Genomic DNA, 72,089 nt, shown 5'->3' on the forward strand with positions numbered 1-72,089 from the left:
AAGAGTGCTAGTATGCTGATATAATATGATTCGTTGTCATCTGATGTGTTGACACGTGATGTGATTAACTGGAAATAGAAAGAAAAAACCATAGTTTTGTTTCTATGAAAAAACAAACAGATCACTATCAGTACATGACAAATATCACTCTGGTAAATATATGTACTGTGTTCTTTTAAACAATATTTTCACTTATGCTCTAATAAATTAGCATATATAATGAAATTCGTATTACCAGCAAATCACACAGTTCTAAATGGATGACCATAGATGCCTATGGTTGAGTGCACAAAATATCACATGCAAAAAACAAACCTTTACTTCTGATATAACCTTACAATAGAAACATGCTACTATGATACTTGTATCTTTAAATTTTTATGCGCATTCATAGATATATCACTTGTGCCATCATTCTAATATGTTACTAAAAATACATCTGCACAGTTGAACACCTTTTGTTTACACATTTATACCTTTCGTTTATACATGACTTTATGCACAAAACAATACACAAGTATATTTCATGTTAAACTTTAACCAACTTAGAAGTTTTCTCTCGTAGAAACAAATATAGTATACCTGGTAAATTGTATCCAGCACAGGACAGGAAATAGGAAATATTTAACCCGCGAAAATTCATAATAACAAATCCAATTCTGAAAATCCGGAATATTCTTAAATTCCAACTCAATCCAGAAAAAAAATTCATAATGTTAAATTGGCTAGATTTTCGCTAAGATTGAAAGATCACTTGTATTTTTGCAAGGTTGATTCATTCAGCTTTAAATTACAGGAGAAATGTGGGCACTCTCTCTATATAAGTATTGAAAATTGTGTGCTGGTTTGACTTTGATTGATTGTCAAGTACGTGTTCTTCTGAAATCTGATGCCCTTGTTAATTGTATTGTCAAGAAAGATTACTTTTTCATCCGAGATTTCAAAAGTAAATATCAAATGTTCACGACATGTGTTGTCGATGTAAAAGAATTCCAAAATTTCATTTTTTGTGCCGTCGAAGGCTATATTTCTATCTCTAAATCCTCCATGGTAGAGAACCTGATTGACAAATTTGAATTTTGACGTAATTTGATTTATGATTTGAAACCTTTGTGTGTCAGAAACTTCAGGGGATGGTATTGCGCCTATGCTACAACCTGTGATTTTAGCTTTAAATTCAATGAGATTGGTCTGTCTTTTCTATATCTATAGAACAGAACCAAAACAAGATGAATTATTAAATCCCAGCTTTAATCTCCAGGTGAATTTTAACAACCTTGTTTGCTGTAATTTCAATTACTCTCGAAATAAATTCTTTTCAAGGATGCAGTTCAGTAAAAAGATCAGATCTTCAGAAGCAACTGTTTGAGTAATGTCTGATTGCGGTTTGGTAGCGCATTCATAGGTTTCATAGACGGCGTTAATTAACTCGTCAAATTCCATGTTGGTACAGATACTAGTTACATCATACATAAGTAGAACACTATCTTGGAGTTCAAGCGTTTCGTTTTAAAAGATAAAAAGGGCTGTCTTTAATATAGGTTAATTGTTTTTGCACAATAGGAATGAGAAAATAATCACAGTAAGCGCTGATTTTTCTTGTTGGAGTATCGCACTGTGAAATAAATGGGCGCTCAGGTGAAAGTTGCCTGAGGCTGCAGAGTCCGTTAAATAATGCAGCTCGGACATTATCCTTGTGGTTTGAAAAAAGTACATGTACATCAACCAAGCAAGTTTGTTTACAATTGACTATTCTCTGTCTCGAGTTCATCCACTAATATAAAAATTGTCCAGATTATCTGTTTTAGAACGCCCCTCTACCGCTTCAGGCTTCAAAACACAACCAAAAATAGAAAGTCTACGGGGACTTTGCAGTGCATCAGACCTGAAATAGCCCGGATGATAACGTTGAATAATGGTGCGAGGTATTCTGATTGAGTTTCGAATGGTGAAAAGGTGCGAACATTTCCGTTTATAAATCACCGTAAGAAATTAGTTTTCGTTCCTGTGAACTTTAAGGAGTACAAAAAGTCGTGTGTCAATAGAAAATATCTTGCATATATCCCTTTTAGCAATTCAAACTGTATTTGCGTCACAGGTATGTGTATTTTAAGTAGCAATCATCAAAAAGTGATTGAAGCAATAACTTGGGACAGACTTGAGGACCCGATACTTTATTTGGTTTATATTAGATGGGTTACATTCATCATGTGTTATGGAAGTGTAGAGTGTAGAGTATTTGGGCGATTTTTAATAATAACACCTTGAATGTTTTATATAGGCGTCCATGACAACCCCATACGTATAATAATAAAACACACTTAACGATCCGTTGAGATGTTAACTAGGTATCATCAAGTTTTATGATATATCCTATAAATGTAAAATTATCCAATAGGGAACGTTTTTTCAAGAATGATGTTAATTGTGCATTGATCAATTTTGAGCCTTTGTCAAAAAGATTTGAAACAAACTAGTAAGAATTCTGGGTAAAACACGTAATCGTTAACCTGCATCTTTTTTGTCAGCTCGATTAAGGATTTATGTAGAGCGGAGCGTATCAGAATCCTTTGTTTTGTGAGTATGAGCCGGAAAAGCCCGAGGAGTAACTGTTGCGTTGCTTGTGGTTTGTTAAAGCTGCCATGAATTAAAAAATACGCAGTATTACCATTTTTATTCGACTACCACCCCTTAAGTTTTCAATTCCTTACCAACCATATGACTGGAAGTACTATTGCGCAGGTAGGTTAAGGCAACTCTTAGTTAAATGACCGTCAAAATTATGATCTATTTGAAAACTGTTTATTTTTTTGAAAACAGTGCGGAATATTGATACCAAGTGAATGTGTTCACCAAGATATTATTTTTCTACTTCGGAATCGACTGGATCTTTGAAGCTGCCGTGCCATGGTATCACGTGACAGTTAAAAATAGATCAATTTTTTACCTTAACAAAAAATCAAAAAGTGTAACACTACCCCGAAGTTCATTTGTATGATTGCTACACTAATTCGATCGGCAATTAGTTCAGGTTCATTAGTATTACTGCTAGAATCCTATTGTTAATCGCATAAAATAAATATTGTAAATTTTGATCGGAAACCCTCTCAACTTCTATAATTTCATTGAAAATACAACGTATTTTTCATTTAAAACAACGATTCACATGACTCTAGCAGCACTTTTCAAGTAGTTTAGGTCATATACCGTTGATATTTACCAAAGTCATCTTTCATAATATCCGGGGTAGTGTTACACTTTTGCCTTTTTTGTACACACTGACAGAGGAAAGGCTGGTCCAGCCATATAAATGTCGATCTGCTTACCTTATAACACTCGCTGATTAAACAAAATATCCATGCCTGTATTATCCTGATTATATCCTAACTGAAACTCATCTAAATCTTAGGTATCTGAATTAAAAAAGTCTTATTTCGGCATTGTTTACACTGCATTCCGATGATTTGTCTCCCGACATGATCTTCTCTATTAAACATGCTTGTGACGTCATAAATGATAATTATACGTAATAGAGAGAAATCGAAGATATATTAAGTTAGAAGAGCTTTTAGTGATATTTTATGCCTGTAGTTTTTATAATTTAAACCAGAAATAAAGTTAAAATCGACATGTGTCTGAGTAAAATATGACATCATGCTGCTTATTGTGACGTCATTTCGATCAGAGGAATTTGATCGCTGATAGTTGCCTTATCATACCCGCGTGATGCTTCACTACATTCAGGTAGTTTATTTATCCGAACTCGCTACATTTTGCATTATGAATAGTCTGTTCGGGAATGTAACAGTTAAAATTGTCATTCCCAAGAAACACATCTTCCTCAAATATTTCTCATATAAGTGAGTGTTGGCTCTTAAGAAACCTTACCGATGAGTGCATATTTAGAATTTAATTAAACTGAATATTCTTTTAATGTTGATAAATTTGCAGCCAAAATATAGAAAAAATACTTATTTATTATTTCTCATTTCATATACTTCTAATTTCTAATTTGTTAGTGATTGATTTGAACTATATATATGAGTTTAATTTGGCCCCCATAATTTGCCATTTTTTTGTGTTTCGGGTACAATAAAATTATTTTATATTTTAGAAGAGTTGATTTAAAATATATTTTTCACCTATCTATTTGATTTATTTGCACTCAGTGGAATTATATGACGTCAGAAGTGACGCTATTTCTACGATTCAATCAGTCAAAAATTTACATTTTTCTTATCTTTTTATGAATGGGGAACATAGAGCACATGCTTGAACAAGGAAATGTTTTTGTCACTTACTAGCCTTGGTTAGATACATCTCTGACAAATTGCGGGAAAAGGTTGTCTTTACGATGTCATATTTCTAAATTGTGGGCAGTTGAATCAAAATGAACATTATGTAAAAACATCACATATACATCTGTACAAAAGAAACCAAAGAATTACAGTAATATGATGATGTACATTTTAGGGGCCAATTTAGGCCCATGTCATGAATTGTCCTTTACATAAACAATGGGATTTCACCATAAAAAGTATGCGATTAAATGGATTATATTACCATTACTCGTAATGCTAAATTTGTTGTATTAAATATTACTTGCATTTACTTTAAATACATGTAATGCACTGCAATGCATTATTACATGTATTGCATTTATCATAACCTCAAGCCTGCGAATATTAAACAAGTTACGAAATTAAATTTTGAAAATGCATAGTCTCATTAACAATACTTGATCTAATTTAAACCATTTTAATAAAACGTAAATTGTTTGGTCATATTTGACTTTTACCCATATTTATTTTCAATTGCCTAGGACTGGGCGAAAAGTATTACTCAATAGTTTATCTATAAAATAAAAGGTACAAATTAGCCGTGAGGTAGGATGGCACAGAATAGAACACCATTGATTGTCTAAAATACTTATACTATTTGTATTTTGTTAGAGTTGACATTATACAAGGTCTATCATTAAATGTTTAAGATGTGCTTACTCAAATTAACAAAACATGAATATCAATGCCAAACTTTTTAAAACAATGTTTTTTTATGTAATTAGAATAGCTATTGACTTCAGATATTAAACTTTGAAAATTTATTTAGAAATCTTACATAATTATAAGTATATATAATCCGGTAAACCATCATCGAAACTTAATATAGATCATTGTTGCCAGTTATAACACACTCAGTCTGGATCTGTTTTTGTTCTGTGCTAAACATCATTTTGATGTTAATGTAAATGATAAAAAAAACAACGTGGTTGTCTTAGTTTATCAAATAATATAAATAGCAAATAAATCCTGTTATTGTTTGTGAGTAAAAATTACAATAGTTCCAAATGTTTTTTTTTAGATTCTTTACTCATAAATCAAATTAGTCAGTAATGTGCCAACTTTTACATAAGCTTTTTAATGTATGATTTTTAAAGTTAATCAGAAATGTGCATTTATTTTGATTTATCTGAAAAATAAAACCAAATGTTTTGACATTTTCGTAAAAAATAAGAAAGCAATTTTCTATGTATTTACTTATCATTTTTTTTTAATATCAATACAGATCCGGCTTGCTTATCAATTGACCAAGATCTGAGATGTTTTGTTGCTGATAAAAAATGCAGAGAAAGGTATTACTATTATGAGATATATACGATTAAAGGGACGTGATCAGGATTTTCGTCAAAAAATCTTTTTTTCGATTTTAATGTTTACAATGCTTTTTAAGTAGGCAATCAAAACTTGAGTGCCATCCGTTCAGTTAAAGGCGAGTTACAGAGGTTGCATTCTTTGCTATGTAAACAAAGCTTTTTGTTTAGATTTTGAATTTTGAAGTGAAAATTCAGGTTTTAGACCTAAAATGAATGTCTCCAACATTGAGAATGTTTATAATCAGCTTGAAAAATATGTTTACTGGTATATTGAACCCATGTAAACAAAACTAGTGCATAAGCCTTGTTTACATGACAAAGAATTGTGAGCCTTGTATCTTGCTCATAACTTTACAACTGACTCTTAAATTTCATTTGATCATTAGAAATGCATTTATAAAACATTGTAAATTATTAAAACAGAAAAATAATTTTGACCAAAATCGTGATCATGCCCGTTTCACATTTATGTTCAATATGTTATTGTAAAATTTTTGTATCTCAACAGAGATGACTTCTCAAATAAGATTGCTTGATTAAAATTCATCTGGCCTCAATTTAATGGCATTGTGTGCATTCTAAGCGTTTATGTTTTAATTTGTTTTCATATTTTCTCCAAAGCACTGGTCCAATTTTGGTCAAACATAGTTCTATCTTTTTTGTGCAATGAGGTTTCCTGTTTATTCAATGCAGTGAAAAGTTTTTAAAAAAATCACCAGTAGGGACATTATAAATTATTCACAAATCCCCTGTGTAATCCGCAGTCGCGCTGAGTTTATGGAAGGCTTACAAAAACTTTACGAAAGATTACGGACACCTCCCGCAACAAAAGCGGAATTAACGGACATTTTGCACAAGTTTTGCACACATGCTGGGCACCTTCATTGAAAAATTGTGAAAGGCGTTTAGCATTTTTTTCTCGTTAATCTTTAGGGTTATTCAATAAAACATTCACGTGCGTGTTACACATGATACATGTATATAAATTAATTGAGGTATCGATGCGGGACATGTTAGAGGTTATGTGCTTACTTAAATAATATGACATATTCCTAATATTTTGCCGAAGTTTTAAGAATGATATACGATTTGTTAGAGTTGATGATAAACGGGGGAAATTTATTACAGGATATGAAAATGTAGTTTTTAATTAATTCTATGTTGTTTGTAAAATTGAGCGTTTGTAGTAATAAAATCAACAAATTTGACTCTTATTTCATTATACTTTCTAAAGTAAGTTCGGGTATATTGTTGCTACCCTGTCCTGTCCGTCCGTCCGTCCGTTTGTCCGTCCGTCTGTCACGTTTTACCTTCTCAAACTGCTCTTATAAACCAGCAAACAGAACTCTTGGAGCGTGATTCGGGGTGTCATGTTGTTTGGTATAGAAAAACGTCTTCCTCGAACTCCTCTTAGAACAAATCATCTCTTGGAATATGTTTTCGGGTATCCTATAGATGCACAATAAGGTTTCGGAAATTTAAATTTGGTCGTGGGGGCCATTTAATGGCTGAAAAATGACTTTTTTTGCAAAAAACTGGTTTCAAAAACTTCAACTTTTTTTGCAGTAGCCAAATAATCTTCTAGAATATGATTGGGGTGTCATTTTGAAGTGTGATCAGGTTCCATAGTTTTTTTGATGAAGGGGATCAGTGGGCAACAAAAATGACGTTTTTTGCAAAAAAAGTATTGTTCCCTTACAACTTTTGGAGTAGCTACCTCATCTCTTGAGATATTATTGGAGCTGTCCTATAGATGTACATGTGCAATAAGGTTTTAAAAATTTTGAATTTCATCCAGGGAGTCAAATAGTAGCAGAAAGTTGACGTTTTTCACTCAAAAAAACCATAGATCCCAGATCTCCTCTTATGATTGAATGGATAGACACATCACATTTTGGGATATGATTGGGACTGTTCTATAGATATGCATTAAGTTTTAAAAAAATTAAATTTCATCCAGGGAGTCAAAACATAGCAGAAAATGTACGTTTATCTCTCAAAAAACATAGATCCCAAAACTTCTCCTATGATTTAATTGATAGACATATAATATCTTTTGATATGATAGGGACTGTTCTATAGATGTGCGTTAAGGTTTTGAAAATTTAATTTATTTAACCACGGGGCCCATGACCTACATACCATTGGATTCCCTTTAACGATCAAGAATGTATATGGTTAAAAAGTGGGGATCTCAACCGTTCTCGAGATATTTGTGCACTTCCTGTTTAGGGGGGTCAGGACCACCCATATGGCCCATGACCTACATAACATTTGATGCCCCTTGACCTAAGGAACAAGAATACATATGGTTTAGGGGTTATGATTGTAACAGTTTCTTAGATATATGGTAATAAAGGAGGGGATGATCCCAGGGGTCAGATCTAATAAATCCTACAGTATATATTGCCATTAACAGTCAATATATAATTATGAAAACCCTGTATTCTTATACTTGCCCGTTTTCAAGTTACCATTTACAATAGAGTCTACGATTCTTCCCATAAGGTTCAATGTTAGACCCTACACTCTTTTGACCCCCCCCCCCCGAAAAGTGGTTTTATAATCCCAAATGAGAAAAATCAAACCAGGATGCACAACGAGATATGTAGGCCAATCGTATCCTAGAGTTTTGTACAGTTCTGTTCAGCCATCTCTGAGAAACAAGTTTAGAGCGGGAAGGAGAAAAAATATCTTTGGATTAAATAGGGGAAATCAATTTTTTTTTTGATATTTAATAATTTCAGGAAGAGCACTTGGGATCATGACCTACATACTATCACAAATGCAATGAACAAAGAAACAATAATAATATATGTACATGATATATGATTCAATTTAAGAACCCATTTATAGATCTATCATCTTTGTTTTGTAATACTTCCTATATATATATATATACATGTATTAGTTTGTGTTTTCTTCTATACTATTCATGTTTATGACTGTAGTATGGCTTAGTCTTATTTTAAACTGCATTAAAAAATTGTCAAATATATGATTGGGACCCGAACCCCCAAACAAACTCAAATATAAACTGTCGCCCCCCCCCTTCCCCCTGGAAAATTTTCTGGATCCAAGAATGTATTCGTCCTCAAACTATAGAAAAAATGAAATTTTAAAAACTTGCATTTTTTTATGCTTAAAATGAAAATCACCTTACATTTACACCTTTCTTAATTGTCGAATGATCTATTAAAATCAAAGCATAACTTGGGGGCTAAAAAGTTTTATAAACTGGTAAAAAATGTTATTCTTGAAAAATCACATCACATCTTGCATAATTGAGAAATGATTCATTGAGATATGTTTAGAAATCATTTTTCTACCTTGGGATCAATAACTAATATTCATTGACTAGTTAAAATTAAAAACAATAAATAATTCAAATTATAAATGTTTATATTCCCAATTCATCCCCCCCCCCCAAATCAAACCTGGTTCTAAAGATTCAGTCTTCTTACATTCTTACATGTGTACAATAGCACATTTTAAATCATTTCTTGATTGCTTTTCCTCTTCTAATGCAAATTAACATTTTGGAAATTGCTTAATTTAATTTTTAAGATTTAAAAACAAAATGTTATATGCATGTGTATTTGCCTATTTTGGGTCAGTTGTAAAGTTTTCTAAACAAAGCAGTGTCATCATTAGGCTAAAAATTACCCACATGGATCAAACACTACATATTATGAATAAGATAAAATACTTTATTATTTCTAGTTCTAGAATGTCAGAGTGTCTCTAAGGGGGCATAACCTATATACAATTTGATGCGCAATGACACAAAGAGCAAAATTAAATTATATGGTTTAGGGATGAGGATCTCAAAAGTTACTAAAATATACAGCGTGTCATCATTTACAATTGGGGGGGGGGGGGGGGGTGTTAAAGACAACACCTGTGGGTCATGTACTTTACACCATTTGATGCATCGTAATGACATTAGAAGATATTTTGTATTTTCCTGTTTCATGGGGTCAGAACAATCCCATAGGGTCATGGCCTACATTGTATTTGATGCATTATAATACATTAAGAAAGAAAGACCTCTTCCTTCCTATTATAACTCATATAAAAATGATAAGTCTCTACACTTACTTTTTTAAATGTAATACACAAATTAAATACGAAATTGTTACAGGGTCAATATGGAGTCAACTCAATAGTGTAAGTCTAACAAATAAGGAAATACATTTTTTTTCAAATAAAATGACTGAAACTTTACAAATGCGATAGGATAGGTAACGATGATAAGCTTATTTAAATAATAAAAAGATGATGATACAGTATGCTAGCAAAAAGAGATCACTTATTTAGAAAGTGAAAGTAATTCTTATGTACATACCGGTGTCTCATAATAATGTTCTACTACATGCATTATGCTTACCTATATTGGTCAACATCATAATGATAATCTAATTAGAGCACAGTATGAATCCCTTTGACTGATCATCAGAAAAGAAATGCTTATGCATGTTAACTAATCCTTTTCTGCATATGGAAAACATATACGTATAAATGTATGTATACACCACGTGAAACCCATCTAACCGAAGAGCTGGGTAAAACTAGTACCCGCAAACGAGACCTGCAGACCTGTGTTGTGTACATAACTTCAAAAGAAGATCAGTAATTTCTAAGATGCATATATTTTTAGGACCTACTTTTTCAAACTCCTTGCACTATTTTATTAGGTAAATAACAGCTTAAAGGCGGTGCAGGACACCTGCATATTGTGATGTACACTTCCTATTGAAAAAAACAATACAGTGTGACAATCCGGAAATTGTCGTTCCTCCTCTAACGGTTTTACATGTTAGTTTTTGTTCTCCAGGTGGCGTTGTTTAGGTTATATAAGGAAGTGTTTCGCGCGTTGAGTCAGTCGATGCTAAAGCTGTGCTACAGGAATTCCATGTAACTCTGAAGATAGTTACCTAATTTTTTTTCAACTTTCGAAGGTTGGAAAATAATTAGGTAACCGTCTTCAGAATTACAATTGTGTTCTTTTTATATATATATATATCCGTACAAAGTCTAGACTTGACTGAACAAGGCATTCCTGGCTTTGTATATATTTTTTCTATTTATCTTTAAACAATTAATTACCTTCATGTAAGAGTCGGAGCTACGAGGAACAGGAGCCACGAAGAGCCGGAACTGCGCTGAAAGAGCCGGAGCCATAAGAGCCGTGCTATAAGAGCCGGACCCATAAGAACCAAACTTGTATATAAGAGCCGAACCTGTATATTAGAGCCAGCGCATACTTGTACATACTTGATTTTACGACAAGCAGTCGATTAGTTTTTATAGTCAGTACATATATATATTGAATATTTAAATACCTGTCCTTAGAAAGATAACTGAGGGTTCCTTTCCCTTTCATATTTTATAATCAATAGGGTTGCACGCTACGAAGTTTTGGTGGCAGCGGTTGGATAATCACTAGTAGTTTCATTTGTGTTTAACTTTTATTGCTTAATTTGATTGATTGAGCATTAATTTAGAGGATATAAACGCAACAATTAGAGAGCATGAACCGCAAATCGCTACCTATGAAATTGAGAAACACGCTCATTCTACCCCTGCTGGTACTAGCAGACCTCACAGCCAAATTACTCCTGATTCAAGTATTGCTACTATCCAATTCTTGGAATATTATGGAGCTGTTATAAATGGTGGGAATAAAAATAAATCAGTCAGATTAGGGTCCAAAACATTGGAAATCAATGAAGATTATTATGAAGGAGGTGAAGGAGCTAAAGGGAAAATCGGAGAAAATATTTTCAAATTTAGATTGGAAAAATTCTGCCACATGCCATAACTGTGACAATAAAGGTCACAGTAAGAAAGAGAATCTCTTCTCGAAGAGAGTTTTCGAACGAAAAGGAAAACTGATCACAGAAGGTAAATTAATCACACTCTTCCAACAAAGTAGGAGTTGTAGGTGATGCTGGGATGTTTATCGAAACATCGATCTGTGGTCTTGGCATATGTATGCTAGTTGATACAGGCACCATTCTATCGGTGCTGAGAAAAGAAATATTTGATAAAATATATAGTAAAACTGCTACTTTGAATACTATGGAAAAAGTAGGACATCTTGTGCTATCAGCCAACAGCGAGTCGCCAAAGGTCTATGGAAAGCTGGATTTGCCAATAAACATTGATAAGCTGATATGCCATTCAACAATTGCTGTTACAGACATATCTGTGGATGCTATCTTAGACTTTTTGCTCAAGTTTGATAATGTTGTAGATGTGACGAAACATATCCTGAAGATTGGGGATACACTGTAACTCTATTTCTATGATACAGAAGGGCCACATAGGATGCTTTTGAGTTAGCATGGCAGACACCATTCAATTATTACCAAGGTCAGAAATTGTCACAAACTGCAATGTTTGCATACCAAATAAAGAAAGATTGCCAGAAGGCGCAAGCATAATTGAAGGTGATAATGAGTTCTCAAAGTCAGAAAAGGGCATAATAGGGAAAATTCTTTTCTAATAATGAAGTTGTACATGTGAGGCTCATACATTTACGAAGGACCTTCAGTAAGGAGAAGGCAAAAGAACTTAATCTAACCAGAGACATAAATAACAGAGATTGACAGCTGATCGAACTCTCGCGAAATCCCGCGGTCCCTAATGTAAAGTGTTCCCAGTTTAAATTAATATATCTTTCTAATAAACAACTATATCGAAATATAGGAGGCAGTTGGCTACTCGTCGTCCGAGATTTCGCCAATGTTTTATAGCAGGCCAATATATTTTCTATATATTAATCTTATTTTTCAATTTTTTGTTTCAAAAATGTCTAGAACCTATGCACACCTTTCATTAAAACAATATACTTTTGGTTTAAGATCATTATCTCAGTTTACTAAGATGTAGTTCTCAAAGTAAGGTTGGTCCCGTACCATTTTCAACAACAAAACACACTAATGGCGGAGAAGCCAATCTCTGTTATTTATGTCTCTAATCTAACTCTGCAAGATTTCTTTAATACGTATAGCAGTACACTAAATGTGAAACAGAAAGAAGCATTAAAATCTCAAATGAGAAGCATCTCTGGGTTATTATAAAAGATGACAAGGATTTTGGTAGGACAGATATTGTGAAACATTCTATTATCACAGGTTCTCAGATACCTATACGCCAGTCATTTAGAAGAACTTAAGTGCACTGGAAAGATCACATAGATCAGCAAATAGACGATATGCTAAAGGAAGATTTGATAGAAAAGTTTTTTTTAGAAAAGCATTTATCACAAAAGAAGGACTCTATCAGTTCAAGGTCATGCCATTAGGGCTTTGTAACGCTAATGTGACCTTCAAACGCTTGATGGAGACAGTTGGGAAAAATGCCTGATATATCTAATGGGTTACATGCCTGTTATATATCTAGATGATATAGCTGTGTTCAGTAAAACTTTCGATGAATTGACCGAAAATCTGCAGAAAGTTTTCAATCGGTTGTTTTCAGGTGGTTTAAAGTTAAACAAGAAAAGTTATCAAGCCCTTGGGCCTCCGGTGTTATTCTTGTTAGTAAGAAAGAAGGAAGCTTTCGTTTTTGCGTTGATTACAGGGGACTTAACGATGCGACGTTCAAGGGTGCATATCCATTACCAAGAATCGACGAGACTTTGGATCATCTTTCAGGTGCTCGTTGGTTCTCAACATTAGATATTTCCTCTGGATACTAGCAGGTTTAAGTTGTTCCCAAAGATAGACCTAAAACGGCATTTATCACAAAAGAAGGACTCTAGTAGTTCAAGGTCATGCCATTAGGGCTTTGTAACGCTAATGTGACCTTCAAACGCTTGATGGAGACAGTTTGGGAAACATGCCTGATATATCTAATGGGTAACATGCCTGATATATCTAGATGATATACCTGTGTTCAGTTAAACTTTCGATGAATTGACCGAAAATCTGCAGAAAGTTTTCAATCGGTTGTTTTCGGGTGGTTTAAAGTTAAACCCAAAGAAATGTGCTTTGTATGGACACAAAGTCGATTATTTAGATCATGTCATTTCACAGTCAGGAGTTGCAAGTGATCCTAAGAAAATAGACACAATTGGGAAATGGACTGAGCCAACTACAGTCAAAGAGGTTAGAGCTTTAAAGTTACATGTATTACCGGAGATTTGTAAAAGATTTTGGTTTTATAGCAAAAACCTCTACATAAATAGACAAACAAAGATGTCAAGTTCAAATGGATTGATGATTTCCAAGTGGCATTTGACAAGACTTAGTTAAAATTGGCATTGACAAGTGCCCAAATACTTACATTTCCAGATTTTAATGAACCTTTTATTCTGGTTAAGATGCGAGTGATTAAGCCATAAGAGCTGTGCTTTCGCAAAATCAAGTAGGAGCTGCGAAAGTTATTGCAAATGCGAGCCGAACTTTATCCAAATCGGAGCGACAGTACTGTGTGACAAAGAAGGAATTATAAGCAGTTGTTTCCTTTGTCAAATATTTTAGACATTATCTGTATGAAAGAAAATTTCTCAATCGTACAGATCATGGTTCCCTTAGATGGCTCCTAAACTTCAAGCAACCAGAAGGTCAGTTGGCACGTTGGCTGGAAATTCTAAGCATGATATAACTATAGAACATCGTTCTGGCTCTCAGCATCGGAATACGGATGCACTCAGTCGCCGCCCATGCAATAAATGCAAGTACAATCCAAACTGGGAGATGGAGAAGTCAAGGGAATCATTCTCAGAAAAAACAACAACACATCAAGCATGTGGTGTTGAGACTAGAAGTACAGAAACAGATAAGGTTCACAGCGAAACAGGAATTGATGACATTTCCTTTGCAAATCTTCAAAAGGAAGACAAGGAGATATGTCTTGTAAAGAAATGGCTTCTTGAAAATATAACCCAGTCAAACAGAGCTAAGTTATGGAGAGATAATGACAAAAGCTCTTTGATCACAAAGAGAAATTCTACACGTTCAAGATGAATTACTGCATAGAAAATAGAAATGATGAGAAGGGAACAAGTTTCAAAGCAGTCGTTCCATTTAAAGTGCGACGTCAGAATACTCTCATGACCATAAAACAGCAAGCCATTTAGAAGTCAGGAAAATCTTAAGTAGGATAAGACAGCAATACTATTGGCCTGGGTTACAGAAAGATGTAAGACATTGTCAGATATGCTCTAAATTAAAAAGTCCAACAAAAACCGGAAGAGCTCCTATGAAAACTTAAGGTGCCGGTATCATAATGGAAAGAATTGCTTTGGGCATAGTGCAAGAATTATTAAGAACCAAGGATGGTAACCGGTACATACTGGTAATTTGTGAAGCCTTTCCTATGCCAAATATGGAGACTGTTACCATTGCTAGACTATTAGTTCGAGAAGTGCTGACACGATTTGGAATTCTGAGCTCTTTGCATTCTGATCAGGGAACACAATTTGAGGAAAACATATTCACAGAGATGTGCAAAGTGTTGAATATCAGGAAAACAAGAATGAGTCCATATCACTCCAATGTGATATACTTGTTGAAAGATTTAACAAGACCTTTATAACCATGCTGAGGTCATTGTTTGATGAACATCAGTCAGACTTGGATGAGCTACTACCATGTGTCTTAATGGCATATATATGGGTGGAACAGGAATCCACTGGATTTAGCCTCATTTATCTAATGTTGGGAAGAGAGGTTCTGACACCTCTGGATATTGCATTTGAAATGCTGTCCCAGATCAAAGATATCCCATTACAACAATGGGTTTGCGATCTCAAATATAAGATGGAATTGACACATACCTTTGTGAGAGAAAAATAATTTGGCTGCATGTTGAGACAAAAAAGATCCTATGATACAAAGTTAAGTTGGAATATGTTTTCACCAGGAGACGAAGGGTATGTATACTTCCCTAGATATGTTGTCGGAAAATCTCCAAAATTGACTCAATTTTGGAAAAGGACGTATTGCGTGAAAGATAAGTTGTCAGATGTAAGCCATAGAGTAAACTGTTGCCCATACAGAAAACAGCAAGTCATTCACGTTGACCGAAAGAGGCCAAAAATAACCCAGTCCTTCCAGGATGAGGAGGAGAGCTCTTCCATTCCTATAACAGCCAATGATCAAAATCATACCTGAGAGCTCGATGAACTCAAGAGTAAAGACTGATAGACATTGTCTGATAGGTTTAGGGAGCGTCGAAGACCCAAATCTCTGTCTGATTATGTAGTTAATTTGTAGAAAAGATGTATCATTCCAAAAATGATATGTTTAGTTAGTCAGATTTTATTTCGCACGTTTAAATACATCTTTGAGAAAACTGATATCTTATTAAAAATAATATGTTTTTTTCAGAAAGACAATGCAACAAATGAAGCCTCTCCCAGAAAGGAGCGGAAATGTATACTGTGCAAGTTTAAAAGTTTAGATATGGATGAAATCACAGAGCACATTATAGGATGTAGTTTTAAGCAAAGCAACAAGAGGTATAGTTGTGTTCGATAAGATTGTGAATTCGCCACAAACAAGATGGAGAAACTTACGAGGCATAAGAAAAGGCATGTTGAGCTGGACCAGCAAGTTTCCCCGAAAGCAATATCCACTGCCAGTACAGATAAACAGAATCAGACGAAGAAAAGCGTGGTGGTTGTAGATGAAGAGAAAGGGAATGGAACAGATGTGGTTGAAGAAGATTCTGTGAATGAAAGGGAGCAGACCTTGGTGATCTTTACAACATTATTGGTGATGTCTCCGAGACAGAAAGCGAGAGAGAAGTTCGGCACAAGGAGAAGTACATGTTGGAAAGATCTATAGAAAACCTACTGTGACAATACCAATTTTCGCTCCAAGGCGTAAAGAACCATTTGTATCTTCTTCTGGGGTTCCTGCATGCCCGAAGATTTGCAGACCTTCGAGTTTATTCAGAACTTCGGTAACGCAGACAGAGAAGAAGGTACGAAGAGTTGAGTGGACAATCACCAGGTGGAAGGAAGGAGACAAGGAGATCGAGTACATTGTCATGATCGAGAAAGAGTAAAGATAAAACTATTCTGCCCAGAGTGAACAAACAATTGTTTTAACATTGTTGTACACTTCTGAATCAATAGTTAAGTTTATCGTTATTGAAACCATTAAAGATATTAGAAAAATGTTTGTGTTTTTTTATTCCTTATAATTACATGCAGGGTCGCATGATTTTTAAGCTTGGGTAATGTGACAATCCGGAAATGATCATTCGGCGTCGGTTAAAGAGTAAAGTGGTTCGCGCGTTGAGTCAGTCGATGCTAAAGCTGTGCTACAGGAAGGTTGGAAATTAATTAGGTAACTGTCTTCAGAATTACAATTGTGTTCTGCTTGTTTTTTTATCTATCAGTACAAAGTCTAGACGTGACTGAACAAGATTTTCCTGGCTTTGTATATATTTTTTTCTATATATTTCATAAACAATAAATTACCGTGCTTTAAGAGCGGGAGCTACGACGTGCAGGAGCAACGAAGAGCCGGAGCCGCGCTGAAAGAGCCGGAGCCATAAGAGCCGTGCTATAGAGCCGGACCCATAAGAGCCGAGCCTGTATATAAGAGCCGAACCTGTATATTAGAGCCAGCGCATACTCGTTCATACTTGATTTTACGATATGCAGTCGATTTTTTTTTATAATCAGTATATGTATATATTGAATAATTAACAACTAGTCCTCAGAAAGATAACTGAGGGTTCCTATCCGCTTTCATATTTTTTAATCAATAGGGTTCCACGCTACAAAATTATAAATATAATACCCCCCCCCCCCCAACAAAAAAAATTGATAAAAAAAATAAAAGAAATAATAATTATAATGTTACCTAACATTGAAGCGCAATAGGTTAGAGCGTTTACATGTCTGTAAGGGCATTGGAGTCCCAAGTATTTTTTGGTAATTTAACTATTGATATAAATGAATTTTCATCCCAAGTTTGGTAAAAGTATTATAATGAAAATAGTAATTATATTTTTAATATAACTTTGGTATGTTGCGTGACAGTTCAAATTGTGACATCATGACATGAAAATTTCATCATTAAACGACAACGCCGCCAATCATGGAAAATATAGAAAAAACGAAGCCACGATATAGTGAATAAGAAATTGAACTGCTTATCCAGGGTGTAAGTTGGGACATCCCAGCAGATAAGTTTCCATCTTGATTGCCCACAGATTGCTTTTTACACGCATGTAGCAATGATAAAAATATATTAAATCACCGAGATGACCATAAACAGGAAATAGAATCATAAATTGCTATACTTACATGTATGTTATAAATAGGAAATATAGTGTTAATTATACAGTTAATTGCATTTTAATGCCTAGATAAGGGGAAAAGCATGAACCTGTAAAGTTTTATCTTTTCACATTTAAGACATTTTCAGGGTTGCAGATGTATTTTTTCTGTAAGCCGAGACGTATATTTATTTGCTATCTTATTGAATCTTGTAGACCATCTGCAACAACAGAAGCATACGACAATGGAACAAGGAAGGGAAATGAAGGAAACGAAGTCAGTCCAGGCAGCTTTAATACGACTTTCCTAATTGCTTGCATACTGATTGGTGTACTTGTACTTCTTGTTATATTAGCAGGGATAATTATTTACAAAAAAGGTAAAAAAGGAAAGGTATAGTAAAACACGCTTATAACGAAGTCCCAGGGACAGGCAATTTTACTTCGTTATATCCGTCAAGTTTACAATATGTAATAAAGTCTCGGGGAATAAAAATCACTTCGTTGTAAGCGTCAATTCATTATAAGCGTGTTCGCTATAACCGTGTTTTACTGTAATTTATTGCCATTATGCACAGATCCATTAAGATTAAGTCCTCTTTAAAAAGTATAAATAATGTAGTACGCATCTATATTAAGAATGTTGATATTTCTAGTAAAAGTTTACAGTTTTACTGCTTAAGGCTTTTTTACTGCTTAAGGACTGCTTCAAGTTTATTAAACTGAAGGCAGAAGCCGACTACTCGTTGTTTTATTTGACACTGTACCGATTTTTGAACAAAATAATGCCAATGCCACAATGTATCTATGTTAATATTTTAAGAAACTGATTTTTTCCCGTATGTTTATATCCATTTTAAATGCCGCGACTTTTCCTTTTGTCTATTGACGCTTATACATAAATAAGCTACATATCCCTTAAGGCTTTTCAAGCGTTTCTGTGTCCATTCTTAATAATTGTGTGGAAGTATTCTGAGGTAAAGTAGATTCAAGTTTGTAAAAATAATGATCAACGGGATAAGGGTGAGGCCACAATGGGTCTAATTGTTACATTGGATTATATAGAGAAAATCTTTAAATATCTTCTTCTTAAAAACCAATAGTCCAGAAAAGCTGTTACTTGTGTGGAAGTATTCTTAGGTATGGAAGATTTAAGTTTTATCTAATCACACAATTAGGAGGGGGGGGGTGGTCCATTCTTTTACATAGGAATTTAAAGAGTTAATCTTTAAAAATCGTCTCAAACATATTTCACCAGAAAAGCTGAAACTTGTATTGAGCATCCTTAGGTAGAAAAAAAATTGTTCAAATCATGATGCTCGGGCCTAGGGTGAGACCACTAAGGGGCGGATCAGAGTTTTACATGAACATAGGAATATGAAGAGTTTATCTTTATTTTTTTTTAAAAACCAATTGGCCAGAAGGGCTAGAATTTGAGTGAAATCATTCTCAGGTAGAAACCAAGTTTGTTCAAATCATGATCCCTGGAGCTATGGTGATGCCGAAATGGTGGTGGGGGGGGGGTTGACTTTTAACATTGGACTGTATAGTAAAAAATCTTTGAAAATCTTTTTTCTAAAAAACCAATTGGCCAGAAAAGATGTAACTAGTGTGGAAACATCCTCAGGTGAATAATTTCATATTTATTCAAATCATGATCCCCAGGGGTAGGATGGGGAATCTATGGGGGTCAAATTTACATCGTAATATATATATATATATATATATATATATATATATATATATATATATATATATATATATATATATATATATATATATATATATATATATGCTTAAAATCGTCTTTCCGAAAACCAATTGGCTCGAAAACGCTGTAACTTGTGTTGAAGTATCCTCTGGTAGGATACAGAACCTATCAGACCCAACCTGACAGAAAGTAAACCCCAACTTAACCCTGGGTTTATTTTCTGGGTTGCTCGAGGTTTACTAGAGTGGACCCAGAGTAAACTTAAAGTAAACCCAGAACAGACACGGAGTAAGCCCGATCAGAAACATGCCCCTGAAAGCAGACGCTTACTGTGTATTCGGAATATACACAGGGCGAAAAACAATCTTTAAGCAAGTCCTTAAAGGTGGCTTAAAGGTAGCGTAAAGGTGGCTTAAAGGATATACAATCTTTAAGCCACCTTTAAATCACCTTTAAGCTGAGCTTATAGGTCCTTAATGTCCAAACTTCTTTAAGTGACCTTTAAGCCATCTTTAAGCCACCTTTAAGCATCTTTAAGTGGCATTAACGCTCCCTATAAGTTGTCTTTAAACCATCTTTAAGTTCCCTTTAAGTCAAGTTTGATCAAGCTGAACAATAAAAACATGTATTAAATGCAAAATCTCTTTTATAGGGATGGGAGGGGTGATCCGAGTGATAATATAATTTCAAAGAAACGGGGGGGGGGGGGGGGGGGTGTTCCATGCGGTTTTAATTGTCGCTCCATTAAACTTAGATCGCTATCATCAACACCGCTCCGATGGACACATATTGCCGTTATAAAATTCTTTATATTTTATTTTTGGTTTTAAAATTATTGTAGGGGTGAGCGCAGTCTCTATATCTTTATCTGTGCATGAAACTAAATAAAGTATTTATGTACCTGTGATCATAAAGAGGGGTTAATTATTTAAATATATGTATAAGGGTAAATATGTCACATACCCGGCCTGGTACATCATACAATTGTATGTACAAGTATATGTTTACAGCATTTGCAATTGTCACATGCAGTAAATACGTCACCGGTGATCGGTAATGTTGTTTGTCATAGAATTGAAAGTCTAAAAATCATGTACACAATTAAATATTTAAACATACTGGAACGGCGCCGTGATCGTGAAAACAAGGAAATTGCGTAGAACTAATACCCTTATAGTTTCAATGCATTTAATAAAAGAAATGATTTCATTTTCTGTCTTGCATTTTTATAGCTATGAATTAGATGAACGTATATCTACTCGGTTTAAATTTATTAACTAAATAAGAAAGCCTACTAGTGAGCCTAACAGTTTCCATTTAGGTATAATATATTTTTTATTCACTGAAGACCAAGTTCCGTCTTTGATTCTAAATACATGCATGCATGTGATATAATTAATTGTTAAAAACTGAATCGTTTGTCAAAATCTTTTCAAATAAAAAATTGATAAACATTCAACACCAGTATTCAATATCCACTGATATATAGGATATAAAACCCACCTGAAATATGTTAGTTACCCTGGCGCAGAGGAAGTGAAGTGATGCTGGTAAACGAAGGGTCCCGGGTTCAAATCTCGCCGTTTGCATTATAATTTTTTTTTCATTTTATTTTCTAGAACCAAAAACGTTTTTAATACCTTTTTTATCATAAAGTTCATACATTTTGTTGGTAAATTAAGCACAAAATTTAATTGAAATTTTTTTAATGGCTTAAAGATGGCTTAAAGGTGGCTTAAAGGTAGATTAAAGGTGGCTAAAACGTGGCTTAAAGAAGTTTGGACATTAAGGACCTATAAGTTGTCCTTAATGGTGAATTAAAGATAGTCTTTAGGCCGCCTTTAAGCAATCTTTACCTTTTCTTTAAGCCACCTTTAAGCAACACATATAGCCTAAAGGTGGCTTAAAGCCTTTAAGCATCTTTAAGCTATCTTTAAGGAGAACTTAAAGATGGTCATTCATCCTGTGATACAAGGGGCAGAAATTACTGGCAGTAGGATGGAAAGACAAAAGACGGGTCAGCTATACACTTCAGTGCGTACAGTTGACCTGAGAGTAATTTCCAAGTACACCCAACTGGACCAAAGTAAACCTCGGGTGAAACCAAATTTTCAAAAAGCAGACAAAGTAAACCCGGGGCTTAGTTTGGGTTTACTCTGGTGTTAGGTTGGGTCTGATCGGTACTGTAGATTCAGTTTTGTACAAATCATGATCCCCTGTTGGGCCACAGTTGGGTTCCAATTTTTACATATGAATATTCATTAAAACATCTTTTCAAAAACAAATTGGCCAGAAAAGCTGTAACTTGCGTGGAAGTTTTCTTAGGTTGGGTGGATTCAAATTTATTCAAATCATGATCCCTGGCGGTTTAGTGGAGCAACAATGTGGGAAGGGGCAATTTTTACATGGGAAAAAAGTTATTCTTGTAGATTTAACTGTTATAATACATTATTTAACTAAAAAGCCAGCATCATGACATAATATTGATTCTCGATTGCTTAGAACCTGGGCAAACTTTATGCCCCACCAGGGCTCAAAGTTTGATGTAGGTCTATAGATATTTTTTTAAACATTTCACAAGTTCTACTACATTGTTTAGATATTTTGTAAAATGACTCTATAAATATAATTTTATTTTGGCTCTTGTTGCTCAGGTAAGCAAGCAGGTAAGCGATGTGGCCCATAGGTCTTTCGTTTCTCATTTCTTTATGATTTTCTTCTCCATTTCTCTTGGGACAGCTTTTTGTTGTGAGATTGTTTACACAAGTCGCCATGAAAAGTTTGGGCATCAAATAACTATTCCACTGAAAACTTCCAAAACTTAAACATAATTGTCCTGGATGAAAAGTTTATTATTCTACCCCTTTAACCATAATTGATAAAAAATTGGAACTTTAATCTTTTAAAAAGATTTCTCAATGTTTTAATGCCGAATGCGCCTGAGGCCCCTTTCTAACAATTTGGACTTTTCTACCATACGCCGTATAGACATAGGACAACTTTGGATGGAAGCGTCTGTCTTGAGAACATTATTTCATGGATTATACATTTCAAACTTTAGGCCCTTAACCCAAAACATAATTTTGTCCCTAAAAGTCTTCTTTTTTTAATAAAAACAACTGCATAGCCTATATAATATCTACTTAAACGTAACTAAAACTGACTGCATGTTAAAGCCCTCTACATAAAATGTTATTTTCATGACACAAAGAGTAGATTTTTCTTTTGCAAGGTGTGACCAAATGGGTCATATAGAGTTACAGCTGTTATTAAGTGTTTGTAATATTTACAAACTTCTCTTCTTTACCTCATCTAATGCTGAATAAAAACAGACTTCAAATTTATGAAGACAGTCAAGCCTTACACAAAAATATTCACTTTTAAGATCCCAAGGGAAGCCGTTTTATAATAATGCAAACTTTGGCCAAAACAGTCATTTAATGATGAAGTATACGTAATGTTTAAACAATTTCTTTACTTCTACAAGCATTGCAAAAAACGTGATTGCAAATTTAAAAAAAATTCAGCTGTTTTCTTAAACTTAAGGTCAGACGACACGTTCATCGAGAATCTTTTATGTATCTCCTCGTAATAAAGAGTTCCAATAAAAATATTAATTTTTATAATCACTTTAAAAATGATCAGAATTTACTTGGATTTGGTTATATGTGTACATGGTCGAATGGTTACAACCGTGGCTGCTCACTGCTAGAAGCGTATAGGTTCTAGAGGTTGTGAGTTCAAAGCCCCGCCCCGGCGGAGTTATAGTTCTAATTTAGTGAATTCCACTGTGCTGTAGATGTATTAATTTTTATATCAGCCATTCAAGTGTATTTTTAAGAAGATTATATAGGAAATTGCATACTCTAGTATTTTGTCGAAATGCCTAGTAAGGTACCCTAATTTTTTGCAAGAAAGCTTGTCAAAGTAGTAGTAAACCATTAACAAATTCCTGGAAAAAGTTATCTAAAATTGAGGAACGTGTCGTCTGACCTTAAGGTATTTGATCCATAATAGCCCCAGATTCAATAAATCTGGATGCATAACAGATATATATGAACCTTTTCCAAAGTAGTTGCCACCTTCAAATCCATCAAAATTAGTTCTAAAAATCTATTCGGTATAAAATTCAGTTTCAATAGTTTTTGTATTCCTAATGATAAAATACACCTTTCAACCAAAGCATTTTTGATTTTCGACCTTTATATTTTGAAAAATGTGTTTCTCCCGATTATTTACTGCTTAATTTGTAATATTTTTGGAAATTTCTCACGGTAAATCTTTTTATCCCCTTGCGCAACTTGTTGCGAAGGGGATATAGCATAGCTACCGTGCGTGTGTGTGTTCGTATGTGTGTGTGTGTGTGTGTGTGTGTGTGTGTGTGTTTGTCTATGTACACTTCCGAGGTATTGTTTCTGTTTACACACCAACGTATTGAGGTATGTGTTAAATACCGAGGTACTTTTCCCGTAACCTCGGAATGTATACCTCATTTTATGCGTGTACAGCATGCAGGGATTACGTGGTTTAAATTAAGCAATAACCTCGGTAGGACGTCAAATGGTTGGTAGGTGTGTGTTCTATCAACATCGGGTCGTATTTTGTCATTTTCAACTTTGAGCACACACTTTGTCAAACAAGGCCTCTGATTGGCTGAAAATTTGATTGGCTGTTTAACATTACTCGGAAATCAAAACATTACATTCGAGAGTCTCGGACATTTTGATTGGATTACATCGTGGCACAAATTCAGATAAATAGGTAAGTACATGTGAAAGATTCTATCTCTTATTCTTTTTCTAACAAGAAACGTATTTACTGTTAAACATGCTTAGGTGCAAAATGCTATAAGATAATTAAAATAAAACAGGAACGATTTTTGAAAAGCAACAAACACGTCTATTTCTCTATCATGTCCGTTGTTAAAACTTAGGTAAGATTTAAAACAGATTTCATGTTCTTCATTACAAAAAGGGGTTAAAGCAATATGAATTTATGAAAAATTGGTTCAATTTTAAAGTTTTCAAGATATATAGTTCTATACATTACAATATATAGTAGTTTTCATGAATTGCGCGTATGAGAAAATTCGAATTGCCTCTACATGAAATTGATTTAACTTGCATCATGAAAGCGATTTTCTTCTCATGATAAATATATAAACGTGCTTTTTCAACTAATGAACGCAGATGACATTCACAGTACTAAACAGTCATTGCATACAATGAAACAAAAACATTATTGATGAAAATGGACATGGCTGTGAGTTTTTAATTGATTCATTTTGATTTTAAAAAAAATCTTAAGTTTGATAAATTCAACTTAAGTTGTGAATAACCAAAATTACTTTATAAGTTGTTCTACAATGCAGAAATGAAGTTTAAATTATCAAGCGAGGATATATATCAGCAGATATTGTGTTAAATTGAAGATAACAACAGCAAAAAACCCAGCAACATAATGATAGAATTTAACAAAATTGCAAGGCAGCTTACTCTCTCTCTCTCTCTCTCTCTCTCTCTCTCTCTCTCTCTCTCTCTCTCTCTCTCTCTCTCATGAGACTCAGATAGTGATCCATGCATGTGATGATTAAGTATAATTATATAATTATATTGTAAGGAAAGATATGAATATAAAAGAAAGAAGTAAGAATTTACATGGATATGATAAGAGTATTTCAACATAGAATATAGTTCGATATATCTTTAGTTTTCCTGGCATTTTAACGATTTTGATATTTTACAAACTCTCTCTCTCTCTCTCTCTCTCTCTCTCTCTCTCTCTCTCTCTCTCTCTCTCTCTCTCTCTCTCTACCAAATGCAAACAGTGCTCACAAAACTAATTCCATCCTTTTAACTATTAATTTTCAGATTCACAAACAAATGATGTGCATGTTTGGTATATTCGTTTTGCAATCATCGTGTTTTTTAGTTTTAAAGGATTTTGATATTATTGATGGTTGTGATGTTTACAGTTATGATAATGGATTTTTAATCCTTTTCGAAAGTTACGTTTCCTTTATTGTTGCTAAACTGGTTTTAGAAGATATGGGATATTTTTATCAAACGATGAATGCGTGGTAAGTAGAATGTTGGAATGTGAAAAACCTCAAAATCATCCCTACCAGGTGAATTCAACCAGAGAATATTTTGTCGCAAACAAATAATAGTATATTCCTACATTTGGAAATGCTTCATATTGATCAAATCAAGTTAATGATACATGTAAATAACAATGAACACTTTCATTATTCGGATGATGTATGAAAAAGGCATAAATTTTGTCATTAAGATGTTTTAACCATAGGCGTCGGAACCATAAGGATACCTTTTTTTTTGCTTGTTAAGATTCCTGGTACTAATCACTTGTAATGCAAATATAAAAGGTGACTGGTTTTCTTTTGTGTGACACTATTTGAAAAATTACAAAAAAGTAACTAAATGTTTTTGCAAAGTTAGATCTAACCATAACGCACATTGCATCAAGGAGGGGCTAGTCCAACCCCTCCCCCACTTTTTTCTCTCAGCAAACATAATTTTTCTTAAAGAAATTACCAGGAAGCTTCCGGTAGAATGTAAGGAATTGAAATGAATATAAGGAAAAATTAATAATTACCGGATTAGGAATTTCATGATCTTGTGAAAATGTTTTTGTAGGTAAGATTTGTTTGAGTTATTGATATACAACACCCCCCCCCCCCCCTCCCACACGGATTAAGGATTTCATGATTTTGGGAAATAATTTTTTTTAGCTTGTCAAGGTTTCAGATGATAAGCCCCCCCCCCTCCCGATAAATTGTCTTTATTTTATTTTGAAACGGGATCGGGATTACAATTATTTACAATAAATCACGGGATAGCCCCAAAATGTAGTGGCGGAGTCTTACTTATTGAGAGATACACAGCATAATATATGGTACGACTTTACTGATTACATTCGATCCCTGTAGATTTTAAGCTCCTCCCCACATTTCAAAGCTTTAATAGACGAATGCATTTAGATGCATAATATGTTTTACGGACCGTTGTGGCGAGCGCAGCTCAGCAAAAATTACACACAACATGTTACCTTGTCAATTAAGTGATATTTTGACAATTATCAACTAACATCAAAGAATTTTTGAGAGATTGAGAGAGAGAGATTGAGAGAGAGAGAGAGAGTTATGTATTTCTAAGTTTAAAAGAAATGTCAAAACACATATACTAGGCTGTATCTTCCCCCCTAACACGGTCCCTGTTTGTTGACCAGTGTGTTTTCCCATTTTAAAACTTAATGGGGTGACAATATGCAATATCTACAGAGTTTTTTTTCTCATTATTCTTTTCAGATTTGGTTCAAAATAATCAGGCTGTAACTTTTATAACAATAATATATATTTTTAATTTCCTCTCTAAGTTTACTGTACTTGCATGCAAAGTTAGCTTAAACAGGCGGAATCCGAAAACACCGTCATGTATTGCGATTTTTTCAACTTCCATTTTGTAGCATATGTTAATTGGCCAGAGAGTGAAAATGCATTGAATTTCAAAGTACTGGTATATTATTTTTTACTTTTACAGTCTTTGGAAATAAACTAAATGCATTGTTAATAAAAAATGCATGTAACATGTATATTGAAATAATACTGAATATAAGAAAGATTGGCCATTAAAAGCCTCTTTGTACCAAAGGTCTACAATTTTTGGCGTCTTTGGCTAGGATATGAATAGTTTGAGATTCTTCCAACTTCCCGCTCCTTTTTAAGGATTAGGAAATGTTTTTCAAACATCAAAGACTTTTAGAATTCAAAATGAAATTTAACATGCATAAATATTAGACCCTCTGGCAGATCAATCTAAAGGCTATGGTGTTCATGTGGCTGTCAAGACCTGTGGACCTTTTGTTTGTTAAGTACTACATGTAGGTTTGTTGATGGTAGATAGGCAGACATTTGAAATTTGCCTCTTATTAAAGCCATTTTTATTGAAGAGAAGTGAGCTATGCACCTCACATTTGTAACATTTTATTTGATACATACTTAAATGTTTTAATTGTTATAATATTTAACATTTAACAGATGGTTTAATTTCTTTTTTGTAGATAAAATGATCAAGAGCAACCATGTATAATGAGTAAATATAGCTAGCATGGATGATGAATTTCCAATTGGGCTTTTAGCATTTGATTCAGATTTTGAATATTCAGAATCTTGTTCTTTCTGTGCAGATTTTTCTCTTGATGTGTTGGAGCTTTTTATTAATGGAAAAAATTTTCTTTGCTTTTTCTCTGCAGCTGAATTCAATGCATGTATATATTTTTGTAATTTAATGGGATTTCATTTCTCAAAGTATGTACTTGTTTAAATCCACATTATAGGAGGACACAATAAGAAGAAGGTATTGCCATCTTGTATAAGTTGATGTCATGCAAAATCGCTAATTTTATGGGTCTGTGATGTTTAAGCTAGTTCTACATTCAAAATCTTAAATCTATTTATAGACTGCCAAATGAAACACTACATATTGCTACATATATGTAGAATGGGAACATTTTTGACTGCATTTGACAATGGATACATTTCTAAATTTAGTGGAAAGTCCTTAGATGAAATTGCCTGTGAAGGTTAATATTTTTATTGCAAGTAAACTTGTAATAGGCAATTAAATTAAAAGATAATAGTCAGATAAGAAAATTAGTTGGCTAATATAACAAAGAAATGTTATTTTAAAATTAAAAGTCGCAGATAAGAAAATGAGTTGACTAATAAGATCAAAAACTGTCATTTGAAAATTCCTTTAACCTAGTATCTGTATTTTGTTGATATTATTAACATAACTCCATTTGTTTCTTTTAATTGTAGACATATATTCAAATGATGATGATGATAATGATGATGATGATGATGTTGGAAAAGAACGAGCCAGAAAAAAGAAAACTGGACCTAAGCCTTCAAAACTCCCGACAGGTAAAAGCACAAGAGTCCTTTTTCAAAGCATATGTCACAATACAAACACAATGAATTTGAAGATCCTTATGCTGAAAAACTTTCTACATTTTCAAAGTATGATTTTTGTGATATGAATGGAATGTTTAGAACTGTAGTTTCATTCAAGAACTGTGGTTTTATTCATTGTCATTGGCATCAGTTTTTGTAGAATATTGTAAAACAAAGCTTCAAGAACACTTAAATTAAAGGTAGTCTGCATGTGTGTCTATAATTGAGAAATAACTGATAAATTGTAGTAAGGTGCCTATGTGTGTATACTAGAAAACACTGAGGCAGTGTCTGCGTATCTATATTTGGAAACGCTGATAATGCATAGTGAGGTATATATGTGTGTTTATATTGGGGAAACACTCACAATGCATAGTGAGGTATCTATGTTTATATTCAAATGGGGGAAACAAACATAATGCATAGTGAAGTATATATGTCTATATTAGGGAAACACCCACAATGAGGTATGTGTGTGTCTTTATTGGAGAAATATCCATAATACATACATGTAGTCAGGTATATGTGTGTTAATTTTAGGGAAATACTGATAATGCATAGTGAGGTATATGTGTGATTATATTGGGGAAACACCCATAATGCATAGTGAGGTATATGTGTTTTTATTGGGGAAACACCCAAAATGCATAGTGAGGTATATATGTGTGTTTATATTGGGGAAGCGCCTATAATACACACTGAGATATATGTCCGTCTATATTAGGGAAACATCCATAATGCATAGTGAGGTATATGTGTATCAATATTAGGGAAACATTGAGATTGCATATTGAGGTATATGTGTGTCTATTTTGAGGAATTATTCATAATGCATAGTGAGGTATATGTGTATTTATTTTTAAGAAAAACTAATAATGCTTGGTGGAGTATCAGTTTATTTTGAATAGAAAACAATTATATTTCGTAGCTGTATGTTGTAGACAAAGATGTGAGTGATGAACATGATGGCAATGATGATCATAATGATGAGGATGGGGATGATCATGTTGGGAAAGAACGAGCTAGAAAATAGAAAACTGGTCCTAAGCCTTCAAAACTCCCAACAGGTAAAAGCGCAAGTGTCCTTTTTCAGAGCATATGTCAATACAAACACCATGAATTTAAAGATTCTAATGCTGATTTTTTTTTAACATTTCCCAAGTATGACTCTTGTGATATGACTTGAATATTTAGAACTGTAGTTTCATTCAAGAACTGTGGTTTTATTCATTTTCATTGGCATCCAATTTGTAGAGAATTAAAAATATAACAGTTTCAAGAACACTTAAATTTAAGGTAGTCTACATCTGTGTCTATAATGAGAAATCACTGATAATTTGTAGGAAGGTATGTGTGCATACTATAAAAAACTGATGCAGTGTCTGCGTATCTATATTTGGAAACACTGATAATGCATAGTGAGGTATATGTGTGTTTATATTTGGAAACACCCTGTCCCATAATGCATAGTGAGGTATATGTTTGTCTATATTGGGGAAACATCCATAGTGCATAGTGAGGTATATGTGTGTTTATATTGGAGAGACATCCATAATGCGTAGTGAGGTATATGTGTGTTTAAATTGGGGAAACACTCAAAATGCATAGTGAGGTATATATATGTATATATTAGGGAAACATCCATAATGCATAGTGAGGTATATGTGTGTATATATTGGGGAAACACTGATAATGCATAGTGAGGTATATGTGTCTCTTTTTGGGAAATTCCCACAAACATAGTGAGGTATATGTGTGTGTATATTAGGGAAACACCACTAATGCATAGTGAGGTATATATGTCTATATTGGGGAAACATCCATAATGCATAGTGAGGTATATGTGTGTATATATTGGGGAAACACTGATAATGCATAGTGAGGTATATGTGTCTCTTTTTGTGAAATTCCCACAAAGCATAGTGAGGTATATGTGTGTGTGTATTGGGGAAACACCACTAATGCATAGTGAGGTATATATGTCTATATTGGGGAAACATCCATAATGCATAGTGAGGTATACATGTATGTGTGTATATATTTGGGAAACACTGATAATGCATAGTGAGGTATGTGTGTCTCTATTTAGGAAATTCCCTTAATACATAGTGAGGTATATGTGTGTCTATATTTGGGAAACACCCATAATGCATATTGAAGTATATGTGTATTTATTAAAGAATCGCTGAAAGTGCTAATTTGGGTATCAGTAAAAAAGTTTAATTTGAGAAACACTTTTAAATTGAGATACATGTAAATTCATATATATTGGATTTATTTATGAACTTTTTCACAAGTGCCTCACTATTCATTTTTAACTTATACCCTATACTCATTTGTTTTTTAACTGTTGAATGAATAAATGAATTCAAAAATGATTTTGCATTTCATTAAAGGTAAAACTGTATGTCGAGAGGAAGAGGAAGCAAATTCAATAAAGAAGCCTTGCAAGAATTGTGGGAACATTTTTTTTAGGACTTTTTGCAATTGGTTTTTGTTTGTCGTCATGTGGTGTTCATTTTGTGCTGACAATTAAATAATTTTAATTTCTTTCAAACTACATGGCCTAATTTTTCCAAATTCTTTCGATATGATGTATAATTTGGGTAAGGGGAACATAAATGGTAATTTCATTTCTCTTCCACACTGTGTCCTTGGTCAGCAGGGCCAAAATGCTAAAAAGAAAATCTATACTTCCACACATCTGAAAGAAAACTGAATTCAGTTGTAAATTTTATATTAGTTTTTTTTACTCCAGAGTGTAGTTTAATTACATGCATATATGATATTCCTTTATTGAGGTCTGTGTCTGGGCTAGTTACTCAGGTGACCGTTAATGCCTGTTGGCCTGTTTGGTTTAAAAACAATTCAATTTTATACACAAAGAAGTGATTTTGTGTTAGAACTTGAAGAATCACCTTGCTTTTTTAGTGTGTAAACATCACTGTTCAAATTTATTGAAATTTTCAAAAAATTGATTGTTTTTAAACTGGAAATTAATTCCTTTGAAAGATTGTTTATTCATTTAACAAAGCTGTATTTTACTTATTGATAAGTGAAAATACATTGGATAATTTTCTTTTCTTTGCACGTATGTATTTTTTCTAAATAACGACAAAGTAATTTCAATGAACTAATAAAGATTAAAAAAACCGGGAATTAATTCCTTTGAAATATTGTTTATTCATTTAACAAAGCTGTATTTTACTAATTAATAAGTGAAAATATATTGGATGATTTTCTTTTCGTTGTACGTATGTATTTTGTTTATAATGACAAAGTCATTTTGATGAATTAATAAAGAAAAAAAAAAAAAAGAATTGTTATACTTGCTTCTCGACAATTTTTTGACCTTATACTTTTTGCAAGAATTTACAGGGTAAAAAGATTTACTATTGTCTATCAAAAAGTCCATCAGTCCTGGTCGTTTATTTTACTTTTTAAGGAGTTTGTGTTTAGATCTCTAGAATCATTGTTTTTAATTCGCAGATATGTTTAGTTATTGGGAAGTTAAAATGCATATTCACATGAAATTCTGATTCTGTTTTAATTTGAATAATGCACTTTTAATCTAAAAAGAATGACAAATATTGCAGAAATTAGAGAAAGAGTTCATTAAAGCAACTCTTATGATTATCATATTCCAATTGAGATTTTTCTGAACCTTAGTAATGAAAAAGGACATGTCTACATTTGCAGTTTGACAGGAAATCCTCCATTTATCATCTGGTTGTGATAGAAAGTCTCTTTAAAAATATGTACTATTTAGGCTCGCTGGTCAATAAATTACATGTAAACATCTTGCAGTATATATTTACATTCTCAAGTGTCTTTGCCTATTATAACATTACGTATCGAATTTGTACTATATAACCCATATAACTTCCAATGACGCCAAATTGAGGCGCCATTGCTAATTTATATTCACATATTTAATCGTACAATGGCTAAAAGCATAACTATATATATATATGTATAACTATAAGCAATAATGATTCATTCTTTGAATATTATAAAAGGGATAATTTCAGTCGGGGCGTGATCGAATTTATCATAAAGCCCTTCGGGCATTATTGGATTTGATCACGCCCCGACCGAAATTATTACCTCATAGTATTCAAGGAATGATCCCTTATTCATTAAATAAATGACGTAGGATTAATCAAGTCGTTAAAAACTTAAACTGTTTATTAGCATACATATGATTTCTGTAAGAGATTGAGATGATACATAAACAACCCCCCCCCCCCCCATTTACATTTTTCGATATTACATTTTGTGTTGATCTCGATGCAAAATATAATAACGCAAAATCTTATGATAGAAAGTGGACTAACTATAGCTTAATTTGTAATTTGTAAATATAACAATATAATGTTACAGCTAATGTTGATCATAGATACCAAAGGAGATATCAACAGCGAATGTGTCACTCTTGGTCTTAGTGAATGCATACTGATCTTGATTGAATCCATCTTTATACTGTATACTCATTTTGAATATATTTTAGGGAATAAAATAACATTTACTGTAGGATGAAAACGTTTCAGGTCTTGAATTTACTCCATATCAGTGTAACTTTTATTGTACGATGATCTTTAAATCACAACTGACATGTTCTCAAAATTAACCTTGGTATTGCCCTATTCATCATGATATTTGCAAAAAAAAAAACCAAACAAAAAAAAATTTATTTGCTGTGCATGTTACATCGCAATTTTGACATGCCATCAAAATAGCTTTTGCTTGCCATTTTCATTCAATCAGCGGTCATTACTATATAATGATGACTAGCTCCAATCAGATATATTTTGTTATTTTACGATATCAACACATAATTGCACTCGTGGTTACCTCTAATATACCCATTTCAAAATGGATTCATAAATACATTGCATAGTATTATAAATAGAAAATAGAAAACTAGTATCTCTGGAAAAAAAGCCCAAACTTTATTACATTTTGCGCTTATCTCAACGCAAAATGTAATAATGGGAATTTATTACATTTTTCGCTATTACTTTTCGCGTTGCTACAACCCATTCTGAACAAAACATTAAAATTGCTGCCCTTATAATTCTTCAGTGCTATCAAATTTCAGCTTGAAGGCGTTTTAGAGTATCATGAATGCCGTTTTTGTGAATTTTGCGAATATTGCATGCAAAGTAAATAAATCAAAGAATAATTCGCGAGAGTTATAGTTGTTGGATTTATATCAGTCGACCATGACTATTAAAACATCAGCATCTTCCTTTTATTTAAAACAACGTTTAATAATTTGAGTAAATGTGAAAAAAAGTAGAAACAGAATATATACATTCTGAGGTATATACCATATTTGGGCATGACCATTAAAGGAATACCTCGGGTTGTATAGAAAATTTCTATTTGTATTGCAAGGTTATCGTTGAGAATTCTAAAAATTATGGATGATCGATGAAATTTAATGTTTGATTCGAACTAAATCTACTATGGCAGTTATCGGTAACTTCAGTAGAAAGCATATACCTCTGAACGTTTTCATGGAAATCTATACCTCGTTATGTGATATAAACCAGTATGTGTGTGTGTGTGTGTGTGTGTGTGTGTGTGTACGCGCCATTTCAATTTTCTAGTAAATTAAAAAAAAACCTTCCAATAGAATTTCCTCAACCTTTGCACGAATATGCCTAATTGTAAAATATTAAAACAAATGCAATGTCATATTTATTTGTCAAATTTTTATGCAAAAACTTAGATAAAATTACACCATTGTAAAGGAGGGGGGGGGGGCATACATTATGACAAAATTCGTTCAAAACTAAAAATATTTATCATAGAATGCACACTTCTGTAAAATAACAAATAAAAAATGCACGTGCCTTTCAAACCATTAATACTATTACAAATGAATTATTTTATTAAATCAATGTCATAGTCAACTTTGTATACGAGTTATCAATCGAAATTTCTGAGTAAGAGTTATCAATCTTCCGCTTCACTTTATTGATACTAAAGTGAAAGTAAGCAGTTCAAATAAACAACTTGATATTTCTAGTACAGGTAAAGAAAATGTAGTTTTTGCTGTAATGGAGGGTTAGTAGAATGTGGTCTTCTCATTAACATAACTATACTGTATTCCTAAATAATGCATCCCTACACACAATAACTCATGTCGCGAGGAGATGCTCCGCTTAGCGGTGCCATTGTTCTACTCTAAAGTCTTTAAATTGATAACATAGTATTTAATACATGATAGATGTTTAAGGTTAGAAAAAATAGGTTCCAATATGGATCGGATACCTTTTATTGAATCTCATGACTCCAAATGCAGGGGTTCATGCCAAAGAAGGGGGGAGGGGTCACTAGTTTATTATGTCTAAACATCTTATGTCGTGTTGATGAATTTAAAGGAAAGAGATGTATGCTTATTTTTTAAAGAAAAGGATTATAAATTTGTTCATGTATCATGTTGAGAAAATCAGCTTAGGCTATGCAGTTGTTTTTATTATAAAAAAAAGAGAAGACTTTTAGGGACAATATAACTGCTTAAAGTAAACATCGGGCATGTCCCCATGGGACAAACGTTCAGTCATAAAAAGAGGGTGTTTCCAAATGTGCTGAGCAAAGGCTAAACTCTGTTCTTAAGATATGCTGATAAAAAAAAACTTGACATTTAACAAATTTGAAACATTATTTATTATGGGCCATGCAATTTTTAATTATTCGGTCCTGTACTCTGATTTTCTTCAATTTTTTTACATTAACTAATGAATTGATAGTCCTTGTTGGAATATTTCAGGAATGCAAGGGGGCATTACATATCTTAAATTCCTTTAATTGAGAATGAAACTTAATTGAATGCAATTAAAAGTTTCCTCGACAGGTCTGTATATGGAGGAATGGTACTTAGAAGACCCTTAAAACCCATGACCCTCTAGTTTTCAATAAAATCAATACTAAGAAATGCATTAACAAAGAATAGATGTAATTGCTATATAAGGTATAATCTAATAAACTGGGTTTGAACATGTTTTATAAACAAATAAAATGTTCATCTCAATTAATACTTGAAATATTCCATTGAATGCATTCCCATACAAGTGATCTATCTACCAACATTTAACTTGCTAATATAAAATTTATTTCCATAAGAAACACACAGAAGACAGTAAAATAAAACATGTATAAAAAATATTTAAAAAATGATAGGACAATAGTTAAGAGAAGCCGAACAAGTTTAATAGATAGTAAATACAGAAAATGAAAATGAACAAATAGAAAAATGATGAAAAGAAATTCACTGGAAACATTGTAGCAAAACAGACAAAGATATATCGGGGGGAAATAGAAGAGATAGAAGTGGATGACTTACGAATAAGTGAATGGAAACTAGAAAATGAAACACCGATAAAAAAAACCCAAATAGATGAAGAAGTGAAAGAAATACAAATAGATGAACAAAAGCTAAGAGAATTTCTCCGCAAAGGAGAGTTGTCTGTCTGTCATGTTAGATGTGAAATAGTTGGATGCGCAGGCGCTGGCAAAACAACTCTTTTGCGAAGATTGCAAAACCTTACCTTTGAAGAACTAAAATTCACGGAGTCAACAGAAATAATTGACGTCCATGTCAAGTGTTTTGAAGTCTTGGAAGATAAGGAAACTATCCAAAGTAAGTTATTCAAATGTAAGGCCATTATGTGTATTCAAGTATATACATATATACTTTAATACTTGTAATAAAGATGCCTTTGCTTTCAAGAACCACTCCATTATATTTAGTATTAAATAGTAATTTTAAACAGTGAGTAAAATATCGGCTTTCAATTATTTAATAGGATTTTTGTGTGAATTTTTAATGGAAACCGAAAACAATTTTTTGGCCGCAAACAGGGACCGCAAACAGTTCATTTTGTCAATCAGGATTGGTTCAAATTTAATTGCATTTTCGTTTCAACTTCTTCGTTAAGTATCTTTGCTATAAAGTGACTTATATGACTATGAAATTTATTGAATTTTATTTTCCGAGATATGTTTATAATAAATGGCAAGACAATCTTTGTAATGTATTTATTGATATATATACCACGCATCGATATATAGTATTGTCTTCCGGTTCTCAAAAATCATGCCAAAAAATCTTATCACATAATTGAAAGCCGATATAGGTGTCTGGTTTTTTTTAAATGAAATTTGAAAAAAAGTTTAATTAATGATTCATCAAATAAAATATTGCTGTGTCAAACGACCTTATTTATTTTAGGTGTCGATAAAGGGAATGAGTTACCAACATTTTTTTTTACCAAAAATTTGATTGAGGCACAAACTAATACTAATAGTTGGACAGACGTATCTGTCAAAGTTGAGGATGTTTTAGAAAAAAGTGAGCAAACAATATCTAGTGAAAAGAACGAAGATCATACACAAAGCTGCAAAACAGCACAGGAATTTATTGATTCTAAGGAACATACAGACGAAAAGGACAAAGATAAAGGCCGCTATATTAGAGAAAATGAAAACGAGAATGCAAACGGTAATTATACCTCTACTAATTTTGTCATTAAAAGATGTCTAAGAAAATTTCGAAAAAATAATTACATTTATTTTAATTGACTTATTACATATACTGCAAAAGAAGGATATAAACTTTAAATTAATAGATTGTGATGTGTTAACATAAAACTGTGGCCGTTTTCATGTCATTTTGATTGATTTTTGCTTTCGATTTAAAAATAAAACCGGTACTGTTTCTAATTTATAATTACAACTTTGCAAAATAAACGATCAAACAGCATTACAGTTACATTTGGATAAAAATGGTAAAGCTTTGTATAAAAGGTGACTATTGGAAATGTAAAAATGAATGAACATCATACCTTTTTTTCTGCAGATGTTTTTGAAAGCGTGGAAACAAAACAAAAAGACGAGTCTCTGAGGGAAAAAAAAACATTCCCCGAAGGAGATAAAAATGATATCAGTGACAATGAGGATACTACAGAGGACACTAAGTTGCTTTGTTTGCCGAAATGTAAGGAGGAATTAGTAAAAGAAGGCACGGAAGATGAAGGAAGCTTGACGATAATGACTTGCTCTCCTGACATTGCGTTAACAAATAGTAAAATAAACACCTTCTCGTCAGCATATATCTCAGACAAAAACCATGGGTACATTGAAAGCAATGAACGTATCAGTAATGAGAAGGATGAATGTTATGCCATCTCAAAAATAATGGACGATGTCAAAAAGCATTCGTGTGACACACTCCTACGTCCTCAAATTTCTTTTTTAGATTTTGCAGGGCGAAGTTTGTATTATGCGTTTCATCAGATTTTTTTGAGTCCGAAAACATGCTATATCTTGGTTGTGGATATGACAAAAAGTCTAAATGAGCTTGTTCTTGATTCTGGTGAAGATGATTTATATTGTAGTAGATTCAAATCCTGGAAATATCAAGGTAATGAACTTGCTATAGGATAACAAATATATGCGCACAAAGCCCTTATTATTTCTGCTTAGAAATTGGAAATTTCCCGAATATGCTTACCTCCATGAACAGAATGATTAATATTAATAACAAAATAATGAGTATCTTATGAAGTATATTATCAAATTCTGAGAGTCGGAATCATGTTGTACATTGACTCTTCGGTGCTCCATGTACTAAGTCAAATGTTAGTTACTAATACATTAACAATTTCATTATGTAAAAAATAAAACATTATAGCGTTGTTCACCATACTTAAACTATTAACTGATCGGTATTTTTTCTTTATATTTATGCATATTTACAGCATGAAATGAATGCCAAAAATCGTCGCAACCTCTTTTGATTAATTTAAAAATAAAACGTACAATAACAATCCGAGCTTATAATGTGTTGCCGTTTCAAAAAGACATTTCAAAACCTTTTACCAAGTGTTGTGAAACAAATTTACCGCATTGTTTTGATTATAACTCAAGCGACATTTCAATCTTCCTTCTTTAAAGTGAGACATTTTGCAAGAATATTCTCCTTTTAGATTTTAAACATGTTTAAAATGGTTATAAGCAATGAAAATTTAAAAAAAAAATCCGATCTTGATAAATAAGTTTAGCTTTTGGCTCAAATAAAGAGATTTCTTGAATAAAACATTGTTTTGTGAAATGTATTGGTATTTTGATTAACGTGTCCATAATCGTTATTTAGATATTTCCTGCCCGTGTATCTTACGTAATGCTATATATGTCTACATTCTATGGTTGTAGATTACTACAAGTTCTGGCTTCAATCAATTGACAGTTATAGTGACACCACGACACCAGTCATAATAGTAGGCACTCATGACGACAAATTATCAAAAGCAGTAAGTCTGATTTTCACATGTTGATTAACAGTGTTTCGATTGACTTATTTTGAAAACATAGGTTACATATTACAGAGCTAACCATGACAAGGCATCCCCTTAATGAGACCACCTTAATCAAAATATATGATGATCATACTTAATGTCCTGTATTAAAAACTATGATATTATAGTTTATAGTATGGTTAAAGATAATATCGCATCATAGCAATTGAATAATAATTGTTCGTATATTTGAAATCGTATTATATTTTACAATATGTATCATAAACATTGCACTATCACACAATACAATATTTAAATGAATATAGTATCGTAGATAAAACAATAATTTAATTCTGGTTGTAACGTGGCATTTAGCTGGATAGAAAAATTAAGTTAAATATGTATAACCTGGTTTGGGCGTCACAAGACACGTCACAGTGCACCGACGTTAAAAACGTATTAATCTGCTTGACGTTGCGATTGAATTTTGAACATATTAATAGCATTTTTTAAAGTCAAACGCACTTCATTTGTTCAGTAATTTACAGAAAATTATATTATAAGAAATGTTCTCAATATAAACCCAAGATATACTCGTACAACTTGGGTTAGAGCAATTCGTTTTTTAGCTCACCTGAGCTGAAAGCTCAAGTGAGCTATTCTGATCACATTTTGTCCGTCGTCCGTCTGTCCGTCTGTCCGTCTGTCTGTCCGTCTGTCTGTCCGTCTGTCTGTCCGTCTGTAAACTTTTTACATTTTGAACTTCTTCTCTAAAACCGCTTATCCAATTTCAACCAAATTTGGCACAAAGCATCCTTATGGGAGGGCGAATATAAATTGCAAAAATAAAAGTCCGATCTTTATTCAAAGCGGAGAAAACCTTGAAAATGTAGAAAAAGGGGGGTGCATTTTTAAAAATCTTCTTCTCAAGAACTACTGATTCCAATTCAACGTAGTTTAGCATAAATTATCCTTATGGGAAGGAAAATATAAATTGCAAAAATTAAGTGTTAATTCTGTTTCAAATCTGAGTTATTACGAAAATAATAATAAAGGAAATGCGTGTTTCAATCAGTTTAATAGCTTCGGGTTCGGCATCCGGTAATCTTGCATCCGGTAAAATGGGTAGGCAAGACTTGGTCTGGCCAAAACAAAGATTGGCAGTTATTAATCTGCCAATCTCATTAAAATTTCAGGATATTTGATGGAGTAGTATATTTGTATTCGCTGTAAATATTGCTGCAAAATAATGCGTATTTGGAATTGACGATTGTCGATCTGCCTTGGCTTTTATTTTGCCACGGCCCGGGTTTGCATACCCATTTTACCTAGACTCGTATTCCATACTTCTAAAACGAGGTTTTTTGTTTAAAACAGCCATGACATTATACGAAAAAGGGTCGATCTGACTATGATGAATTTGCTTGTTGTGCAACAGTTCGCGTATGAAGGGAAATTTTTTAAACATGCAAAATATATTGTTGCCGATTTTGTGAAGTAAATTGAGGCTAAATATTTCAATGCGTTGACAGTTTTCACACATGACGTTTGTGTTAGCTTGTTCCGATTTTCGTTTCGTTTTCATTATTTCTGCTTGTAACCTGGGAAGTATCGTCTGTATTATTTCGTGATTTTTACGTATTTAATCAAACAGAGACTTTGGTAAATCAAACAGTTAACTGTTTACCTGCGCAAATTAAGCAAAATCTGATGTATCAAAAAAGTACTAATATACAATTCATTCTATCGGTAATTCGGCATTATCTTTTGCGTAATGGTAGATTAATGCAATAGGTTTTGTTAAGATGCTCGGCATTTTCTCGAGTTTATTCAGTTTAAATAAAGTTTGACATTGCTGACGGAAATATGTAGGTATATACATGTATATATATGATTCATTTCGAAAAAATAAATTGTGTTCTTTATTTGTTATAGTGAATGTTTCTTATGTTTAATTGTTTTCAATTTCTATTTACTAACCATATTTGAGTGTTAAGCTTAAAATTATAAGCAAGAAACAGAGATTTGCTCACAATTCTATGTTTGTACACAGATCTTAAAATCTAAAGATTAAAAAAGTAAAAAATTTGTCAATATTTATTAAGAAAATTTTCAATGTCTGTTCGTTCAGAAACCAACTTTAACATCTTATTGTATTGTAAACTTAACATTTTTCGACATTTTACGTCATTTTTACTCCTACTGTACATGTGATCCTTCACTGTGTTTGTGTACATTTGTATACACTGATTTTGAACCTCAAATACCAGTGAACTGGTCTTGAGTTAATAAAAGAATATAAAATCTTAGGCCATTCTTTTTTTCCATTTTAAATGCTGAATAGGAAATACCAAGTTAAAAATCATAAGCTGAATGTAATAAACTCATGTGAACAAAATATGAATCAAACCTAGGCGAACTGTGAGCTCTGTATCTTGCTTATAATTCTACAATTGACGCTGAAATTTTGGTTGAACATTAGAAAATCTCTATGAATTAGAGCATGTTAAATACTTGTACAAACGAAATAAAAGAATGATACTAGTATTCTGTATATATCTACTCTCTGGGGCCCTCTCTTTATACAATAAATAATGTGAAATCTACATCAATTTTGATAGTTTTTCAGACACGAGTAAATAAAAACGACATCTTTAAAACAGTTTCCATATTTCTGACACATTTCTGTTGCGGGGATAAAGTAATTATCGCTATTCCTAAGAATACTACAGCGGAAAATTATCCTGGTTTGTACGCGAAGTACCGGTAAATAACAGTAATTTAATTATAATGGAGAAGACAAATAAAATTTTTGAATGTTTTTAATTTGAGGAATTGAGCACATTGAGGCACAAGTTTCTTCTTCACATCTATACATGTAGGGGTTTTAAAATAAAAAACAATAACTACTATTTTTTTTAATACAATAACTAGTAAGTACTGAGTAGTTGATGAAAAAAGTGTACCTATATGCTCTCATATATTTTGATCGCTTTACAAAAGGGGGGGGGCGGGCAGAACGAAAATATAGGGATTTGGAAGTTAACAACTTAACAGTATACCTCTACCAAATGTTTAGTTTTATATCTTGCGTAGAATTTTCTTATTCTGGTAAAAAATAATATTTCATGAAGGTACAATGTCAAAGATTACATGTATACAAAAATAAGTGTAAAATTCGAATACTTTACAATATTTATTTTTTGTTTTTCTACCGAGGGACCATATGGCACAATATCTTTTGAACGCCTATTGTTGCTCAGGTGAGCGATGTGGCCCCATGGGCCTCTTGTTTTTCTATAATCCGCTTCGCAGATTATAAAGCGTAAACTGACCCAACCCAGGTTATATTCGTATAATTTGGATAAACTTTGAGTTTATTTTTTAGATAAAATACTGGATAATTAAAGAAATGATATGACACGTTATTACTTATATATAATATGTCAGTGTATCAAGATACAACGTTTTATCATATGATATGACTTGAACCTTATAATATTATATGATAAAACATTGTTTAAAGTAATTTGATAAGATAAGGTATTTATGATATGATATGTCATTGTATCATAGTATCCATACATGATATTGTATTATTTAGATTATTATTGTATAATATATGATAAAATACAGTACCAAATGCTACAATATTATATCATATAATACTAAATACTAAATTAGGTAAAGATAAAACCAATAACAACTACAAGGTAAGAAAAAGCCATCAAATTGCACTTACTCTAAAAACCTTATCCTTCCACAGTATCCAAAACCAATGGCTTAGATTCAGCATTCACGTCCGTTGAGTGCTTCAGTATAACAAAATCCAACATTTAAGTATGGTAAATATAGAACTAATAATACCTTAGATATGGCAGTTTAAAAGCACCTGCTCTAATACCTCAACTCTCCTTAGCAGATGTAAAAATAGCATTTAATTGCTTATTTGAGAACATATTGTAAGTAATGTGCAAACTTTCGGTAGAGTATATTATTTAACAAAATTGTCATTTTTCAAGAAAAAGAAAAACATTTATGGAGAAATACATATATTTAAAGTGTTTCCATGGTAACTAAAGAGAAATTTCAAAATATGATTTCTTTATTTGATTTTAATAAAATGGAAAATCTGGAACTTTTTGGTATGATCAATGGTTGTGCAATTCCGAATATATAAATAAAAATTGAGAACCGTTGCTATAGTTTAAAACTAGAAATTAGGTATATTCTAACATTTTGAGGCATATTTGAATGGGTATTATTCGTATAAAAAGTAAAGATAACTTATATTAATGGGTGTGAAAATATCACGTATGTCCTGAACTTGAAAGCACCTTAAAACAAGAGGCCAATGGGCCAAATTGCTCACCTGAGAAACAATAGGTATTATAAAATCAGCTCAATGGAGTCATAATACAAACAATCTGGACAATGTACAATAATACATGTAGATCCTGTATAAATAAAATCCATTTTTCCCCCTGGGTATTCTTATGTTTATTATCATTAGTCCCTTTTCTAACATGATGATTTTATAGTCATATCACACGTTTAATATTGCAGTTCTCAAAAAAATCCTTAACAATTGTTTATATATGGGATATAAAGCTATATCAAACTCTGAACCTTCTTGTGAGGACGAATAATTGTCCTGGAGCCAAAGTCTTAACAATTATAAAGAATCATCTGGCTGATTAGTTTATGAGAAGAAGATTTTTGAAGATTTACTCTATATATTCCTATGTAAAACTTTAAAACCCCCCTCCCCCAATGTGGACTCACCCTATCCCCAGGGATCATGATTTTCACAACTTTGAATCTACACTACCTGAAGATGCTTCCACACAAGTGTCAGCTTTCCTGGCTGATTAGTTTCTGAGAAGAAGATTTTTAAAGATTTACTCTATATATTCCTATGTAAAACTTCGACCCTCCATTGTGCCCCACCCTACCCCCAGGGATCATGATTTTCACAGCTTTGAATCTACACTACCTGAGGATGCTTCCACACAAGTTTCAGCTTTCCTGGCTGATTAGTTTTTGAGAAGATTTTTAAAGATTTACTCTATATATTCCTTTGTAAAACTTCGACCCCCCATTGTGGCCCCACCCTAACCCCGGGAGTCATGATTTTCACAACTTTGAATCTACGCTACATGAGGATGCTTCCAAACAAGTTTCAGCTTTCCTGGCTGATTAGTTTCTGAGAAGAAGATTTTTAAAGATCTACTCTATATATTCCTATGTAAAACTTCGACCCCCCCCCCATTGTGGCCCCACCCTACCCCCGGGGGTCATGATTTTCACAACTTTGAATCTACGCTACCTGAGGATGCTTCCACACAAGTTTCAGCTTTCCTGGCTTTCTGGTTCTTGAGAAGAAGATTTTTGAAAATTTCTCGAAATTTTTTCAATAATTTCTAATTATCTCCCCTTGAAAACGGGTGTGGCCCTTTACTTTCACAACTTTGAATTCTCTTTGCCTAAGGATGATTTGTGCCAAGTTTGGTTGAAATTGGCCCTGTAGTTCTTGAGAAGATGTTGAAAATGTGAAAAGTTTACGGACAGACGGACAGACGGACGACAGACAAAATGTGATCAGAATAGCTCACTTGAGCTTTCAGCTCAGGTGAGCTAAAAATGGGCATTTACTAAAATATATTGCCGTTGCTATGGACATTTCAAATAGTTAGATTTTCCGTGTGATTTCATGCGCAACTATAATTTTTTTTAGCAACAACAATCATAATTTATTGTCTTCTTGTCTTGTCTGCAAATGATGCAAATGTGATTTTTACCTTAAAATATCTATCTTATCATAAGGGTAAGTTAATATTAATGGAAGAGCAACGGTAACAGCCACAAGCGTGAACTTTAATTTTCGCTTGTGAAGTTGCAGTTTACAGCGCTCAACGTTCGTGACATCATAATAAAACTCGTCATTTAAACTTTGAAAACCCGGTATTTAAATGTCACAGAATAAAATGGAAAAACGCTGTAGAATGTAAATGTATAAAATTGGGGTTAATCCGTAGGTTTCCTAAGCATGATTCACTTTGGTGTCCGTATTCTCAACCAATGTTACTTTCAATATTCGAAAACTCTATCAATCGTTCACCTGCGTCGAGCTCTTGTTCTTACATTTATTAAAATGACTTTATTCACGTAACAAGGAAAGTCACCAAATCACTAATTTGTAAATAGTGTGTTACTTTAAATGAAGCTTTAATTCTACTGATTTTTTATTACTGATTATGAATTAATTCTGTGCACATAGCATTAACAGGTCGGGGAAACTATTTTCTGTGACGTCGGAATAAAATTACATACCAAATGAGGCACAGACGTAATCGACAAACTGACCGATCAGCTGATTGACATTCCTGCGTTGAAATGCATCATGGGTTACTACAAAACATTCTACGTTTAAAAAATGCTACTTTTTCTAATTGCTTTTGGAAAGGCATATTATTTTTTTCAAGCATTTATACACTTAAAACAATATTTACATCATTATCTACTTTTTCCATGCTCACATTTGCAAACACTCATTTTACAATGGTAAAAATTGGGGTTCATCAGCTGCATTGTTTAAGTCTATTTGTTGACAAAAGCCTTACTGCCAGCGCTGATTTTTAATGAGGACAGTTTTCAGGTGATTTCATGGTCCTAAGCATTCGACTCGGAGGTGTTCGTACATTGTCTGGCATTCAAAACCTCATATGACCATTTAAAGCCTACGTGTAAATGGTTACGAGATGCGTGTTTGGTGCGTACTCTTGATAATAATCCATGTATTCTTTTAGAAAGTTATTGTATGCATCTACTTGGACTTCTGGCATTCCAATAGAGCGAGCATATACACATATGACACATTTCTTATATATGCATTTACATATGTTCATTCCTCAAGGTACATGTGTACTGATTATTACTATTGTGTTATACAACAATAAACATGTATCAAAATGAATTCAGTTTTAAATTCAAGTCAACAAAAAGCACTACAACAGCGAAAATCACAAAGTTTACGAAAATCAAATACTGGAATATAATGACTTGTGAATACTTTATGAGAAGTATTTCAACGTACTATTTAACATAGAAAGTCGGCAATGTTTGTTAATGTGAGCATGAACAATTTTTATTAGTACATAATCTCTAGATTTTTACCAAAAAATTGTCGTTCCCGCAGTCTTTTGAAATCAAGTCGTAAATTAGTCTAAACCACGTGTTTATTGTAAAAACGTAAAAATGTAGTAAATCACATGTGTTGCTTTTTATTTACTGATTGGACAATTGTTCACGGTACGAACCTCTCTGCAATGACAACACTATCCATATAAAGTAGTTTCCCCGACCTGATTAACGACAGCATCAATGTAAAGGAAAAAAGCGGTTTTATTACAGTTTCAATATAATTCACTTTTAACGTAACGATGCATTCACTGACACAATCGAAAGGAAAGTTGGTCGTGACGTTCAAGTTGATTATGACGTCATATTGTATGAAGTACAGACAAGTGATTTCCTACACATCGCTGTGGGAAGCCTTAACATACCCGCGAAAAATTATATCACATCGACGACAACTCTCAAACACGACCTGTCTGAATTATTATAATGTGGCAAGCCTCCCCTTTATCCACAATATATATATATATATATATATATATATATATATATATATATATATATATATATATATATATATATATATATATATATGCACACATATAAAGCACTGAGAAATTCACCTTATTGGAGCTCTTTCTTCGCCCCGTCCGGGGCTTGATCTCAAGACTTCTGGAACCCATTCTCCTAGCAGTAAGCAGCCAACGCGCTAACAACTCGGCCATCTAGGCAAGACGAAAAATGTTGCTTTAGATGACGAAAGAAACCTAGCGCTGGTCACTTACTTCACGGTTGTTTGAGATACAGGTAGAATACAGTTAAACGACAATTTAATAGCAATATACATATAATAGGCCCAAACATTGCAATAACTCTCAAACTGACATATACCTGCCCATAAGGAATGATAGATATATATAAAACAAAGAGAAACTCACCCTATTGAAGCTCCACTTCGGCCCGGGCCGGGGCTTGAAATCACGACCTCTGGTCCCCATTCTCCTAGCAGTAAGCGGTCAGTGCACTAACCACTCGGCCATTTAGGCAAACTTATATCATATATATATATATATATATATATATATATATAAAATTTGAAAAACGAAAGACAACACAGAGTAAAACGTTAGCGCTTTCATTCAATCTTCAGACGTCCGGACACTGCGATATTTTTTGGATTTAACTATATATATATATATATATATATAAATATATATATATATATATATATATATATATATATATATATATATATATATATATAGATATATATATATATATATATAGATATATATATATTTACCTTATTGTAGCTCCCCTAGTAGAAAATAATATCTTAGTGAACACATTCGCTTGGTATTAATATTTAGCACTGTTTTCATAAAATTAAACAATTTCAAATTTAATCTTTGTATTGACGGTCATTAAATGCGGATTTGTCTACTACACACGCATTCTCCTAGCAGTGAGCGGCCACCGCGCTAACCACACACACACACACACACACACACATATACAATATATATATATATATATATATATAAATATATATATATATATATATATATATATATATATATATATATATATATATATATATATATTTATATATATATATATATATATATATATATATATATATATATATATATATATATATATATATATATATATATAACTCCCATGATTTTGCAGGACTGTCGCAAATTTTTCCGGGAATTTTTCGAGTGTTTTGAAGATTATTCATACTTGAAGAGGCACTTGCATCACGACCGAATTTTCACAATCGGATTTCCGAAAACAGGTCCAGAATTAGAAAACTTATCAGATATCAAGAAATGTATTGCAAAGCTTGCCCTTGGTTCTAGGTCTTTTGAAGAACAAATAAGACCAGTGTGGGCAATATTTGAACACATTTTGCAGAGGAAGAAAACACAAAAGATTATGTCTCGAAAAGAACTATCAGAAATAAACGTCCTTTTAAGTGAAGAGTTCAGGATGAATGAAGAAGACATTACAAAAATGTTGTGTTTCTTGCACGGAGTTGGAACTCTGTTATACTTTTACGAGAAAGGATTAGATGAAACAATCATTCTCGATATTCAATGGTTTGTCAATGCATTCAAGTCCCTAATTCATTTTACCGTAGATATCAAAGATAGAGACTACAACCGTGACCATTTCAAGAGCACAGGGGTAATGGAAGACAAAAAACTAACAGAAATATGGAAAAGCAAAGCAAAGGAGGAGTATATTTTGCATAAAACGAAGATTCTAGCTTACATGGAACGATTAGGATTGTTAGCAATACAGCATGAAAACAAACTCTGGTATTACATCCCAAGTATGAACAAAATGATATTTAAAAACGCAGTCATTGATATGGAAAGTTCAAAGTCTTCGATTCTTTGTTTTCAGTTTGACGAAAACAAACAGCTTCCAGTGTTTCTCTTTTACGGAATAGTTTTAAAATGCATGCAAATACCGAAATGGTCTATTCTACGAAAAAATGAAAAAATCTGCTTGTATGAAAACGCGGCATGCTATTCATTCCTTGATCATATTGTGGTTCTATGTCTTTGCAAAAACCAAATCCAGGTCCAAATTTTAGTACCGGCGAAAGGAAAAATTGATGTGAATGTTCTTCAAGAAGTTAAGCAATCCATTGAGAGGGAAATACAAGAATATAAAGAGTATAAATACGATGTTGGATATAAATGTCAAAATGGATTGCTAAATACTGAAAACGACAACTCATTTATTGCAAAAATTGAGTTTCCTGTATCAAAACATATTTGCGAAAGGTGTATAGTTAGCAAGAAGCATTACGTCGACAACAAAATATGCTGGGTAGGTGAAGAGTATAAAATTATTCTCTTTATAATTGCATGCGTTATTGTAATTATTAAAACCTGCAAAACATGAAAAAATGTACTGTATGTTATAATAAAGACATTAGATATTTCGTTAAATAAATAATGTAATAACAAAAAATATTATTTTATAGATACCTACAGAAAAACCGAAAAATGAAGGTAAGTCCTTCGATATATACTCGTATAATTGTAATATTGTTATAACCATTGTTTAACAGAGTCGGATTAAAGGTGTTCCTATAAAGAGTACTGCATAAAAGTGCATATATTTGACTATTTGACTTTTAATTTCAACTAAAAACATATCCTTACAGTTAGTATATGTTGAATTCCAATATATTTGGACTAAACATTCCATGAGCGCCCTCTGTACAATGGACATACATCTGCGTACATTGTGCATCGTTTTGGTGAAAATTTTGACAGCAAACTTTTACCCAGACCAGACTTAATCTTAAAAAGAAATATCCCAATACTGTTGTTGTGCTTTGTGCTGATGTGTTTTACAACGCCGTTAATATACCTGATATAAAATATGAAATAACTCCGGATTGAAAGGGTGCTGGTCGTTGAAATAAAGTTACTTGTCAAATACTTTTCCGTTCGTACTTCAAAGCTAATTATCTTTAGGTACACAATAATGTTGGTAACTTAAGAATAAACAGGGAGTTTTTCCAAGTACCCCAGTTTGATTTGCAAATCGACTATCGTAGGAAATAGTACATTTTTTAAGGAAATTGAATTTATCTCTGCTGTTGACACAACAATCGGTTTCGGTTCTGGTATATATACATAAACACAACTGGAGTGACTTCTGGGGGTAGATGTTAATGATTGATTGACAGACGGTAGACTTATAACATAACAGGAGTTGGTGACGTATTTTTCTTAGCAACTATCAATTACAGATTGAGATTTTAACACACCCATTTTTAGATATGTCTTATCATAGGATTCATTTTGTATTAACCAGACGTCATCTTCCTGTTAAATGACAACTTTGTTTATTTAAAGTCGTCGACAACTTCTCAGAAACTACTGTTATTTTCTTTATGCATGATACACAGAGATATTCTCGTTGAAATATGGTATATTTATGACTATATAATTGAATTTGATGAAGTGATTAGATTTTAAAATATGGAATAAATTTACATGTTTAACAAAGGATATGTCTGTCAGTTATAGAATTTTAAAAAAGGTACGAAACACGCAAGACTCTGACCCCCCCCCCCCCCTCCAAAAAATACTGCACGCATACTGTGGTTCATCAATATTCGTTGAAGACCAATTTTCGTGGAATTCGGTTTTAAGTTTAACCATGAATTTAAATGTTCATTGAAGTACATTTTCTACTAACAATTTGTATTGATAGGGTCATTGACCACGAATTTACTTTAAACAGTCCTTGAAACTGTGATTTTCACAGTATTAAACTTTTGAATTCTCGAGCTGAACAGGATTGCATGTTTTATTCAGAATAAAGAACAATCATTTTTATGAATGAAAATTAGAAACATGATATCAATCTGTCCACACTGCTTCAAATAATGTTCTTACTTTACTGAAAGGTTAGTCAAAGGCTTACTGTAGTTTGTTTTCTATTTTAAAAGAAATTGTTTTAAGAATAAACATGTGCAGAAAGAGATAAAAATCGTGCATTCGGTTAAATTGGGAGGAGGGAGTGAGGAGGGAATAATTTTAATAAGTATGTACAAAAAAGTCAATCCAATATAATACCTGTATACAAATAGAATAACGTCATTAGTGTCGATTGTTTTCAAGATTCATACAATCATAGATTTTTAAAAAGAAAACCTACATATGATTCAATATACAAGAAGTTTGATTTGTCTGAAATACGTAGTGCCCTAAAAAAATACCCAATAAATATATTTATGTACAAACATGTACTTGTAGGTATAAAACACAGTTCACCTCAACAGATTTGTGAACTTTTCACTCGTTGAATAGCATCTGATGTAAATAAACAATTCAGACATATAAAACTAATAATAATTCAAGTTAGTTTTAATTTTGTTATGTTCTGCCAATTTCATTTTTATAATATACAGATATATTATGAGGTCTTTCCACCTCTAATATGAAAAACCTTTTTTATTCCTTATCTTTTTTTCTCCATTTTGTTCTTCTCTACTTTTCTCGAGGCAGTTATTTGATTATTAGATTTATGAAAATATTTTTTTTTCTTTTTGTGGTTGACCCTTAAAAGTTATTGCACCAAACGACTATTTGTCTGCAGATAATCCACTCTGCTCTCTATAGCTACAAACATCGTGAAATCTATGGCCCAAGGGCCAGGGGTTCTGGCGATAGGGTGCACCTTTGATGATTTTATAGGAAAAGTGCATCAATTCTTTAAAAAAACTTCTTTTCTGCTCCTGAATAAATAGCAAATTAAATAAGTACTAAATTGGATAAGGAAGAATTTAGGAACAAAAATCAATGAAAAATCAAAATAAGCAAAGAATTAAAGTAATTTGGTAATGTTAATTTTAGGGAGCAATATTAGGTCTATATCGTACATAGTCATTTGGCCGATATAATTTTCACCAAAATACACAAAATTAAACCCTTTGGAGATTTAAAGATTTAAAAATCATTTAAAATTAGTAAGTTAAAATTGGAATCGGTTGGCATTTGATATTTTCCAATTTTAGTTTAATATAGCAATTTTGTTATTTAAGTTTCTTGTTAAAATATGTGTTAATTGTGTAAATTTCTTAATTTGAGTGACGATCATTTTGTTGATTTGATCCATAATTTGAAAAGAAAATTCTCATTGATGACATTTTTTTAAATTAAAAAATATAATTAAATTAATATATGACCCTCTTTGACAAGACACGTTAAATAATTGTTCTGTCTAATTGATATTGGAAGTGTAGCTCAGAAGTATCATATCTCCAGTTACAATTTAGTCAGATTAATTTTTGAAGCCGATATCGATTTTATATTTATTACTTAATATTTTAAAGGGATTCTTGTTGATCCATCAACTGATATTCTGGTATGTCTAATCACATCGCAAATTGTAATCTTAAAGGGACTCACACAGATTTGAGCTCAAAATTTTAACAATGTTTACTGAAATTTTAATTTTCATGTCCCCTGGAGTATTAGTTTTGACTCTAGGACAGGGCCAAAATGGATGTATAGGTGTCAAGGCATATAATGTTAAAAAATTATCTTCTTACTAACTCCCACGCACCTGAAACGAAAACTGAATTCATGATTTTGTAGACCAGATCTTTAAGTTTTTCGCCAAAATTATAGGTTTCATAGTTCTTTTTGAAAACGTTCAGGCAGGGAGGTGGTCGTCATTACAAATTTAAAATTGTTCTACTTCAGAATGAAACCTAATTAATTAAATGCATATATGAGACTCCTCGACAAGTTTGTGTATGGGTTATATGCTACTCAGTTGACCGTTAAGGCCAATTGGCCTCTTGGTAATGTCTAGAATGATTAATATGGCTATTTGTCATGCTTTGTCAAAATTTGATAGTCAAATACTGAGTTATAAACAAGATACAGGATTTTAAAACCCTTTTTTTGGTAAACAAAGTTCGAGCCTTTTTATTGTTTACAAATGTGTTTTATTGGTATAAGTTTTAATCTATTGTTGCTTTATTCTGTTGATAATATTATTTATAAACACATTGAATAAGTTTATTTGGTTTTCCACGAGTCATGTTGTCAAAAAAATAGTAATTTCATACTTTTCATTTATTGTAAACAAATATAAGACTCGAGTTTTGTTTACAAAACAATGAATTCTTACCTCTGTATCTCTCTTATAACTTGAATTCTCGCATTCAAATTTTGGTCAATCATTCAAAATGTGCAAGTAAACCATTATATATATAAAAAGAAAAAAGAAAAAAGAAATCTAAAATCGTGTCCAAATCCCTATAATAATAAAAATTATTGTTTCTATGTTTTCATTGTGTTTGTTATGTTACAGACACTAAATATATTTGGGAGGCTAATGAAGAAACAGACGAGGAACTAGTTTCAATAAAACAAATCAAAGAAGCATGTCTTGATGGAAACATAGAACACTTTAACTTTCATCTGGAAAAAGAAATAGGACCAAGACACCATTTATTGGTGAAATCAGATAAAAATGGTTGGAGTGTATTGCACTTAGCGGCGAAAGGTGGCAATGTAGCGATCTTTTGTAAATTGGTCTCCGTGAATCTGAAGATATGCAAAAATACACACTCTCAAATGACGGTTCTTCATATTGCTTCAAAATTTGGTCACTATGACATTTGCGACTTTATCCTTAAAAATAATGATTTCAAAAAGTATGTCTGCAAAAAGTCTTTAGAAGGAAAAAATGCTTGTCATTACGCGGCAGAGTCTGGTTCCGTCAGATTACTTCGATTACTGGTTGATAACGGTATTGACGCAAAGGCAGTTACTGACAGGGAACTAAATATATTTCATATTGCTTGCATTTATAATCGGTTAGAAATGTGCAAATTTATTTTTGATTATTTCAATGACCTCGTGGTTGCAAAAAGTAATGATGGTTGGACTGCGGCTTTATATGCAGCGAAGAATGGTAATACAGAATGTTTGAAGTTTCTGGTTGCGAAAAAAGTAAGTGTTGATCACAAATCTGAGAGTGATAGAAACATATTGCACATTGCATGTGACAACGACCATTTGGATGCATGCATATTTTTAACGGACACATGCCCTTCTCTGTTGTCAGCACCGGACGAAAAAGGAAGATATTCCGTTCACTTTGCTGTCAGAAGTGGCAACATGCAACTTTTGAAATATCTAGAATCCAAGACAATGCTGACAAAGAAAACTTATAAAGGTATGAACATACTTCATATGGCGTGCTTACATGGCCACAGTGAAATGTGTTCGTATTTATTAGAAAGGTATCCAAATCTCAATGTACAGCGCTCAGAAAACGGATGGACATCTGCACATTATGTTGCTGGAAGGGGAAAAAACGGGGGTAACGAAATTGAAATATTTAAAATGCTTATAAACGCTGAGATCCCAGTAGAAATGATGCATCTTAGCAAACATGGAAACTCGGTTCTGACCTTATCAATCAAATACAATATCATTGAATTTGCTGAATATCTCTTTGAAAACCACCGCAATATGTTACATATTCCAGATGCAAATAATCCTTGGGAGACTGGTAATCAATACCCCAAAATGTTGGATCTTCTGCAGAAGTATTTGGTTATGCCTCGTTATTAATTTTTTTTTTTTCGTTATCTTGTACATGTGCTTGTATTTAGTTATATTTTAAATATGAAAATTGTATACTAAGGACGAAGTAATATCTTAGCCTATAAATTTTTCTTAAGTTTATTACTTACCCGTTTTACTATTTCAGTTGTTCCTTGCGAAATTTTTAAGTTATGTTTTAACTTTAGGACAGGTAAATCGATGACACAGGACCAAACTTTAAATGGCGACGGTTTATGTTACATTGAAATGAACTTAGTTCAAAACAATATACATACAAGTATCATTAAGATCCTTTTCACTTCACTTTACTTCTATGAATACGCATATATCTAGAATTAATTTCTTTGGTGTACATTGTAGACTTAGGAATTAGCCTTCAGATACCGAAGTTATAATTGGTTATTATCATTTGTAAAGTAAAAATTATTTTTTTTAAATTTTTTTGAGATTATCTTGACGATGGCGCAGACGAAAAGAGGATATAGTTATAGCTAGTACACTAATTATAATTAAACATGCCCGAGAACACTGATCTCTTTAGTAGTTTGATAGAAATAGGAATAAATACTATATCAAATCATGGTACAGGCCAGTTTAAAGATAGACCACTTCATCACATAGAATTGATTACTGGGATACTCTTTTCATCATAAAAAAATATTATCACAATATATTTTTAGATCTAGAGTTATGATGGATTTGGTATGTCCAAGTTAAATAGTACAGGGATCGATACCCGTATTTGCAACCACTATATCGTATTATGATTTCACCCAATACGATATCTCAATAAATTTGATCTTAAAGACCTTGACCAGACACCCGGCGTTGCCTTGTCACGTTATATAACCCAGAATTATCTCCTCCTCTACATGGGGAGTAGCCCTTTTCCCTGTTTAAAAAAGAATTGTCAAGAGACAGCTTCCAGTTGACTACTTCTTTTATTCAAAGCATTTTAATTATAAAAACATTCCGATTAAAACTCCACAATATAATATAATGTATAATAAATAACAATAGACATTGATTACAAGAAATTCTGAAAATAAAATATTATATATACGTGAACCCCCTGAATCATTTATGTTATTTTTTTTCAAAAACGCGCATGGTGGTTCTTAATGTGATCTTACTTGTATAAAAAGAGGAAGGCAAAAGACAGCTTCCAGTTTACTACTGGAGAGCTCCTTTCCCCGCACCTCCTTTTTACACACACGGAAATTGTACCTGAAATTTACGAACCTTATAAGTGCATAAGCTCAAGTTAAGTATTAATGTTCTGATGCACCGTGGTCAGCTATAGCATTTTATTTATAATCTCTTACCCGTTCAGACAGGTTCATCACTGGACTTAATTACCCATTTCTCTATGAATGTAAACAATCATGCGCTATCTGTATAGCCAGTGTACTTTAACCAATTTCTGTAGAATTTCCGTCATCTGAGGCAGGTATCACAGTGTATACTTAAATCAGGATTGGCCGGGAAATACCAGTGCTGGGAATGACCGGTGGTAAATAACGGTATTTCCCGTCCCGGTAAATACTACTGATTTACACTAAACTGGGAAATACAAGTTTTTAATCTTAATTTCTTTAATTTGTTTAATGGATTGTTCAGGATGTAAAATATTAAAAATAAGCATCAAAACACAATTAAGCATACTCTGCCATTTTGCTGTCAGTTTATGAATCTTAAATTCACCAGATCACCTATTCCCAAAGGCTTTTATAGCTGCTAGAGTACAAATTAATTCCTCATCATTTGCGGGAAATGGGCCCCCTGTACTTTCAGACACTTTGAAAAGTCGATATATTTGGTGTCCGCTCCGATGGAGAACCAAAACAACTGTCAGTCAGGAACTTTCTTATAAACGAAATACACGCTGATAACAGCTGTGGCCAGAATAAGAACTAATATTTCATTGGATATTTCATGTGGCGAGTATTGACAAAGCATCAAAACAGAATAGCGTTTAAGATGCAGATCCCCGGACATGCACGGTGCCTCATCGATGGAGGATTTGCTATTCTCATGAAGTTGTATAGGCGGTGTGATTGCGATAGCATTCGCCAACTTGAAGATGTTGTTAACAGATCTTCTACAACTAACACTGCTGTGAGATACCCAGCGTGGCAATGGAGATCCATGAAAGAGTATCTGGAGCAGTTTTTCAAACCAGTGAAGGGTATCCGCCAGTACCAACACTTTTCGTTCGACTCTAACGAGCCAGGCCTTGTAATGGCGAAGAAAACTTGTGTCAGAACCGAGGAGAAGATTGAGATTTTCAAAGATCAGGGGTTTCAGTTCAGAGAAATAAGAAGACCGGATGTACTTCCCGCTGGTGGACTGTCTGAATCTAGGGTACACAACGAGACCTGCTTTCCAGGAGGAGACGTGCCCTTCTCCAGTCCAGTAGTAAACTTACTGAACTGAAACTTTTTTTTTTTTACACATTTTGATGTAAACTTTTTTTTCAGGAAATGGTTGACTTTTTATTGTATAAATCTAATTTTTATAATATAAGTTATATATTAATTAAACCATTGAATATGACTTGAATATATAGGTTAACAAATATGAAATTGAAGAATGATTTAAGTAAAGGATAATTAAAATCAATTTCCTATTTTATGCTATTATTTTTTGTGTATATTTTTTTTATTCCTTCTTTGAGAAAAAAATTAAATGATCAAATATGATTAATTACCGGGTAATTCACTATATCTTAAAAAAAGATATTATCTAGTTCTGCAAATTATACAACTTAACAAAAAAAATTAACTTAGCACATCTGAATGAAAAAAAAATGTGTGTAATGTGTGCAACGTCAACTTGAAGGTTATTTAAGTGACGTCATGATGTTGTCCCAGTTCTGAAGGATATAAAAACAACGTTTTTCAAAAGCCTGTAACATGAAAACTAGTGGGAGTACAAGTTTCAAATTAAGAAATATTATTGTAGACCCACTCCTCCATTTTCCAATAAAAAAACAATTTTTGATAAAAATGTCATTAAGACCTCTCTTTCCAGAGAGCAGTCCAATTATATATATATATATATATATATATATATATATATATATATATATATATATATATATATATATACATATATATCGCCGAGCGTCGAGTTGAACGAGACTATATTGAACTCTGGCGTAGGAATACAAAAAATATTTATAAAACAGAACAAAATATCTATATTCTTCTTGTTCTATCGTTAAGGCGCTGATAAAACACAGGTAAAAATCCAGGTAAAATCTTTGACCGAAAGCAGACTATAATTGCTATCACAACACAAATCACACCTGTTGTTCTATACCCAATTATCAAATGTGTGCAAAACGGGAACACACCATTAAAAGAATTACTTTTCGAAATAGTGCCAAACGATACGCTTCCGTAAGGTAATAATAAAGAAATCCTTTTTTTTTGGTCTAAATTTCTATCTCAATATGATTACATCTCATTCTTATCAATATTAATATCAAGATTTAAAAATGTACATTTACTTATATCAGTGACCAATAATCATCTACATGTAGTTTAAACGAACAAACAAAAAACCAGAAACACAAATATGTGTTGTGTTGTGTTGAACATATTTTATTGACTAATGCCAAAAGGATTGGACACAAGTTCCAAAAAAACTTTGAATGTCCTCTCCTTGTACATAATATATTACAGTGCCATACAATGCCAGTTAACATTGATAACAGTTATAGAACATGTAATGAAATACAAATAAATCATTAGTTTTAAATCTAGAATTAGAATTAGGTTGGATAAGAAAGTTATGCAAATAATTTAAAAACTTAGATAAATCTACAACACTTTTGTATAAATGTATGAACTTCTTTAAATATTTTTATGTTTTCATCATAAGATAAAGTGTTGTCACCCCAAAGTAACAAATGTACATCAATTATATTCAAAAAGTTCAGTGATAAAAGATTATACATAAATGAATACAAATATGTATCAGGATATCTTTTCGCTTACAAGCAAATATTTATTTAAACAACACATGTGCATATTAACATTTTTTACTCTTTCCATTTGAGTAAGACCGCGGTACATTAACTGGCAAGTTTTACGTCAGTTTCACCTGGTGTTCAAAACATTTGAATTGGCGGGGACAAATTACGTGGACGTCTGAGTTCAAGTTCAAGTTCAAGTTCAGTTTATTCACTCAGACCAAATAATTTGGTACAAGAGGAACATATATATAATACATACAAATCGTCAGAGGTACAGACAAACAGGCACATTTTCATACAGGGAAAAAATATAAATAAAAAAGAACAGACTATAGAATCACTACTTATGTTAGATTTTAGTATAAAGGATCATAATAGGAAAACAACTAAGAGGAGCAGACAGCATCAACAATTTTTGAAATAAATACACATAATTTTCTTAGCGATTTACAATTGCAATTAGTCATGAGTTCAGAAAACTTAAAAAAATTTGGTCTTTTCCAATATTTTGTGTTTATGTATTTTTCCTTATTTCTTCTAGTGCCAAACATTCTAAAATATAATGAAATTCATCTCCAATAAGACCTTTATTACACAAAAGACATAACCTCTCATTCAAAGGAATGTTATACCATCTGCCTGTCTCTACAGGAAAACGATGGTTTGATGTACGAAATTTAATGAATTTTTTTCTTAGTTTTACAGGTAAAATATCAAGATAATTCTCAAAGCCAAAATATGGTTTTAAAATTTTATACACTTGACCTCTGGAAGAACAATTTATATCATTTGACCATATTTGCATAAATTGGTCTTTTAATCTTTGGTTTACAGTAGCAGATAACCATTCTATATTGACAAAATTATGGTTCTGCCAGACATATTGTAGCCCGCACATGTTCAAAATTCTTTGAATACAATCAATCCATGGGCTTTTACAATCGCTATTAAAATGTTGTGAAAATAAATATCTGTACACTGTATATACAATTTTGTTCTCGGGGCTTATTAGCATTTTCCCCCAATATGTAATTATTCTTGTATAAACATTAATATACAACGGGTAGCGCCCTGTTTCTCCATATATCATAAAATTCGGTGTTGTGCTTCTTAAATTAAGTACTGTTTTCAAAAATTTCAGATGTACACGTTCAATAATATCTAGATTTTCAAAGCCCCAAATTTCGCAGCCGTACAATAAAACTGGTAAAACAACCTTATCAAACAAATCAAATTGACAATTTACTGGTAAATTAAAATTTCTAATTTTTCTTATAACACCATACATAGCCTTTTGAGCCTGTTCACACAAATGCTTTCTTGCTTTAATAAATGAACCAGTTCTTGACAGAACGATACCCAGGTATTTGAATTCTTTAACATTTTCAATAACTTCTCCTTTATAATAAAAAAGCTTTTTCGATGTTGGACCTTTGGAGAAAACCATTATTTTTGTTTTATTAACATTGACATTAAGTTTCCATTGAGTACAATAACTATAAAATTCGTTGAGGGCGTTTTGAAGGTCTTCTGTCGATTCCGCCATTATGACGGTATCGTCAGCGTTAAATGAAATAAGTAGTTTCAAATGTAATAATAACTCGTTTTCGATTTCATTACTAATGCTTTGTAAACCAACAATATTTTTTTCCAAAAGAAAGTTTTCTAAGTCATTAATGAACAAAGAAAATAAGAAAGGGGAAAGGTTTTCTCCTTGTCTAACACCTACATTACATTCAAAAAAATTAGAAGCAATACCATTTAATTTTACTAGTGACTTTATACCCATGTACATGTTTTTAATATATCTAAAGCATTTCCCGTTAATTCCATTCAAAATAAGTTTACTCCACAGGCCGGTCCTCCATACAGTATCAAACGCCTGTTTAAAATCGATGAAAGCACAAAATAATTTTTTTTTCTTTTCATGAAAATGTCACAGAGAAATTGTAATGTCAAAATATGATCTAAAGTTGAGTAGTTTTTTCTAAACCCGGCTTGGTTTTCATAAATAAGATTTGTCTCAGTGGCGTATGCTTCCAGACGATTGGCCAAAATACTAGTGAAAAATTTACCTAGACAACTTAAAAGAGATATCGGGCGGTATTTTTCCGGCTGAGTAGGATCCCCCTTATTTTTATAAATTGGTTTGATAATACCGATTAGCCACTCATCTGGAACGAACCCACTACAGAAAATAATATTAAAAAACTTCTTATACACTGGTAGAAAAATAGACAGAGTAGATGAAATGTGTTCATTTACAATAAGATCATACCCAGCGGCTTTACTATTTTTAAGTTTCTTAACTGCCGCAACAATTTCTTCATCAGAAATTTCACCGTTAAGAATATCGTCATACATACATGTACCAATAAAATCAGTGTTATCAATATTAGATTCACCGTTCTCACAGCCCTCATTCATATCCTTTAAAAATTGAAACATATCGTCAATGCTAACAGCACATTTTTCATCCCGTCTTGAACCATGTAAAATTTTCCAGTAGTCTTTCGGGTTAGTAGAACGCAAGTTGACAAGTTTCTTAGTAATGTTTTTCTTATAATCTTTGATACAACCATCCATTGTTCTCTTGTATTGCTTATTTAGTACCATCAGATTTTCTTTATTATCTGTTGAATTATTTCTATTATATAGTCGTTTTGCTAAATGATATTTCCTTCTTGCTGTTCTACAAACCCGATTAAACCACGGCTTACTACTTTTTTCGTTACTAAAATTATCTACGTGTTTACTCATGCCGAACGTTTCTCTGGCTGTGTTGACAAATACAGTGCATATATCTTTTGCTATTTTGGAAATGTTATCTTTACAAATATTATCGATACAAGAGGAAAGAACGTTAAGTTCATTTTCAATTTCACACACCGCAGACATCTGAATATTATTGCGAAAATCGTCTGCTTTGTCCGCACACCAGAGTTTCACGCTTGGTTGGTTTTTACCTGGAATGTTATTTTTAGCGTCATTAATACAAATGGAAAATGAGAAAGAAATTGGATTGTGGACATCCGAGAACAAGTCGCAAAAATTGTTAATATTAAAGGATTCTACAATTGCAAAGAAATTGGCACTGGCTAAAACATAATCCACAGTGCTACTATCTTTACAGGTGGTACCACCAATATTCTTATCGTTACCAACTCTTCTATTCATAATATAAATATCATTATTCTTACAGAATTCAACCAGTTTGTAACCAAAGTTATTAATAGTATGGTCTCGTACAATTCTATCTAAAGGAATCTGATAATTATCAAAAATAATAGAGCGGGTTGCGACCTCTGATTGAATTTCACAATGAGTTACGTGTGCTAAAAAATCATCAGGAGTATAATAGTCCTGCATTTTACCAACCCTGGCGTTGAAGTCGCCAAACAAACATAAATATTTACAGTTACTTTCTACGTTAATTATCTCTTGTTCAATTTCTGAGAAACAATCTGGGGAGGAGTATCTGCTTCCTTCAGGTGGAATGTACACTAACCCACACACAGCATCTTCACTTATATTTAACAATGTTTTGCTTAATTTAAACAAAAAAATAAATTTACCATCGGTTTCCAATACTTTTATGTATTTAACAATAGTATCTTTAAAAGCTAGAATTAAACCACCAGAACGTCTGTTAGAAAGTTTGTGTCTATTTTTCATGTAAGTGACGTAACCGGGTATTTGAATATTGTCCGAATCATCAGTTTTTGTTTCAGATAGTCCAATGATATCATAGTTTGCAATAAAATCACAAAATTCGGGGTAATTTAGTTTTTGTTTGACACCGCATACGTTAAGCGAGAGAAATTTCAGAGACGTGTAGCTGTTTGTTCGCGAGAGTTGTTCTCCTGCGTCTCCCTATCCAATTCGGTCGGGGGGTGATCCTTGACGTTGTCGTTTAAAAGCCTGTCGGTCGTCTTTGGTCGGGTTTTGCGGGGTGTATTGTCGCTCGGCTGTTTGATTGCTGGCGGATCGCGCCTGAGCTGGCGTGGGCGTTGGAAATGCTCTCGGAGCGGATCCTATAGGAGGGATATATTCTTGTCCGTCAATGTAAAGCACGTCCCGGACCAGTTTTACTTTCTTGTGGTCTTTCTTTGCCTGGCGGAGGACGGGATATAGCTTCTTTCTCTTTTCCTCAATTTCAGGGGGAAAACATTGGATTGAAACTATAGTTATATTAAGAAGTCTATATCCAATCCCCCTCAGAGTTTCTTACTTGCTATATAAGTTAAAGCGATCGAAAGACATTTTATTTAATAGCAGCAAAGCGATTGAAAAATGTTTTATTTCATCAATAAGTTTATATTCAGCAAATATTAGAAGATTCCAATGCGGTAGAGATTATACACAAAGCAAAGGATTGTCCGACGACTTCAGAGAATCAGTCATCACATGTTTGTGTATATGCTATAGATAAACAATGAACGCGCATATCTATTCTTATACATTCACTTATCGAAAAAAGAAAAGAATTTTTTTATCTGGGTATAATTTCAATTTATTAAATCAGAATTTGAATTATTCTTCTCTAGGAATAAACCCTGGTTTATGGCCCACTTGATTTCAGACTTGTCACTCTCTGCATGGGCGCTTCCCAGCTAATTTTGACGAACGATACCGTAAATCTGGAAATTTTTACCGTAGATAAATATTTAGCTAATTTGCGCGTGCTCTGCATTCGCAAAATTTTTTTTCCTAAAAATTAATCAACAAAAAAAAAGTAATAAAAATTTTGCCGAAGGCTGGTCTCTTCTCCTTACTATATGAACAGGTGTCCGTAAGTAGTGGTCATTTAAAAAACCTGTTATATAACCAGGTAATTACCCCCAAGCTATAACCAGCGTGTGGAGAAGGACTTCACTCAAAATCGGTATCTTCGGTTGACTGGTAGCTTTATGTTTATCTTAAGTGTACATGTATACTGCTGACACTGCATGCATGCGTGATATATTCATAGATGTGATAGGTACCGGCGTTACGCAGAATGTAGTGGGTTTTTTTTACCCCATTCACAGTGTACCGGCGGGACACCAACATTCACGGAATACGAAAATTTGTACAGTATTTTCATTAAAATTGAATTTCTCGCTGAATGCCGCCATTTCCTTCTCATTCTCGCTCGCTTGACACAGGAAAACATTACCTGTGTTTGACACGTGACCCTCCGATACTTGTGTGGTGTACACAAACCGTCGCATGTGAAGGTGTGAACTGCTAATTGGGATAATTATCTCGTTATAAATCTTGAATACCCCTTTAGGTAGTTTTGTTGCATTTGCTGCTGTTATTGTATATATCGGTAATTTGAACAAGATATAAATTGCAGACATCAACTCTCACATGATACTTTATGAAGTTGGTAAACATAATTATACGATTCGTAAGAAAATTAGAGGCGGTGGTAATATACGATGTCCGAAGGTTAGCTAACATTGTGCATGTCAGTATGTTGACATAAATATTTGAGTGCTTTTTATTTTTAGCGCCGATGACAATTCGCAAAAATTTAAAACGTAAAAATTAATTTATAGCTTTATGACTCGAATTCGCAAAAATAAATCGACGTAAAAATTTCCAGATTTACGGTAATACTTAATTCAACATGATAAGAGTCTCTTACGCTGTCCAGGAACACCATTAAAAACACACAAATGTTTAAAAACCCAACGGAAACCTGTGTATGGTTCCACGGCTAATGAGGAGTCAGCAAACGTCAGTTGCTAAATTCTTTCTGAAATCCAAAACTTATATACCCTTTCATTATAGTTAACATGTCGGTACAATTATTTTTTCACTATAATAATTATTCGTGACGCGAAAAATTTTAATCTACATTTAAATTCATACATTTATACATAATAAAAAAAAACTTTAATTGCATTGCAGCGCATCGATCAGGCCGACCCTAGATATTGCCGAAGCAAGGGAGAGAGAAAAAATAATTATAACATTTCTGACACATGTAACCTTTTTTCTACAGTATCTTTCACATAAACATTTTTGCTAGACACCGATTTTCATCGCCCGTGTCTTTGTAAACACCTTTAATTGGCAAAAACATTTGCAGCAGCAGTTTTCCATCCTTAAAGGGTGAAAAACAAAATTTAAATATGAAGCTACATTTTTTTAAAGAGTATCGATTATTTGCTTTCCTGAAGTATAAAGTAGTATTTTTTGTAACTCATTTGGATTTAACCTTGCTTCTTAAAGCGGGCTTTAAAAGTTAGAGTACTTAACAATCCTCGCTTCTTTTAACGTCTAAACATATTATATGAGATAGTGATAGTACCAACTTTTGCTATGAGTACTTTGTTTCATCTCTGTATTTGATCGTTTTCGCAATAAGATATATGAGATAATCCTGTTCAACGCTTGTATCTTTACGTTTCATAGAGATGAGCACATTAAATCTAAAAACTATAAAAACCTATCAAAATCGTTAAATTTTAAAAGATAAGAACATTTGTAGCATGTGTATGCTAATCACACAGGGTCTGTAGCATTTGGCGGTGGACTGAATATTTCTGCACACTAGTCTACCCGTTATTCGTTTTGCCGATTCCTGTAATGGTTTAACGAATGAATTTTCTTTAGGATCTAACTAACTACTAAAATCATGCATCAATCTATTTGAACCAAAAGTAGTCTCCACTGAAGAGGAAGAAGAAGCATCAGAATCATCTAATAAATTAATGATATATAAAGCAACATGCATTGGCTGTGCTGAAATCCAACAATGTTCGACGTGATTTATGAACTTTTTCCATTGTTGAAAACCATGTTTGTTAACCTTGTTGATACTATCATAACGTCCATTTCTATATCATAATTCCTCCAGTCTATTTTATAAAAGTCGATGTACGGTAATTGTTTTTGAGACTCTGGCCAAACCATTACTTACGTTAATTATATTAACATAAGTAGAAAACTCTTGTAAATACAATGTTTTCGTACTCCAATCAATACACGCTTTTTGTTTTTCCATAAAGTCAGTTCCCAAAATTAAAGATTTACACAAGTCTTGAATGTACGAAAGCCGAGAAGGATCATTCGAGATTCGAGATTCGAAATACGAGATTCGAAATACGAGATTCGAGATTCGAAATTCGAGATTCAATATCTAAATTAACCAATCAAATCATGGATCTGAAACCTGTATCCTAGCAACATCAAACTGTTCTAAATAAAGATCATTCGTACATGCTCTTTCCTACAAATAAATGTCTTTGTAGCTCTTAATAAATGCTATGTTCACTTCTCCCTATATAACTAAATAATTATGTGTATTTACTTTTACACAGAATATCTAAGTAGACTAGTAATAATGCAGTGTGCTTCGCGGATCTAAGTGATTTTGTTTGCCCTGGTGCATTTCCACCTGATGCGTTTGAACCCTGGGGTATTTCACCACCAGTAATAGTTTAAAACCCGGGTTTATTCACCCCTTTTGTGTAAAAATGCGGTTATGGTAGAGAACTTCATAAGCGTAGCTAATTTTTTCTGTAGGGGGTCCTAGGCCAATTTTAAAAAAATTTACTATGTAAATTTAATAAGCTCCAATTTTCCCGAGGAGGGGGTCCAGATCCCCTGACCCCCTCCTTTCTAGATCCCCGCATGAAGATTAGTACATGTATCTAAATAATCTAAATATAAATAACCTGTCCCGTTTCACTAATAAATATAAGCCTTACTTATCGTTTTTATGTATGCATACAGTGATACACTAGTACTACCATTATAAACACATCATTGAGATATTATCACATTATACGGAATTATTAATAAATACATTTTTTTTTCCTTTTCCTCAGTAAACAACTTATTATGAGTCTTACTTTTGGAATTGTTTTCAATATAGAAGGATACCTACTCTCTACAATTAAAGGTAGGGATGATAGGGTGCCAATTTGTTCACATTGCCGATTTCTTCTGCAGAAAACAGTAAAACTTTTTAAAAATTTGATTGTGCATGAATATTTCAAAATTAATTGTTGTACATGTATTTTGTTATAGTTCATTCATTGATATATCAATAAGAAAGATTAAAAGCATATGTTTCACAGCCAAGTTAAGTTTCTCTGTAGTTTCCTACCCCCCCCCCCCCCCCCCGCACCAAAATTGACAATAATAACATATGAGTCATACAAATGTTTACTTTTTTTGTAAGTAAATCTCTAAGGATGTAAATAAGCACTGCAAACAAAGATGTGTGTATTTAATATACTACTACATTACACTTAGCCAGATAAAATGTAATCAGGATGAAGCTACAAGGGGTGAGTGGTGCAAATTTACCAATTTGTCGCCATACACACAGAACACCAAATAAAGAAACTGTGAGTGGTGTGTGGAATGCATAAAAGATGGCGGCAAATTATCTCAAATAATCAGTGCAAAAACCAACAAATAGACTGTTATTTGTTACATATCCTGCAAAAACATTGATAAAAAATGTTATCGTCCCATAACATAGCCGATTAAGTTAATGTGTACATATGGTCAACGTACATGTAATTCTAATATACAAGAAGGCGGACGTATCAGGCGGGGATCCAGAAAATTAAATTTCAAAAATGATCGGTTGAATTACATTAAATGCTTTGAAAATTGTTTTTAACTATCGCACGGGTCAAAATGCATGATAGAAGCTATGTACAGTGTAATTTGAAACTTTCATTTTATATCAATATGTAGTATTACCTATTATAACAAATGAGAGTATAGCACAACTGCCACAAGCAATACATGTCCTTTACCGGCACCACCTCCCTCCCCATAAAAAAATGAAAAAATTGTCGTTTTATTTGCTAAAATGTGTGTGGTTCAAGATTTTTCTAAAGGACATACCCGATTAGAACTGAAAAAGAGTCGTACGTTTAAAACTAATTTTGTCAAATTTTTTAGATTCATTTGGTTATATTTTGGTCCATTTTGGTAAATAGATGCTCCAGCGCAGCTCTTATTTAATATATATAATCAGGCCATAAATTCAAAATATTTTCAAAAATTAATAGCTTTAAATCCAGTGGATGAAAAAAAGGAAAGCAAGTCGAACTCGATGAGTGCTAATACCTGTGTTGAATGAATGGTACAGTAGGATATGCGCAAAAAAGTCCCGTCTACTCTTTCCTACCCTATATTTATTGGAATATTAAATCCGATTATAAGAGTCAAATTAAAAATCAAGTACGGATATGTACCTGTTTATCAAAAGTGAAACTACCCATAATTTATCTACAGTGCATCGTTATGGAGCTACACAAAAAGTTTTATATTAATTTGCCGAGCCAAATAAAAAAACCTGGAAAACGAAGAGAAAACAAAGTGGGGACAGAATTATTGGCAAACTAATTAAGACTTTATAGCCCCCCCCCCTCTTGAAATGTTTATACTGAAAACAGATTATTGGAGTACAACATCCGCACACAATTTAAAGAAAATTTCTATGGAGGGTAATCGTGTTCAAAAATCCAGACATGTAAACTTGTAGATCCGAATATGTAATCGTGTTTGTGTGTGAGTCTGAGTATGAATATGTGTAATTCTGATCGTGTAACCTATAAAACTCAGGGATAAACACTTCAGAGTTGACCCCGCAGGCCTTCAATCTAATTTTTCCTAGAGATGCAAATTGCAGCTGTAAAATGCTGTTTGTTATTTACATGTAACCTGCCACTATAATACACACTTTCGATCTGTAGTCTCTGCATTTGTATTTCCGTTTTCTGAAATATCACGACTGACATATTGCAAATCAACAAATGTAAAGTTTGTCGAATTTTGACATGACCTTATATGGAAATAGTGACGTCACCGATAGAAAAAGGCTAGCTGCAGGTAAAGGCATGTCGAAATCGCCGGAATAGGGACGGAATAAATATTAAAAAATACAAGGTGGGTCTATAATCATATTATCTCTGGATAACAACTTTTCTTAGAAAGTATTATTTTTCGGAAAGTTATCGATAAGAAAAACAATGAATTTAAAGACATTGGTTTTGAGATTTTGATTAATATGAGACATAAGAAGCGACACCCCCTTTGAAAATAAATAAATGAAAATTCCAAAGATAATGTCAACTGTCATGAAACTAAAATGTGTATAAATTATTGTTAAAAATGTTTTATTTTGCATTGTCGGCAATGTGTAGGGAAAAAAGCCTATCATGCAGGTGAAAATTGGCATTTTTTTTTTTAATTTCAAGCAATTATTACGGGATACGAGCATGACGTCCTGAATGAAGCTTCAATACAGACTCACTTAGTGATATTGGTTGATAAAAAAAATTTCGGAGAGCTATTATAACACAGCTCTAGAGCAACATCTGAACATGTACTGTTTACCATAAAGCAACTACTTAATTTTGTAAAATTATCGTTAATACAGTATATATTTTAAAACATTTTATAATTAAAATTCAGTTCATATACGATCAAATTCATCTGACCCACCCCATTCCTTACTTTCAGAAATTCAATTTCCGGAGAAAAATCATAATTACAAAGACATAAACGTACATACTAGTATACCATTTCTATTTCTTCAAACCCTTTTAATTTTTAAGAAAACTTGGTGCTTTAATTAATAATTATGAAACTTCTTTTTATTTAAAACAGTTTTAGTTTGTTTTATTATTTATCTTTCACTTGCACAACAAAATCATTTTGATATTTTTAAAAAAGTGTAAATACATGTATAGTTACATACATTTTTCCGCAAAAAATTACCAAATCTTTGCAGGTCGTTTATTCTAACTAATTCAGAAAAATAACAAAATAACAAGAGAAAAGCTGTCAATGTGACAGCAAACCGGGTTTTCTTTTGTGTGAACAGTATCTATAATCCATTTGTCAATCCTGAATTGATAAAAACTACCTATCCAAAGAAATGGGGTACTCTATATGCAATGTTTTTGCCAAAAATGACTAAGTTCAACAGCTGATATTTTTTTTTTTATAAATTAACAGAAATAAAAATGCTAGCAATTTGCATACCCTGATATACAATATATATATAATTGATATGCAGTAGAACAATTGATTTCCTATCTCGAAAACTGTACGAGGAGTTATTGGAACAATACGGGTACCTTTTTACAGCCACTCGCCCGCCCGCCATTTTCACTATTTCAATAATAAAAAAAACCGGTTAAAAATTCTCTATAAAAATTCTTAGAATTCAGAGGCAATAGAGCTACATGGGACCTCACGGCGGTCTCCGAACCTCATGCCGCTAAAATACAGGCACGAAGGCTCCCCCCCACACTTTTTTGCACAGCAAAGATATTTGCATACAAAAAATAGAATTAAGATGGAGTTGCCCCCCCCCCCCCCTAACACGTTTATGGGACCATGGAAAAATCTGAATTGAAAATAAGGAAATAATCAGTGAAATTGAAGTTAAAGGTACTAGGATTTTCAGAATTTTAGAAAGTAACCTTTTTTTTTTGCTTGTCAAGATTTTTGGATGAGTCTCCCCCCTCCCCCCCCCCCCCCCCACTTTCAAAACCTGAAATATATTTACCCCCTAAGGAAATTTCTTGATCCGTCTCATTTCTAGAAAAGAGTACGCATTAACTTATATTCCAGTTTAAGTTACATGTCAAATTATTTTAGAAAAATAAGATATTAGGCATTTCTTTTTAACCCTTATCGTATAATACCATGAGAATTATATTACAGAAATTAGCGCATTCGTCACATCGGCGACGATTTTTATATGCATAACCCTCTTCCTGTTTGGCCCAGTTTCAATCATACCTCAACAATTTTTCTAAAAATAATACCGGTATTTTCGATAAAAAAAAAATGTCGTTTATTAAAAGCTTATTGCAACAGTTATGCTCGATATTATGTTTATTTTTCATCCATTCCGGCGATTACAGCATGCCGTTTCCCCGCAGTAAGGCAGTTGCCATATAAGGTCATGTCAAAATTCGACAAACTTGTAGACTTTACATTTGTCAATTTGTAATGTGTCAGATGTGCTATGATACAAATGCAGAATCTACGGATTGAAAGTGTGCAAAGTTGAAGTTTAATTAGCTGATGAAAGCAATAAAGCTGCAAATTGTGCATCATGCGAAGGAACTAAGTCAAATCTTACACGTGTTTATGCTCGAGTTTTATAGGTTACACGATCAGAATTGCACACATTCATTATCAGACTCACACACCAACACGATTACATATTCGGACTTACAAGTTTACATGTCTGGGTTTTTGAACACGATTACCCTCCATAAATTTCATGGGTTTTTTTTATCATTTTCGCTAGCTAATGTAAGACATCACAAATACCCCAAACCCCCTCACGGAAAAGGAAATGCTAGGTGATGAGAGAGAGAGAGAGAGAGAGAGAGAGAGAGAGAGAGAGAGAGAGAGAGAGAGAGAGAGAGAGAGAGAGAGAGAGAGAGAGAGAGTCGATGTAAATCACAGGTGCGCTAACACCGTTAAAATTAAAGCTTGCTTGTTGGTCTGCCCTATCCTAGCTACCTCCTCTCTTTTCTCCTTTTAGAGGCTTAATTATTGTCTATATATGCTTGTAACAAATCAAATCAATTTCAAATTCTAAATCAAAACTGAATTTGACACTACAAAACTCTCTCTGTCTGTCTGTCTGTCTGTCTGTCTGTCTGTCTGTCTGTCTCTCTCTCTCTCTCTCTCTCTCTCTCTCTCTCTCTCATATATATCGACAATGGCATTGCCATACCCTACAATACACTATTCTTATCTGGATTTTTGTCTTTGAGGTTGTAAATCATTATATCTTCTATGGTTTAAAACTTTATCATAACCTATATTTTGACATGTCGATTATTTCATTGAGTTTCGTTTCATAGCTAAAACATTTAGATTAAACAGATCTTTCTTCGCGAGCCGATTTTTACACAGTTGGGGCGAATACACTTCGGGTTAAAATTGTTCGGGGGGAAATACATACAGGGCAAACAAAACCACTTAGATTCGCAAAGCCAACAGTGTTATTTCTAATTTAATTGTTTATACTGTGTGGGGTTAATTCATCAATGTTAATTTAACCATGTTATAACCACTATATAAGAGCTATTAAGACATTTATTTGTAGGAAAGAGCATGTACGAATGATCTTTATTTAGAACAGTTTGATGTTGCTAGGATACAGGTTTCAGATCCATGATTTGATTGGTTAATTTAGATATTGAATCTCGAATTTCGAATTTCGAATCTCGTGTTTCGAATCTCGTATTTTGAATCTCGAATCTCGAATGATCCTTCTCGGCTTTCGTATGAATGACATAAAATATTTGCTTAAATTTAAGACCTCCTATTTTCAATTCCAATTCAATTTTTCCATCCACTGTATGTGCCGTTCCCCCAGCACCGGTGATAAATGAAATTTCAGAATTTTGAAGTTTATTTTCATGAATTTTTATTTTGTTCAAGGTTTCTGAATTAATGGCTGAAATTGCTGATCCTGTATCTAAAAGAGCGTTAAACCTAGCGGTTTGTACAAACACTGGAATAGAACATTTTTCTTTAAAAGAAATTAAAGCATCACGAGATTCCATCTCTTGCAACTCTATTGAATTATTTTGGCTTTTCTTTTGTTTGCGATTAGATTGTTGATTTGCTTTTAAATTTTGAGTTTTTGAAAGGCACTTTCTTTAGATAGGGGCAAATCTCTTTTGTTGAACAAAAGATGATTGTTCGCATGCCCTTGAATAATGACCAACCCTGTTACAATTATAACACAAGGCATTCAGAGCTGGACATCTAGACCTATCCATGCACATGCCTAAACAAAAATAACATTGCGGAGCGATCATGCGGGGGTGTTGTGTTAGCTGCTGCTGTGCAGTTGGTGTTACATTGACGTTGGGCAGTTCGTACCTAGCCATTCTTGACCTTTTAACTCTGAGATTGTGATGTCTTGGCATATAATGAGGTGTT

The 72,089-nt window shown here is 32.9% G+C and overlaps 2 protein-coding genes and 1 long non-coding RNA gene across 4 annotated transcripts; all 3 read left to right on the forward strand.

Annotated features, from left to right (window-relative positions):
• Positions 1–23,997: 23,997 nt before the first annotated feature.
• Positions 23,998–31,697, forward strand: LOC117682555 (DNA-directed RNA polymerase I subunit RPA1-like). Of its 2 annotated transcripts, none has more exons than XM_066081414.1 (5): positions 23,998–24,374; positions 28,092–28,214; positions 28,453–28,557; positions 29,529–29,654; positions 30,984–31,697. In XM_066081414.1, the coding sequence occupies exons 2-4, from the start codon at positions 28,100–28,102 to the stop codon at positions 29,618–29,620; spliced, it is 312 nt and encodes a 103-aa protein (XP_065937486.1). In that variant the 5' UTR covers positions 23,998–24,374; positions 28,092–28,099; the 3' UTR covers positions 29,621–29,654; positions 30,984–31,697. The 2 variants fall into 2 exon arrangements, with proteins under 2 accessions (XP_065937486.1, XP_065937485.1); XM_066081413.1 differs by lacking the exon at positions 23,998–24,374 and adding an exon at positions 27,032–27,724.
• Positions 31,698–34,058: 2,361 nt separating this feature from the next.
• Positions 34,059–38,043, forward strand: LOC105317447 (uncharacterized). The gene is made up of 4 exons (XM_066082385.1): positions 34,059–34,071; positions 35,885–36,238; positions 36,830–37,099; positions 37,457–38,043. The coding sequence occupies exons 1-4, from the start codon at positions 34,059–34,061 to the stop codon at positions 38,041–38,043; spliced, it is 1,224 nt and encodes a 407-aa protein (XP_065938457.1).
• A 766-nt stretch (positions 38,044–38,809) lies between these two features.
• LOC109618517 (uncharacterized) lies at positions 38,810–54,380 on the forward strand. Its single transcript, XR_010712851.1, has 4 exons — positions 38,810–38,909; positions 47,727–48,881; positions 49,039–49,066; positions 52,896–54,380. It is a non-coding gene; the product is annotated as an uncharacterized lncRNA (long non-coding RNA).
• The last annotated feature ends 17,709 nt before the right edge of the window (positions 54,381–72,089 follow it).

Source organism: Magallana gigas, chromosome 4, assembly GCF_963853765.1.
Source record: "Magallana gigas chromosome 4, xbMagGiga1.1, whole genome shotgun sequence".
NCBI classification, from domain to species: Eukaryota; Metazoa; Mollusca; class Bivalvia; order Ostreida; family Ostreidae; genus Magallana; species Magallana gigas.

Excerpts from the sequence above, each read along its gene's own strand:
- LOC117682555 (XM_066081413.1), top strand. Across the intron at positions 28,215-28,452 it reads AGATGAAATTGCCTGTGAAG|ACATATATTCAAATGATGAT; the intron begins GTTAATATTTTT and ends TTTTAATTGTAG. Across the intron at positions 28,558-29,528 it reads GCCTTCAAAACTCCCGACAG|ACAAAGATGTGAGTGATGAA; the intron begins GTAAAAGCACAA and ends TGTATGTTGTAG.
- LOC105317447 (XM_066082385.1), top strand. Across the intron at positions 36,239-36,829 it reads AGATAAGGAAACTATCCAAA|GTGTCGATAAAGGGAATGAG; the intron begins GTAAGTTATTCA and ends TATTTATTTTAG. Across the intron at positions 37,100-37,456 it reads TGAAAACGAGAATGCAAACG|ATGTTTTTGAAAGCGTGGAA; the intron begins GTAATTATACCT and ends TTTTTTCTGCAG.